Source organism: Pinus tabuliformis, chromosome 3_2 (genome assembly GCF_031772625.1).
Source record: "Pinus tabuliformis cultivar Carrire ecotype Pingquan chromosome 3_2, CPIR1, whole genome shotgun sequence".
Taxonomy (NCBI): Eukaryota; Viridiplantae; Streptophyta; class Pinopsida; order Pinales; family Pinaceae; genus Pinus; species Pinus tabuliformis.
In genome coordinates, this window is record NC_142302.1 from 902,579,030 (window position 1) to 902,651,118 (window position 72,089).

Sequence of the window (72,089 nt, forward strand, 5' to 3'; positions counted from 1 at the left end):
GAATCAATCATTGGATGGATAATATTCTCCCAATCTAATTAAGTAATGGCTAGAACGAAATTGGTGAGCTAATAGAATTGTCGTTAGGGAAAGGTATTGTAAGAATAAAGGACATATTTATATGGGACAAGTCTGGTGTTTGGAAAGGTTGGAACTACCCAGGCTTGTCAGTGCATCTTCGCAATCAGTGGGTCTCTTTGATCAACTCCCTAAAAGGCCTTGCTCCCACTAATTTCGGTTCTATGGACCTTCGAACATGGCAACCAAGTAAATCCCTTCTTTACTTTGTTAAGGAAGGATACAGGTTATTTTTGTGCAAGCTTAAGCATCCTCCCCCTATGAAAATTTGGCAAAAGATTTGGCACATGGATGCTCTCCCTAATGTTACACGTCATTTTGTCACATTAGGAAAATGACCACCAGTTTGGATTTTTTGTTATCCATCAAAGTGTTCCAAAGCATCCCCTTGGAAGGCTAGAACCTAAACAATCCCAAAGAGAATGAAATTTCTAGATTGTAAGGCCCAAAAACCTATTTTTGATTGTCTGTGCAGTTCCCTAGCTAGTTTTTGTGCATACGCAGACTTGACCATTAAATTCAATGCAAAAATGCGCTCTATATTACACTATGGACTGTGCACATGACTCAACGCAAGTAAAAAAAAAAAAGGTAAACTCTAGAAGCTTTGTTAGTCGAATCTTTCCCAACTAAAAGCTTTGAGTTGATGCTTACTCAATCCTGATCCCTCTCATCATGGATCTAATTCCCTCTCTTTGTGGATCCCCTATCCCACCATTTGAGGATTTCATCCCTTAGGAAGAGGATCTCAAACCTCCTCCTCTTGGCCTATAAATAAAACACAAGCCAGAGGGTTGGAGAGGACCACTGAAGGTAGGCTTATGTTGTTGAAATAGGGTTAGAAGGCTTGTCATCCAAGGAGAAGGTTGGAGATCATGGGAAGAGGCTTGTGACATCAAGGCAACCAAGTTGTAAGCTTGTTCTCCTTTGAATTCAATAAAAATAAATTGTTCTTTCCTAATCATGTCTATTCTGATATTATTTGTGAGATTCCTTGATCACTCACATGGTTTATAATTGGTTATTGATTCAACTTATGATGTATGTTGAGTTAAGAACTTCATTTACCTTTGATTGTATATGCTAGATGCTTTGATCTTTTTGTATGTTTCTGTCTATGCAGATCTCTTTTGGAGCATCATGGAGAAGTTGTGGAAAGCATTGGAAAGGCCTCTAAAGCATCAAGGAGAAGTTGGTTGTGGAAAGCACTGAAAGGACTTCAACAAGCACTTCATTAAATCGATAAGTGATTCTTTGCATATTACTTGTTTCAATCAGTCATAAGCTAAGGAAAGGTAGCAATTCTTTTCTTGTTTGTTACTAGGTTTTGTTTGAGATCTAGGGAGATCCATCTTGTTCGCAAGAAGGATTAGTCTGCCTAACAAATTGGCGACCATACTGGGGAATGTCTCGTTCTTCATCATCTCCTTGTTTTGAATTTTGAACCTTTTCTCATAGCCTTGTTTGAGTGTTTGAAAGATATCAAGAGTTTGGATTTTATGATTTGTTTGGTTTTATTTTTATTTTTCCTAAAAAAATTCCCGAAGTACGCAATTTATCTTTAGCCACATAGCATATATCTGCGCACTTAGCTTTTAGCAACAATGCGTATGTGCACTGGATCAAACTGTTCCCTGTGCACATACCTAAAAATTTTAAATTTTGAGTTCTCCCTTCACTAAGTCCAAGAAATTTTGTTTTTTAAGCTTGATTACACTTGTTTACACCTTTAGAGAGTCTCTGTCTATTTGAATGGGTGTTTTGAATTTTATTTTTGAGAAATTCTTAATTTGATTTCCTTTGGTCATTACTTACACTCAATTGGTTTTTTTAGTTACATTAGTGAAGGAAAATAGTTTTGTTGTTCTTTCACTAATTTAGAATCATCTTGTGTTTGTTTGAAGAATTCTCTTGCATAAATTACAATTACATAGTATTTTCATTTTCATAGCATGAACAGAAATTGTGCATAGATTACATTTGCATAGTTTTCAAGCAAATTATGCATAGATTACATTGCATGGTTTGGTACTTGGGGCTTTGAATTGCATTGGAAAATTAAAAGTGGTGCATTCTGGAGTTAATATTTCAAAGAAGAACATCTCTACTTATTTTAACTAGAATTCATCGAAATGAAAGATCACAATATCATGTTTGATTGCCTTAAGGTTTTGGGTCAGGTCATAACACCATCAGTTTCACATCCAATTACCCATTGAGTAAGTAATAGCTTTCAAAAATAATGCTAATAAAATCAATTTAAAATTTTTATTATTTTAGGGTTCTTTCCACCTACATTAGATTAGGTTGTAGGGCTTTGGAATAGAAAAGTGAGTTAACTTTCCAAAGTTGCAAACAAACACTAGAATCTTGTGATAAGGAGTAAATCCATTTATTTCAGTTTGGCTCTGGGAAGCTCCCCTTACAAAGGAGTTAAGCACAAGATCATATCGGACCCAATGGAGTGATCGACCCCACTTCATTGGTTACGGTAGAGTGATTTACACGTATTAAAAACGGTGTCGAAAGGTACTTGGGAGTCACTTAAAAATAAACCTCAGATTAACCATGTTGAGAAACTTTCAAGGGGATTGAGCTTTGTTATTTTTCCCGTACGTGTATGTTTGATCTGCGACTATACCCCCAGGTTAAATTGTCCTAAGTGGTAACCATAGAGACCATAATCTTAGGGCTATTACCCAAGGCGACAATGGAGGGGAAGTCTTTATTGTACCTAGAACATACGTTCATTGGACTCACTTAGACCTTTTTGGAGGGTATTCTTCACTCGAGATGGCATAAGTGAAGTTACTTGCACCAGATCGTGTTCATTAAGCAAGTTGTCGGCATAACTAGTTCCACCCGCTCTATCTTAATTTACTTTTTACATTGATCTCTACAACATTGGATTTCATCACCAACTAGTGATTTCGCTATGAAAAGTTTGTTTGCATGGTTTGACTCCTTAGATTTACTAGCGCATGTTATTTGCGTGTTTTTACTTTTTACAAACCTTAGGTGTGGATTGTGATTTTGAATTGTTAATAAATTCATCTAAGTTGAATCTAATGGCAACAATGTCGGAAGTTACCAATAAATAAACTCCCCTTTTGACGGGAATCCTAGTCCTTTTCCTAGCTTTGGAAATGTCGGTCTTCCTTATATGGCCACGTTGTCACTTCCTGGATTCACAATAATTTTACCATTGTGGTTGTTCTCAACTTTTTTAGTCCCAAATACTCAAATTGTACCACCTCAACCAAGTTCTTCACCTCAACAACACCAACTGATGGTTAACCCTTTACCTTCTTCATCTAGAATGTCTTCCCCCCTTTCTTCTTCTTTGCTTGGTAAAAGCTTTGATGTTAGTAACCAGGTGGCTAAGAAAAAGAAGAAAGGAAAGAAGAAGGAAAAGAAGCAAGGTAAAAAAGAAGTCAACCAACCATCTTTGAGTATCGAAAATGTTGAGGAACCGTCCAAAAGAAACCACAAACTCAAATTCCCTTGCAAACTTTGTAAGGGTGACCACCTTCTTATTGATTGGCTTGGTTTTCCAAAGGTGTTAGAAGTGTGGTCTAAAAATTCTTATCAACTACTATTAATCCATCGACAAGCGATTGTCAGGGTCCTCGGAAAAAGGGTAAAGTTAGATTTCCTTGTAGGTTATTCAAAGGGATTCATCATAGTCACCTTTGCCCTCATATGGATGAAGCCTCAAAATTGTTGGAAAAACTTATTGTTTCACAACAACAACTTCCAACTAGTTACCATAAACTTTCTCTCAACCTACCGTCAGCTAACGAAGTGATTGATCTAATTTCAAGTACAACCAATCTCACTCTTCCATTGGAGAGTGAAATGCATATCACTCGAGTTGATGAACCATTGGTTGATCAAGTGGTCGACTCGATTCCACATTCAGTCGGTCCCATTCTCCCTTTGGAGAGTGAAATTAATACCACTAGGGTTCTTGTTACCTCAAATTCTTCTACACATGGGGGCATTTCACCTATTTCCATTGAACCCCCTCCAAGTAATGAGGTTATTTCCTTTGATTGGAGTAGACTGACAGAGCCTCATCTTCCTTCTTCCACCCCTTTCCAAATCATTGTGAAAGCGTATGGTAAGAATGTGCGTCAAACGTCGACGAAGGTGCTTATGTTAGTATTTTATCCTCAACCGCTTGGCAAGCTTTGGGTTCCCCTCAGCTTGTGCTTGTTACACAGAATTTGTTAGCTTTTAACATAACCATTAGTGAACCTTTAGGGATCCTTCCTAAGTTACCTATTACTCTGGAAGGAAAAATTGTCTGTATTGATCTCAAGATAGTCTAAGGCCCCTTAGATTTCAATTTGCTCATTGGGCAAGACTATGTCTATGCCATGAAAGTTGTCGTATTGACACTCTTTCATGTGATGTCTTTCCCTCACAATGGAAACATTGTGACTATTGACCAACTTTCATTCGTTGGTCTTGATTCAACTACCAACCATCCAACATCCCTGAATGTTCCTTATATGGAAGTGGTATCTACCCCACCACAGGGTAACTGTGTCTCTTTAGCGTGCACCTCTTCGTGCTATTCTACACACAGAGACCTTTCCAACGACACAAGAAGCACGTCAATCGGAATTCATGTGCAAAAGTTATGTCACTTAAAAGTTGACCTTCTTGTTTTCATAGTTATAGTTCGGGAGGATGTCGCATTAGCCCCTATTATTCATGGAAAAGGGTCTAGCCATGTGTTTGTGATGTAAAAGACTCTAGAAGAGTCTATTTTGTAACTCTAGTTAAGAGTTGATGTAGTCAAACTTAACCACTAGTAGGTTATCTGGCTGCGTTATAACCGGGCCAATGGGAGGAAGAGGCATTCCATTCTTTCGAGAGTAGAGAGCAAAGCGACCTCACCTTTCAGCTGGATTTTTCTCAGAGAGCATATCTTATGTCTTGTGTGTGTGTGTTTATTTTGTCGCTCTCTACTTTTCTGCATAATTTTTATTTGCATGCATGCTCTAATTACAATTAAATCCACAGATCTTAAATTTCAATAAACTATAATAATGTATCATTTTCAAAGTTTCAATATAATATTATTAGATCTGTTGTAACGAACTAACCAGTGGAATATCCATGACAGTTTACGGATCATAAACATGAAAATATCGCTGAGTATTTGACTATTTGAACTCATAAAAGTAAATGAGCAGTTGTCTATTTAGTATAAGTTTACCCATTTTATGGATTGAATTAGACTATTTACGAAAAATGTATACGTTCACTAATCATGGTCAATAGAGTTATCTCCTGCATTAATTTACCATTTTCTGGGCTTGAGAGACTAAATCTACTAAAAAGATATTTCAGAGTTTACTTACGTTTTTCTTCAGACTCCCTCAATATGAAAAACATTGAGCTTCACTTTCTCTGGGCTCGTTAACATTTTATATTGAAAGAACTGTATGAGCTTCCTGTTTGTGTCTTTTCAAACTCTTTAAACATGAAAACGACATCGAGTTATCCCTTCACTAGACTCGTAAAAAATAAAAATTGTAAGACTCGTCAATCATGACAAGACCGAACTACTACTTCCTAGGGTTCGTTAAAAATACTCCAATAGACTCATCTGAAGGATGAACTTAAAGGACAAGCATATGTTATTATCCTCAAACTTGCACAAAAATAAAGTACTTGCTAGTAATGTTGCAGGGAAATTGAGAAAAATGTTTGTTTTTGTATTACAAAAAGCAGTTTGTTGCTCTTGAACATGACACTCCGTCACTTTTTTATCCGAGTTAGGAAATCCATTTCTCTCACACCTAACCATACCTCATTGAAAGGCTTCAGTTGGTTTTGGATTTTATTTTTGAGTCAAATGTTGCAAAGTCAAAATGTTGTGTCGCCGATATGTTCAAGAGAAGTCCAACCTCAGTGAAAATTACCTTGCAAATTGTAGCCTTCAATCACGTCAATCATCCTTGAGTCAGTGCCGGATTACTCCAAATTTGTTCTTCAAAACTTGACATGAGTCTCATGTCATAAGCCCTCCTGCGACGTGTCGCTTCCTATCGACTTCAACTCACTATCTATGAATTTGATGTATAAACCTTCTTCAGTGCCTTGGAGCCTGCATGCTTTAATGGCGGGTTTCTCGCCTTCGACGACAGGTTCTCATCATTGACCTTCGATCAAATGATTCTATGAGTTTATGAATTCAGGCTTCTGTGATCCATAATGAATTAAGAAAAGTCTTTCAGTAGAAATCACATAAGAGAATTTTTTGGCCGACGTGTTTCGAACCGCCAAATGTGGTTCATCGTCAGGACCAGATAAATAAAGAGCAATGTAGACACCATAATTTCAAGTAACGGTTATATTTGAACAATATATTTAAATTATGATATAAAATTATTAATATATTAAAAACAAATATTATTAAGTAACGGTTATATTAAGCAGCTAGTTTTTGAAAAATAATATTTAAATTATGATATTAAATTATTAAAAACAAAGATTAACAAGTAACAATTATATTAACGGCTAGTTTTTGAAAAATAATATTTAAATTAATTTATTAAAATAAAATATTATTAAAAAAATCAATTACTCGGAAATAATCGATTTAAAAAAAAAAAAAGAGTCAAACTCCAAACAAGAAGAGAAGTAAAAAATTATAAAAAGGATTCAAGAAGATCACTTAATAAATAAAAAAAATTAATGGAAATAAAATACACTGAAATAAAAATAATTAATAGAAAATAAATAAAATAAAACAAAAATATACACAAGTATATATATATATATATATATATATATATATATATATATTCAAAGAAAAGTAATCAATAAATAAAACAGGGTCAACAATAAAATATGTGTTTGAGGTCCATTAAAAAAATAACAAAAATACTAAAAGGAGTTAAGAACGAATAAGATGATAAAATACTTAAGAAAACACTAAGTATCAAGAATATAAACTCCAATGAAGAATAAACCAACAACAAATATTATAAAAAAGACACCAATACCTACATAGATAAATAAACAAACAAAATAAATCCCAAAAAGAAACCTAAAAAACTAGGAGGACACCACAGGGACCCAACTTCTACTAATAATCCAACCATCATCTCTATTCAAATTATTGGGTCGTTTTTCGATTTCTAGGGTTTCCCTCAATTTACGATGATGGAAATGACTAACCCTAACAACGACTCGGGTCTCCTCAATGCAGATGTGATGCTTAGATTTATCTGCATGCTCTGCCAACGCAGAGGAGCGGGTCCTGCAATGCTTGATCTCAGTGGCATGCTCACGAATCATTTGATTAATCGAGTGACTAGTCTCATCAATGTAAGGAGTCCCACAAGAGCATGGGATAACGTAAACACCCTTCATATTCTTGGGGTCCACTGAGTCTTTTACAAATCTATGGGAGCTCTGGATAGTATTTAAAGGCCTAAAAGTTGGAGTCATCTTATGCATCCTTAAGATCCTCGCAATCTTGTCAGTCGTCCCTTGAATAAAAGGAAAATGAACAGCAGAAAATCAAGTCTTGGTATCTTTCTTAACATTAGGACTTTTTACAACTCTAAGGAAAGCCTTAGTACAATGGTGTCCACTATACCCGTTATTAAAGAAAACACTTAGGAGATGTGTTTTCTCTTCATTGAGATGGTTGTCATCAGAAACTCTTAAATCTCTAGTTGTTAAGGTGTAGAGAACACCAAGCTTTCGAGCTGGGAAACGTTGAGAATTAACATGCAGATATTGTTCTGTATGAGTTTTCTTACGAAATACTTGATGAGAAAAAGAGTCATCATCATTCTTTAAGAGGAAGACATCAAGGAATGGCAAAGTACCATTACTTTCAAATTCCATAATGAACTTTATGGAATTAATTTAAATATTATTTTTCAAAAACTAGTCATTACTTAATAATATTTGTTTTCAATATATTAATAAATTAATATCATAAATTAAATATTATTGTTCAAATATAGTCGTTACTTGAAATTATGGTCTCTACATTGCTCTCCATTTAAGTCTTTGTCATGGTCTGCCTCTTCATCTGGTCCTGATGATGAACCATACTTGTTGGTTCGAAACACGTCGGCCAAAAAATTCTCTCATGTGATTTCTACCAAAAGACTTTGTTTAATTCATTATGGATCACAGAAGCTTTAATACAGAAATTACTACCCTATACGGAAGGGCCATTGCTATTAAAGTTCATCACTTTGAACGTCCTCAGTTATTGTCACTCGAACAGATGGATTGGTTCAAGGATTCATTTTAAATGGGAAATGATGTGCAACTTCATGTTGTTGATCCAACTGAAATTCTCCATTGCGTCAGTGTTAAATGCTATGCACTCTTCTCCTAGACTGAATGTTATTCATATGGCAGAATTCATTCCTATTGCAAGCTTCTAGATCCCAGAAGATTTAGAATTAATGCCTCCTCTTGGATTTCGTCTCGACTAGTACGTTGAAGAAATGTAATATATGCCAGGGCTCTTTGATAAATCCTCGTTTCTCCCTCTTGTTCCACTATTTGCTCAGTGCTCTCGAAGATTGAGTTTGGGAAATGTGAATATGGCCGCCACTGAGAGTCACAAGCCCTTGACAAGAAGTTGGATCGTTGAAAAAAGTTAGTTGAAAATTTGTTTGGAGTCTCAATGGGCATGGTCAAAATCTCAACTAAAACACTAGAGTTCGTGGAAAGTGAGAAGGAAACAAGGTTTAATCTGCTAGAGAAAAAATGTCAACGGTTGCAACTAAGAATAGACAAAAAGTTTGCAAGCCTAGAGTATGAATTGTTTAAGTTAAAATTGCACGTCAATGGAGACACAAACTCCAAGTGACCTTGGTCCCAAGCCAAGCAATTTGGACCTTGAAATTGAAGTTCAAGCAACAAAAGTTAGTTTCACTACATTTGGAGAAAGTTCGTCCTACGACAAAGATGAGAATCTAGAACATGTAGCAGATGCTCTTCGAGGTTATCTAAATAATATGTATTTTTTTTTATGTATTGTAAGCAAAGATGAAAATCTAGAACATGCCGCAAAAGTCAAGCCCTTCAAAGTTATCTAAATAATAAGTATTTGTTTATATAGTGTAAATATGTATTATTTGTTTATATAGTGTAAATATGTATTAGTCTAAAAAATTAATAAATAAATAAAAATTGTTATAGATTTACTAGAACATCGAAGTAAAAAAAATGACTGAAATAGGTAAATGGTTCGAGCGATACAACCAAATATTTTTCCCAATATTTAAAACATGCCCATGAAGATCTAAGTGCGTATTTGGAGGTAAAGAAAGGATGCACGTGCATATTTGGAGGTAAAGAAACGTGAAGTATATATATTTAACCGTGAATAGAAATTAATAAGTCTCAGAGGACATATGTTTGCCGTGTTCGAGTTGCAGTCCACCTAGCAACATTGAAACGCATTACGTGCACCTGCAATCCTTCATCGACGGGAGGTTTACATATACGTGGCTTTTCCTACTATGATTTCTCCCAGCAGATTGCAACTGTCATTTTGTCCAGGATTTTGAAGGATAGCTCTTAAAAGCTTTCGCTTCTTAACCGATGTGTCACAACTAGCATTTGCTGGCTATGAAGATAGGAAGCTAGTTTGCAAACCATGAAAACCCCAAGGTTCATGGAATGTTTAATGGCAGATTATTGTAGAAATCCTTACCCGCCGGGCGTGTTTCTCTGTTCCAGTTTCGCGGAATGAAATAATAATTCTGTGCCATAGGAACAATACCTTGGGACACTCCACAGTAGAAGGACCTTACTATTCAAGTATCCACAGAACCAGCCCATGACCTTTTCGCCTATGTGCTGAGGAATGAAAAAATAATTATCTAGCCCTTCCAGAAAGAATAGGGGCACTGTAACACTCACAGGAACACTACCTTAGGACATTCACAGAAACGTTAGGGTACTCACAGGAGAAAGACCTTACCATTCAAGTGTCCACAGAACCGGCCGTGACCTTTGGCCTATGCGCACATGCCAGCAGAGCAACTGAGCAACATTTCTTCTGTATACTTATACCGAAGACATCCACAAGGAGTTGAAAGTGAGGTTGGAAGGTAAGAATCAGCATTCTACGGGATGTTATAGTGGACATGGAGATGGGAAATCACAGGCTGAAGAGGTTAAACAGAGCAAGGAATGTTGCTTTTTCAGATTTGGATGCTGCTCTCCACACCTGGCTTGCACATGACAAGTTTATTTTCCATCATAGATTTTTGCATTTTAGTGTATAAGATGTAAGTCTTTCTTTGTTTTCACGATCTACAAACCTTTAGAAGGTGGTACTGGAGAATTAAATAAACTAGCATTTGCACCACATGTTGCAAAGAAAACGCCATAAGGCAATGATGAGAAACAATAGCATAGAAGAAAGAAGTCAAAAGTTTATGCAATTTTGTTTCTTTATTGATGTTTTTTTTATCATATGTTATGTTTCAGGGAGATTCCAACGGGGATATCTTCAAAGTGAAGGATTTATGAAATTTTTTGAAATTTTTTTGCCCGGATTCCGACCACTTTTGGCGGTCCAGGCAATTCCTCCGCCTCGATAAACGCCTCCGGAAATATCACGAGCGGCTCTGCTAGCTCGTGCTCATTCGGGAACAACCTTTGATTCTGGCAGTCACTTAAAGCGCCTTTTGACTATTTCACTTACTCTACAAATCTAGTCAACAGCTTTAAAACTTTTGACTATTTAATTGACTTTCGAAATTTAATCAACCCTGGCATGCTGGATCTACATAAACTCAAGGGTTTGAGGCAATTGGAGATCATTGAATGTCCTAGAGTAAGTTTGTTTCCAACAGAATTTGGTCACAAAGGAGCATTTCCTCTTCTGGAAACATTTTCTCTTGCTTGGCTACCTACATTAAAGGAGTTGCCTGTAATAGAGAAAGGTGCAATGGCTTCACTTAAAATATTTAATATAATGGCACGTACAACATTAAATATATTACCAGAGAGTTATATGGATCTGAAGACACTTCAGAAAGTAAGAATTTTTGGTTGTCCAATAAGAAATATAGGAACTAGAGAGAACACTAATGTAGAAGTGATGGCAATGTCTATGGTAGACATGGAAGAAATTACAAAGAGATATTCCCAATTGTGAGATAAAAGGGAAAGTTGGTTGTATGGTGAATTTTGGTGCAATGAGCTCTTCTTCTTCAAGTACTTCCCATGGCCCTGTTGTTCCAACAGGCTCTGCAAAGATGAAATTGATCGAAGAGCCCCTTATAGTGGGACGGGATAAAGCATTTTCGATTCTCGAAAAGCTGGTGTTGTTGGCAAGGGTGGATCTGGAAAAACTCTTCTTTTGAAGACGCTCTTCAATAGCCAAAAGGTACGCAGTAATTCTAAGGATGGTTTATTACTTTGGCTCACTGTTTCCCAAAGTCCCTCTTTTACAAGTCTTAGAAATGCACTCCGTACCCAAATAGCCACACAAAAAATGTAAATTTGGGCGAAAATATGAACGAAGAAGAGGTTAAGCGATGGTTGAATCAGACAGTGCACCAGAGCACCGGGTTTATTTTGTTATTAGATGATGTATGGGGATGCAATGCTGCAGAATTGTTAGAGGAATTAGGTGTACTGTGCCTTGTAAGGAACCACTCCACCTCCAAAGTCATTGTCAGTTCCAGGGTTCGCGCTGCACTCTTAAAAACAGGTGTCGCAGATAAATACACAATAACAATGGAGGACTTGTCGGAAGATGAGAGTTGGAAGTTGTTTGCTTGTCACACTTTTCCATATAATAATGGAAATCTGCCAGCAAACATAGAAGAGGGAAAAGCCAAGCTTGTGTGTAAAAGGTGCAGAGGGCTTCCCCTCGCTATCAAAGTGGTTGGCAGGGCAATGGCCAGGAGTACTCATCCACAACAGTGGGAATGGGCTGTCCAAAGGCTGCCAAACGTGGACAGTGTGTACAATTGTGTTAGGTTGAGTTATGATGCACTCGGCTATGAGGATGCTGACCTGCAATTGTGCTATTTATATGGAAATCTGCCAGCAAACATAAATACCATGGTTGAGAAAACTAAGGAAATTATTACACAAGATGCTTTAGCTCTTTTATTGATTTTAATTTTGGAGCATGTGAAGTACATCATTGTTACAAAGTGGAATGGCTTTTAACACTCCATTGCACACTTTCACACATCCTCTAAATCCAAAATTTTATGATAAAAAATTCATTGCTCAAAGCAATGGGAAGAGGAAGACCCAACATAAGAACGTGACCAATGGAGTGAAAAAATTCTTTCAAAGGTTGTACTTCTTTACAAATTGATGCAAAGGAAGAATTTGCTTGTTTCGTTGCTCGGTTAGAAGATTTTGTAGACATCAGTTTTGGATGAAAGGAGGACAATGAACTCATTTAAATGGAGGACTTGTCATGGGGCAAATGGTGTTTATTTGCAACGACTTGCCACTCGTATGCTATCACAAGTGGCAAGCTCTTTATCAATGGAACAGAATTGAGCTCCTATAGTTTCATTAATTCTATGAAGCACAACAAGTTGGGATTGTAGAAAATTGAGGATCCTGTATATGTGCATTCAAACTACACCTTGTGTCTCATAAAGGTAAAGAATGTACAAGTGGACGGCCAGCAAGTCCCCAATAATTTGAGTATATGTGCATTCAAACTACACCTTGTGTCTCATAAAGATAAAGAATGTACAAGTGGACGGCCAGCAAGTCCCCAATAATTTGAGGATATTTCTTAAGGATCCAAAAACCCAGGAACTCAGAGACACAAGTTACATCGGTGTTTCTACGGACAAATTCCTTACAACATAGAAAAAAAACAAACCCAAACATTTGAGAATTGATATTTATTACTTGTACGATAGTAAATGAAACATAAAGTGCTTTCTTTTGGTTCATGCCCATTCCAGAATACATAACTTCTAATCACATCAATACTTGCTTCCTTGGCCTTGGCAGTCAAATCTGGCCACATCTGTCATACCGTATAGCAAATCAGTGAGGCATATGTTGGACATTTAAAGTGAGGCCCAATGCAAACTTTCCACGCTTTTATTTAATGTTACATGCCAAATCTATGGAAAACAGTGAATCAATAACAACAACCCAAACCCAATATGAGTTTATCAGTGTGAGACTCAGGGGTACTTCCCACACACTGTTCTTTTATGTATGCTCTCTCAGCTGCATGCTATAGCACAGTGTACCCTTTGATCTATGGTACTATAAAACTTGAATGAGAAGGGCATGCCCTCTCTTCAGGGCATACAGAGGTGGGCTATGGAATTTTACTATTCAACCCTTCATAGAGTGACTTTGTTGGATCCTATGAGGATGATTTAGAGAGTATCCCGGGTCAACAGGATTACTCTGAGCAAAAACGTAACCAACTAGATAGTGATACTGTTAAGATGTTACCCAGATTAGGTACGAGGCCACAAGATAATTTAGACTCCATTACAGCCATGTTGGAACCATTGTTGGCTTTGTGTATGGCTGTTTTTAGTTATAGCCTATCAGGGTCTTCAATCTCGTATGCAAACTAAACTCATCCACCTCTAAGTACCACCTTGAATAGAGATACAAGACCCCCCAGACAGACTATGCACTCCCCTTTATCAAAGACTGCATACATATTTAATATAGTTTTCATGAAACCACTAGCACATCATTGCCATTATCATCAATTATCGTTCTGCAGTTTAATATATTCAGTGAGTCGTTAAAACTACAATTCCTTAAATATGTGATGCCATGTTGTACGGAAGCATATCAGTGAAATAATTTCACAATGGAGTCACCTCAGACTTGACAACTGCTGATTTTACATGACCAGTGTAACAACTGCCCTCCATAAATAACTTAATAAGTTAATGGAACAGTACTTCATATATACATTAAATTAGTTGACTATATAGTGTATACACCATGAATCTGAAACTTAACACAGCACACTACAGGACTGATTCCTATTCATTGTTTACTCATCAGTATCACAGTATTTCATGTTATTACCATCAGAAAAAACAGGTAAATATACAAACTACCACCTTGAATAGAGATACAAGACCGCCCAGACAGACTATGCACTCCCTTTATCAAAGACTATGCATACATATTTAATATAGTTTTCATGAAACCACTAGCACATTATTGCCATTATCATCAATTTTCGTTCTGCGGTTTAATATGTTCAGTGAGTCGTTAAAACTACAATTCCTTAAATATGTGATGCCATGTTGTACCGAAGCAAATCAGTGAAATAATTTCACAATGGAGTCACCTCAGACCTGACAACTGCTGATATTTACATGAACAGAATAACAACTGCCCTTCACAAATAACTTAATAAGTTAATGGAACAGTACTTCATATATACATTAAATTAGTTGACTATATAGTGTATACACAATGAATCTGAAACTTAACAAAGCACACTACAGGACTGATTCCCATTCATTGTTTACTCAACAGTATCACAGTATTTCATGTTTTCTCCGTAATTTATGTTATGACCATCAGAAAGAACAGGGAAATACACAAACTCACTACTGATACACTCCTAGATTGACAACAGTATTAGCAGAACAATAATCAACCAACATATACTGGACAAAACAAAAAAACCAGCAAAGGGAGTGTGGCAAGTACTCAATAAAAGGTGATACAATGATGAATCAGCAAGAGAGTTTACCTCAACTTTCTTAATCACTTGGTTGCAAATATTTAAGAAAAGCACACACTGTTGCTTCGTGTGATAACTACGCGCTTTCTAAATATTAACACCATATTTGTGGTTGCTTGATAACTTTTGCTTGGTGTCCTAATTTTCTCTACCAATAGACAAACACAAGCTTTCTAAATCTTAACACCTGACCAATCAGACCCCTAATAATAACCACCTTCATAGCCCAATAAAATTATCCCAGACAAAAGTAGAACTTTTCAGAAATGTAAGATGATTATGCAATACACAAAATGATGAGTAGGAACACTGCCAGATGGGTAACAGTTCAATGCCAATTCAATCAACCTTCATGCAACCAAGGAAAACCAACTCACCTTTGCAGTATTGAATGCCACATTCTTGCAATGGGATATATGCTGACAGACCATGCAGGCAAGTCAGATGTCAAATTATGAATGGTGGCAGTTATATCAGATCTAAACATCCGTGTTTGACAGACAAGCAACACATAGACCTAGTTTTCTTCTGTAAACATGTGCATGTAGCATCATCCAAGCAACGCTTTTCAATCATGCAAATTCAGACTCTTTGGTAGTGAGCAATGCCTCATCCCCATAAAATGAACTTCAAACAATATTCCAAGTTGAAAGAAATTTTCCTAATGTACACAATTTTTGTGTTATGCACCTCTCATAAGGCCAACTTACTAATACAAGCATGACAAATATTGAATATCTCTAGAGAAGGACCTAATGAGAAATCCTCAGGTTTTCCCGCAAGGCAGGGCATTGCTGCTAATCTCAATTGCCACAAGGATCTTCTTTCGAATGTTGTGGCTCTTCTTCCTCATCTCCATCCGTGGTTTCCTGTACAACAATTGTTAACCAAAATTTATAAGAAAAGGCCATACATATTAAAAATCTTATACATTCATTTAACCACCATCACATTTATAACAGAAAAAGATGAAAGTTTAAGGATAAGAATTACAGTTACTTACAGTTCCTCAGTTTTCTGAATAATTGTTCAAGGCGCAGTTTCATGTTATTCTCTTTGCAAAATATTGTTTCCTGTGACTCAAATTGGGTAGCTTCTCCAAGGCTGTTGGAAATCTTTTCGAAGGTCAATGATACATGTTCAAGACACGGACAGAGTTTGGGCAGTATCGTTCCACAGTCTATTGTTTGATACCCATGGTAACAATCCATAATGAAACTGGGTAGTTTCTTCATGTCCTCCATATACTGGGGAAGATCCTTCATTACCCCATATAAATTTTCCTTGGTTGATGTCCTCCATATTTGGTGGAAGATCTTTCATTACCCCATATAAATTTTACTTGTACTTCAACCATAGCTGCGTCATCTCCAGCCAATTCCCCACTATGCTTTCTTTAATTCCTGACTTTATCCTGGTTTAATATTTGACAAATAGATGTGACAGATTTCTGAAACCTTCAAACTCCAAACCCCATATAAATTTTCCTTTCAACCATAGGTGCGTCCTCTCCCGCCAATTCCCCATTATGCTTTCTTTAATTCCTGACTTTTCCCTGGTTTAATATTTGACAAACAGATGTAACAGGTTCGTGAGACCCTTCAAACTCCAAACATTTGCAGAAGCTTCAGTTTCTACACTTAATCCAGGAGTTGACTATTGAATATAGAGTGCTTAGTTTAGAGATTTCATGTGAAATCATCCATAAGTTCAAGCGTCCATTTAAATTAAGAAACTTGAGATTTTCAAGCTCTCCAATCTGAATGGGAATGATTCTAAATATGCAAACAATGAAAGCATTAAATAATTGAAATCTAGAAATATAGCAATCTCTAGAGGCAAACCCTTGAATCATTATGTGAAGAACTCAAATGTAAATTGCCATATCACGAAGAACATTATCATGAGTTCTTCGATGGCATGCCCTATTGACTTCCTAAGTCCCCTTATTTTTTAAATTCTGAAACAAACCACAAGCTCCCTGAAGATTTCCATAGTTGCACCCAATGGCCATGCCCATTAAATAGTTTCTCTTTTTTGCTCAAAGCAAGCCCTTGGGCAATCTATATTTGTACTAATTTGTCCACATCGAATCTGCGTCTCCCATAAGCATGGCAGAAGAGAAGAAGCAAATCTCGACGTTTGAAAGGGGCAAAGAACCATAACTCCATTTTAATCGCTGATACAGGTCTTGATCAACGGGAGCATGAGTGTGTGGAAAAGATGGATCTGAGGGTTTCATCAAAGGTAAAGAAATCTCCCATTCATCTACACATCTTTTGCCCTTCATGGCTGCGGATACTGCGTCTAATGCCAAAGGAAAACATTTATACTCGTCCGCAACGGAGTATTCCAACTCCATAGGAGCATGGTCCTCTTTGAAAGCTATTCTTGCAAACATCCACGCTTCTTATCCAGAGAGGGGCTGTATTTCAATGGACTTCTCAGTGTCAGATCCTTCCTCCGAGTAGGGAATGCGATCGTGATTTCACAACTCGGCCAATACCTCAAATAATTTCTTGTTTCCTGCAACAACAATCAAAGATTTTTAAAATCTTGAAAAACTGTGACCCAAATAGCATCATAGAGGACATTACTGCCCTTAAACTTGTTACAGACCATTTATAACAAAGATGCTATCACAATGCCAGCATGCCATTACACCATTTAAACGAACTCGGTCAACATCTGCAAGCCACGTCTTTCCCTAGGTTTGAGCATCTTTAATCACAGAACCTACGATCCCTAAGGTTGCACAGCACTCTAGTCCCCTCACCCTGCCTAAAACAAAATTACTAACACAGAGGATATGGACGGATCTGGCATCTTCTCAGTCTGAACCAACCCATCAACATCAGCTGGTGCCCATATTGCCAACCCAACCCGTGCTCATGATGCCCATGAAATGTGAAGGCAAAAATAACAAGCACAACAGCTGCCAAGCACCCCACCTAAAACAAATATGCTAAAAAAGAGAGATGGGATGGATGGATCTGGCCTATTCTCTACTGGAACCGACCCAGGATCGGGTGCCCTAATCATGCATTCTATACGCTGGACAGAGGATCGAAAAACTTGGTTTCCTCAAATGACCATCCACCGCCAAAACACAATCAAATATTCAGAGAAAAATAAAAGAAGGGAAAGACTTACACCTCACAGCACTGTGAAAAGCTTCGCTTATAGATCACGCTATAAACATTTTGTAACTGCTATAAATCGTTCCTTCCGTTTCAGAAAGGGCCATTGATCTGATCTGACAAACATGGGAATGGAAAGAAAGATCAGGTCTATAGGGTTTGTAAAATCTTACCTGAAATTCCGCACCTGGGAGTCCATCGAGAGGTCCATTTCGATTGATCTGTTTGCGCACTTGACAATCTCATCTGATACAAAACCTTATATTGCAAAAAGCAGAACGACGAATGGGATCTAAGTTGTTAATTTATTTAATTTTTATTTTGAAAAGAAGACTCTTCCCTTTGGGCGCGTACCTATTGGGAAACAGAATATCCACTGTTTAGAGGCATATGGCCTTCCCCACAACCACCGTGTTTCTTCCATCTCAAGGTTTGTAGCTTCCCAGGAACCCACCACCATAAGAGCCGAAAGAGAGAGTATTATCATGTTGTGAATTGCGGGAATAGGACCAAGGCGAATTGGGTATGTTTTTTTCTTCACTATGTGCCATAAAGTTGCAGTTAGGAGCAAATAACTTACCATTGCAGCGATCAAAAACTGCCAGGAGGCCCCCCAGGTGCTTGTGCTGCTCCATTGAAAGTGGGTGATTGTGAGATATTGTGCTGTCCAGTACCTGATATCCCGAGCCAGGTTTGAGAATGAAACCATTCCGAAATCAGGCGCTGAGTCTATCAATCCTAAACTTTTGGTGGATAGATCAGGAAAACCAGGCGCTATACCCAAGGAATGGTGGCCACGGGCTCTGCAGGATACAGAGCAGAAGGAGCGTCCATGTAACTGTATCGATCTTCGCCGGAGTTGTGACATTTATTTATCCCTCTCATCACTAAGATCAAGGGATACCAAGTCCAGTTACTGGTTACCCCAAAAATCTTCCTCGGTATTGAGGATGGGGTTTGAGACCTGCGTTTGGTTAATTTTCCACACTGCCATCAGACCACAAACTCATGTCAATGTTATAATCAAATTTAGACAACAAGTTCATGTCCTTGTCATGATCAAATTTTAAAATGGGGGGTTGAGAACGGGCCCTCTGCTACAAAACACCATCTGAATGTCACTCCACCTTCCTTGCTACGCCTACCCTCATTTTACCTTTCCTGTATTGCCGCTTATGGAAGTTGAAAAAGAGTACTAACAGAGATGCATTGAACAGAGCATTAAAAATCCAAGCTCCCATTCCAGCACACCCATCCCCAGTGAAATGTAGCCACAGAAACACAATGGAAACCAAGAAACTGAACAAGAACTGCACAATCTGGCAATTCGTGACAAGTTTCTTCCATGGAGGCTGGAACCCAATGCTACACAGAAGATAGTATGCATACATCAGAGTATGCACTGATGCATTCGTAATCAATGCAATCACCTGTAGGGACTGTGAATACTCCACAGAAAGCACATTACAACCACTACTGCGTGATGATAAACATGAAGAAAGGTCAAGGGCCTCTTTTTGAGAACAAGGATAATGGTGTCCATGAATTCATAAAATTTGCTTAGATAAAACACATACGACCAGAAGAAGACTCTTCCCTTTGGGCGCGTACCTATTGGGAAACAGAATATCCACTGTTTAGAGGCATATGGCCTTCCCCACAACCACCGTGTTTCTTCCATCTCAAGGCTTGTAGCTTCCCAGGAACCCACCACCATAAGAGCCGAAAGAGAGAGTATTATCATGTTGTGTGTTATCACTAAAAATGCCGTTGTCAAAATTTTTGGTCTAGCTTAAAGTCAGGGTGTTTTCGCAGCGCCAGAACTCTGTTTAGCAGTTTCGCAACGCTACCTGTTTGAGTGGTTTCGTAGCGTGCTACGAAACTGGGGATTTGTTCGAGTTTTCAGTGGAGGCCCGAATCATAGCATGCCTATTGTACACTGATTACAACTGCTGTAGATGAGGTTGATCTGCTTAAAAGGTTTGATGTCAGATTTTTCAGATGAGATTGAAAGATATCAAGGTTTACTAGGTTGTTCGTGTATTAGTTCTTCCGTGTGATTGTATCTGCCAGAGGCAAAGCAACGGTTACTTCTGGCAAGTTGAGGGTACATAACCATTGCCACACTAGCGGATATGAACTGGGGAATATAGGATGTTTGGTTTTTGTCCTTGCAGACATCAAAAGCTTGGTTGTCACGACATATTCCCATATTGTAGCAAGTTAAAGCATGAACAACAATGTATGTTCAGACCTTTCAGTTTCCCTTATGCAGATTCTGAGTGCTCAGTTGCTGGGGACGTTCCAGCGCTTGTGACTCATTTGAGAAATGATCACAAGGTAAACATGCACAATGGCTACACCTTCAATCATCAATATGTAAAACCTAATCCTTATAAGGTGGAAAAAAGCAACATGAATGCTGACGGTTTTCAGCTGTTTTGGTCAACAATTCTGTCTTTTCTTTGTAGCATTCCAGCTTAGAATAGCCCCTGTGTATATGGCCTTTTTGCGCTTTATGGGTAATGATAATGAAGGAAAATTTGGCGTGCGGGCAAATGGACAAAAGCTGTAGTCAGAGAAATGGATAAGATTGCTGGGATGCTTACACCAGAGCAGGACTAGTCAGTAAGGATCGCTGCTATGCAAAAAGTTGAAGGTCTTGTTTTTGGAGGTACTCCTGATTATGGATGCTTTCCAGCACTGTTGAAGCAGCTTGTGGGACCTTTGACTGTTCAGTTATCTGATCGTCGATCTAGTATGGTGAAACAGGCATGCCATTTATTGAGCTTGTTGTCGAAAGAGCTATTAGGCGATTTTGAGGCCTATGCTGAATTGTTTATACCAGTTCTCTTTAAACTTGTAGTCATAACAGTCCTTGTGATTGCTGGATTAGCAGATAATTGTATAAAGACGATGTTACGTAATTGTTAAGTTGCTCGCATTCTTCCTAGCATCGTGGATTGTGCCAAGAATGATCGTAATGCAGTTCTCTGTGCCAAGTGTTGTGATTATGCATTGCTCGTGCTAGAATATTGAGCTGATGCTCCTGAAATACAACGTTCAGCTGACCTTTATGAAGACTTTATAAAGTGTTGCGTGGCGCCGTGGAGATGCTATGAGTGAGGTTCTTTCTATGGCAAGAACATGTTATCGCATGTTTGTAAAAAACCTGGCCAGAGCGCTCGCAACGCATATTTTCAAGTTTTGATGCTGTGATACGGAGGCTTATAAATAAGGAGGAAGGAGATATTTATAAGAGATATGTTTCTCCATCAAATCGTGACAGAGGTACACAGCCCTTGAGGAATCCGGCATTGAGAAAGCCTTTTAGACAAGCTCCTGAAAGAAGCCATGAAAGTGTTCTTCAAGCCGGCAAACAGCAAGTTAGTGCCATTGAAAGTATGCTGAGAGGCTTAGACTCTTTGAAGAAAGGGAGTGTTCTACAGTTTCACGGCCTGTTAGCAGGAATCCGGGAAATGAAGTTGGAGGAAGTTGTCGAAGGACACAATCTTCTGTGTTTCTTGCCCGTGCCGGTGTTGATCCCCCATCTGCACATGATCCACCCTTTCCGGCATATGTTTCTGGAATAAGTCAGATTCCTGTGCGCCCTTCTCTCGATGCTAATGTATATAAAATTGGCATGCGCAGTGGTACTTTAAGTGCTGATCTTCCTGATGTGGCGTCTTTGGAGAACGCATGCCTACTGTTTGATAAAATGTAACGTCTATTCACGATTCTGTCATTACTAATAACAAGGGTAAGAGTGAAACTTCCACCGACACTAAAAAGGTTGAGGCGAGGTCCACCACGTGTTAATACTTAAGCAAGATCAAGATAAGATGTGGGAAAGCAAAAAGGGGCAGCGATCTGGAGGCGTATCTAATGCTGGACTTCTGTCATCGTTTTGTGAAGAACAGGAACGTTTGCAATATGATTTTGTATCCTAAAGTGGACATCCAGACCTGATCAAAAATCGCCCATCTACAACACAATTCAGAGGGGAATCACCATGGTTTTTAATGGCATTGCCATCTGCAGATTGCGCAGAAGGGGGTTATCGTGCTTACACCAAATAGTGTTGATTTTAAAAGGATATGAGAATGGAGTAATTCAAGCATCAGAATTCTGTACATATCATACACCTCTAAACAAACAGAGCGGTTTTGTAAATACAATGAAAGCTGTAAGAGAGTTCGTTTACAGAGTAATTGCAATGATTACTGGGGAGACCTCTATTGCTCTAGTAAAGCCATTGACGGATGCCCTCAAACCTGTGGGAAAAGACTGATGACAAACTCGCTGTTGGTGGACTGGGCTTTGCAGCTGTGATAGTGCTTTGGGCATCAACTGGATTTATCGCGGCAATTGACAAGTTTCCTCTTATTTCAAGTGCATTTGAATTCGTTGGAATTATGTTTTCTGGGTGATTCATATACCAAAATTTGCTTTTCAAACCGGATAGGGAATAGCTATGGACAAAAGTTCAAAATGCCATATCAGAAATTATAGGCCAGTGAGTCTGGTTTTTCACCCATGCATTAACAATAATGCTGAAGAATGTACAGATTTATAGAAGCTGGAGATTAAGTGTTTCTTGTATTGGAGTGAAATGGCAGTTATACCCAAAGTTCGACCTCTGTCTTGACACCACGCGTTGAATCACTATAACAATTGCAACTGCAACAGATACATATGTTGAAGAAATTATCTTGAGAGCAGCATCTAGTATATTAATGTATGTGTTCTAGATGTTTCAATTGGAGTTGCGCGTTCTCAATGATTAAATGTGTGCAATAGATTTTGAGGGAGATTTCTTCTTGAAGGTTACTGCAAGAATAAATCTTGGTTCCAGAAGTAAGGATCCCCAATGATACCAAGATCATCCTTTTGATCGTATTTAGAACCCAGATGCAATTGAGCCAAACTAAGCCAAAGGAATATGGTTAGAGTATTTTTGATTACATAGGATAAACAGAGGTTCTTTTGCTGTTTTGGATTCAATATGGTCTCGGGAAGAATGCAGAATTGCTGGTTGCTTTATGACAACAATTTTTCTCAGGGATCCTCCAAGATCTTTACACCATCCACAGGTTGCAAGTCTATTATGTATTTCAAAAAACACTTTAGACAAATACCTATGTTCTGTTTTGACATCTACAGCAGTTTCGTAGCGCGCTACGAAACTGCTGTAGAACGCTGTTTTGTGGAAAAACAATGAATTTTGATGATGAGGTCAGCTAATGGTAAAAGAAGGTCTCAAACACAGGAGGGAGATTATACATGGATTGCATAACAGCTTAAACAGTGACAGGTGTAGGTCTTGAAGGGAAAATAAAATATTTTATTTATTTTCATAAAGTTTTCTCAAAGGTACTTTATGACCGAGCTACTAGGGTATTGGTGGGGTTACCAGAATGTTCGATTGGTACACCTGTTTGGTCCATGAAGTGTCCAGATCATATAGCATATGGTGGTTATGCGTTGTTAATTGAAGGTTCAAAGAACTTGGAGTGTGGTTTTTAAATGATGAAGAGGAATGGAAGACAGGGGACCGTGAATATAGGGTGATTAATTTTATCAATTAATAAGCTGTCTTACAGCTAGCATCCGAGACCAGCTTGCTCGGTGAATGCTCCCTTAACATATCTTAGCCATAATGGAAATCATACAGCTGTCCAGCATCCAAGAAGAATCATATTACGAGGAGAAATGAATTAGTGTTTTAGTTTGATTAGGACTTTATGTAATCATAGCTCAGCACTTTTGTAATAAATGCATTAGTTGAATAGCATGTAGGAGTAGTTAATAGCCACCTTCGAGGCTCCCCTCATGCTGGAGGAGGAAGCTCGAGGTGGGGGAGTTTGCTTGCCTATATAGGGATCAGATTAGAATGTAAAAAGGGTTGGATACTTAATAGAAAAACAGTGTTGTTTTGGGCCATTGTAAGACCTTTTTTGACAGTAATAGTAAAACAGAGTTATTCTCTTCTCAAGATTCTCGAAGGATTGTCATGATCAAATGTAGTGATGATGTGTGGTACTTTATGTTATTTTATGGTTTTGTTGTATGCAATCACTCAGAATTCATAAATATATGCTCTGACTTCCTGTGTATACAGCAAGCTATGTTTTGGTGAAATATGTTTGACATGTAATGCTAAGAGCCTTGATTTCTATGAGGTCACTGTGTTTTCCTTGTTTACTTGATATTATAGACTCCATAGCCCAATGAGAGTTAGTTTGTTGTGTTTCCAACCAGTTATGTTTTCATAAGTGAATAAAGAGTTAGCCATCTAGTGTTTGAAGGATTTTATCAAGAATTGTGAGAGAGCCCTCTCTGATCAAAGAGGCTAATCTTTGGTCTAAAGATTGGTTGAAACAGTTACATGAGACTTGGCTTGGTTGCAGCCCCTAGTACTGGTTTTGTGATAACATTTTGGTGCGTCTGCCGGGAGCTTAAGATTGAATTTCTGAAGGTAGCAGGAGTTCAAATGATTTTCAACGCTGCAAAACTACCTTGGCGACTCCATTGTTGAAGAATTCAAAGTTATATATTCATGGTGATTCCACTGGAGTTATGAAAGACCCAGAAGCTGCCCTTCTTTGTTCAAGGTATGCATGCATTGATTTCTCAGGAAGTCATGGTTTTCCAAATCATTTTCCCAAGGATGCATACTTTCTAAGGAGTGGTCCAAAATTCAACGGTGAAGATTTGAGTTTAACCTTGGATCATATTTCAGATTTCTGTCATTTTGCTGAGCTTCTTAGAGTTAAACATGAGGATGTTTGCATAAGGTTATTTTATGATTCACTCCAAGGGAAATGCAAACAGTGGGTTGAATGCTTGCCTGCCAAGTCCATTAAGTCATTGCCAGACTTTTGGCTTTTGTTCTTGGAGGAATGGATAGATAGGCCAGAGGTGGAAGTAAAATCTCCTTCAGTTGAAGGTTTTAAACAGTGGAATGATGATCATAATAAAGAAGAAACAAATGAATCTTTTTCTTTGTCCCTGTCCTCATATCTGAAATCCTTTGACTGCAAGTCAGAGGATAAGATGAAATTTTTTGATGAATTTGCCAAAGATATTGAGAAAGAAATTGAAGGATTAGAAGGACAAATTCAGGCATATAATTTTCATGATCATGATCATTATTCCCAGAAATTTTTTATGACTGAACGCAAGGAGACTATGCTGGTTCCCCTCTCTTTTACGATTGAGGAACTGAACGCTGTGGTTGAAGATCAGTTTGCACAGCTGGAAAGTGTCGTGGAAGGACAAGCTGATCATGTGTTCTGGGATCCTGTAGCTGATTATATGGAAGAGTTTTACTCTCCAGTGTTTCAGTTTTCATATGAAGATCAGAGACTATTTCAGTGGCAGTGGTCTTTACACTATCACATAGGATCTGAAATCCGATACAGTCAGAGAAGTTTTCAGTGGCAGCGGTCATTACACTGTCATTTTGGTTCTGAACTCCGGGACAGGCAAAGAAATCAAATGTCAGATAAAGTAAATGATTGGCTGCATTGGAAGTTTCATATTGATTGAGCTGAAGAAGTTGAAATGGTTAGGGTAGGTAGGTAGGTAATTGCAAATAAGCTCAAGGTTAACTGAGCATTTCTTTTCAGTAGATGTAATTTTCTTTCTCCTGCAGTCATGCTTGTCAAGCAAATTTAGATAAGGCACTGGAGCTGCATGTTCTTAGCGCACCACAAGGGCACACTATCCCAAGTGGAGCCACTGTTATCACTAAAAATGTCGTTGTCAAAATTTTTGGTCTAGCTTAAAGTCAGGGTGTTTTCGCAGCGCCAGAACTCTGTTTAGCAGTTTCGCAGCGCTACCTGTTTGAGTGGTTTCGTAGCGTGCTACGAAACTGGGGATTTGTTCGAGTTTTCAGTGGAGGCCCGAATCATAGCATGCCTATTGTACACTGATTACAACTGCTGTAGATGAGGTTGATCTGCTTAAAAGGTTTGATGTCAGATTTTTCAGATGAGATTGAAAGATATCAAGGTTTACTAGGTTGTTCGTGTATTAGTTCTTCCGTGTGATTGTATCTGCCAGAGGCAAAGCAACGGTTACTTCTGGCAAGTTGAGGGTACATAACCATTGCCACACTAGCGGATATGAACTGGGGAATATAGGATGTTTGGTTTTTGTCCTTGCAGACATCAAAAGCTTGGTTGTCACGACATATTCCCATATTGTAGCAAGTTAAAGCATGAACAACAATGTATGTTCAGACCTTTCAGTTTCCCTTATGCAGATTCTGAGTGCTCAGTTGCTGGGGACGTTCCAGCGCTTGTGACTCATTTGAGAAATGATCACAAGGTAAACATGCACAATGGCTACACCTTCAATCATCAATATGTAAAACCTAATCCTTATAAGGTGGAAAAAAGCAACATGAATGCTGACGGTTTTCAGCTGTTTTGGTCAACAATTCTGTCTTTTCTTTGTAGCATTCCAGCTTAGAATAGCCCCTGTGTATATGGCCTTTTTGCGCTTTATGGGTAATGATAATGAAGGAAAATTTGGCGTGCGGGCAAATGGACAAAAGCTGTAGTCAGAGAAATGGATAAGATTGCTGGGATGCTTACACCAGAGCAGGACTAGTCAGTAAGGATCGCTGCTATGCAAAAAGTTGAAGGTCTTGTTTTTGGAGGTACTCCTGATTATGGATGCTTTCCAGCACTGTTGAAGCAGCTTGTGGGACCTTTGACTGTTCAGTTATCTGATCGTCGATCTAGTATGGTGAAACAGGCATGCCATTTATTGAGCTTGTTGTCGAAAGAGCTATTAGGCGATTTTGAGGCCTATGCTGAATTGTTTATACCAGTTCTCTTTAAACTTGTAGTCATAACAGTCCTTGTGATTGCTGGATTAGCAGATAATTGTATAAAGACGATGTTACGTAATTGTTAAGTTGCTCGCATTCTTCCTAGCATCGTGGATTGTGCCAAGAATGATCGTAATGCAGTTCTCTGTGCCAAGTGTTGTGATTATGCATTGCTCGTGCTAGAATATTGAGCTGATGCTCCTGAAATACAACGTTCAGCTGACCTTTATGAAGACTTTATAAAGTGTTGCGTGGCGCCGTGGAGATGCTATGAGTGAGGTTCTTTCTATGGCAAGAACATGTTATCGCATGTTTGTAAAAAACCTGGCCAGAGCGCTCGCAACGCATATTTTCAAGTTTTGATGCTGTGATACGGAGGCTTATAAATAAGGAGGAAGGAGATATTTATAAGAGATATGTTTCTCCATCAAATCGTGACAGAGGTACACAGCCCTTGAGGAATCCGGCATTGAGAAAGCCTTTTAGACAAGCTCCTGAAAGAAGCCATGAAAGTGTTCTTCAAGCCGGCAAACAGCAAGTTAGTGCCATTGAAAGTATGCTGAGAGGCTTAGACTCTTTGAAGAAAGGGAGTGTTCTACAGTTTCACGGCCTGTTAGCAGGAATCCGGGAAATGAAGTTGGAGGAAGTTGTCGAAGGACACAATCTTCTGTGTTTCTTGCCCGTGCCGGTGTTGATCCCCCATCTGCACATGATCCACCCTTTCCGGCATATGTTTCTGGAATAAGTCAGATTCCTGTGCGCCCTTCTCTCGATGCTAATGTATATAAAATTGGCATGCGCAGTGGTACTTTAAGTGCTGATCTTCCTGATGTGGCGTCTTTGGAGAACGCATGCCTACTGTTTGATAAAATGTAACGTCTATTCACGATTCTGTCATTACTAATAACAAGGGTAAGAGTGAAACTTCCACCGACACTAAAAAGGTTGAGGCGAGGTCCACCACGTGTTAATACTTAAGCAAGATCAAGATAAGATGTGGGAAAGCAAAAAGGGGCAGCGATCTGGAGGCGTATCTAATGCTGGACTTCTGTCATCGTTTTGTGAAGAACAGGAACGTTTGCAATATGATTTTGTATCCTAAAGTGGACATCCAGACCTGATCAAAAATCGCCCATCTACAACACAATTCAGAGGGGAATCACCATGGTTTTTAATGGCATTGCCATCTGCAGATTGCGCAGAAGGGGGTTATCGTGCTTACACCAAATAGTGTTGATTTTAAAAGGATATGAGAATGGAGTAATTCAAGCATCAGAATTCTGTACATATCATACACCTCTAAACAAACAGAGCGGTTTTGTAAATACAATGAAAGCTGTAAGAGAGTTCGTTTACAGAGTAATTGCAATGATTACTGGGGAGACCTCTATTGCTCTAGTAAAGCCATTGACGGATGCCCTCAAACCTGTGGGAAAAGACTGATGACAAACTCGCTGTTGGTGGACTGGGCTTTGCAGCTGTGATAGTGCTTTGGGCATCAACTGGATTTATCGCGGCAATTGACAAGTTTCCTCTTATTTCAAGTGCATTTGAATTCGTTGGAATTATGTTTTCTGGGTGATTCATATACCAAAATTTGCTTTTCAAACCGGATAGGGAATAGCTATGGACAAAAGTTCAAAATGCCATATCAGAAATTATAGGCCAGTGAGTCTGGTTTTTCACCCATGCATTAACAATAATGCTGAAGAATGTACAGATTTATAGAAGCTGGAGATTAAGTGTTTCTTGTATTGGAGTGAAATGGCAGTTATACCCAAAGTTCGACCTCTGTCTTGACACCACGCGTTGAATCACTATAACAATTGCAACTGCAACAGATACATATGTTGAAGAAATTATCTTGAGAGCAGCATCTAGTATATTAATGTATGTGTTCTAGATGTTTCAATTGGAGTTGCGCGTTCTCAATGATTAAATGTGTGCAATAGATTTTGAGGGAGATTTCTTCTTGAAGGTTACTGCAAGAATAAATCTTGGTTCCAGAAGTAAGGATCCCCAATGATACCAAGATCATCCTTTTGATCGTATTTAGAACCCAGATGCAATTGAGCCAAACTAAGCCAAAGGAATATGGTTAGAGTATTTTTGATTACATAGGATAAACAGAGGTTCTTTTGCTGTTTTGGATTCAATATGGTCTCGGGAAGAATGCAGAATTGCTGGTTGCTTTATGACAACAATTTTTCTCAGGGATCCTCCAAGATCTTTACACCATCCACAGGTTGCAAGTCTATTATGTATTTCAAAAAACACTTTAGACAAATACCTATGTTCTGTTTTGACATCTACAGCAGTTTCGTAGCGCGCTACGAAACTGCTGTAGAATGCTGTTTTGTGGAAAAACAATGAATTTTGATGATGAGGTCAGCTAATGGTAAAAGAAGGTCTCAAACACAGGAGGGAGATTATACATGGATTGCATAACAGCTTAAACAGTGACAGGTGTAGGTCTTGAAGGGAAAATAAAATATTTTATTTATTTTCATAAAGTTTTCTCAAAGGTACTTTATGACCGAGCTACTAGGGTATTGGTGGGGTTACCAGAATGTTCGATTGGTACACCTGTTTGGTCCATGAAGTGTCCAGATCATATAGCATATGGTGGTTATGCGTTGTTAATTGAAGGTTCAAAGAACTTGGAGTGTGGTTTTTAAATGATGAAGAGGAATGGAAGACAGGGGACCGTGAATATAGGGTGATTAATTTTATCAATTAATAAGCTGTCTTACAGCTAGCATCCGAGACCAGCTTGCTCGGTGAATGCTCCCTTAACATATCTTAGCCATAATGGAAATCATACAGCTGTCCAGCATCCAAGAAGAATCATATTACGAGGAGAAATGAATTAGTGTTTTAGTTTGATTAGGACTTTATGTAATCATAGCTCAGCACTTTTGTAATAAATGCATTAGTTGAATAGCATGTAGGAGTAGTTAATAGCCACCTTCGAGGCTCCCCTCATGCTGGAGGAGGAAGCTCGAGGTGGGGGAGTTTGCTTGCCTATATAGGGATCAGATTAGAATGTAAAAAGGGTTGGATACTTAATAGAAAAACAGTGTTGTTTTGGGCCATTGTAAGACCTTTTTTGACAGTAATAGTAAAACAGAGTTATTCTCTTCTCAAGATTCTCGAAGGATTGTCATGATCAAATGTAGTGATGATGTGTGGTACTTTATGTTATTTTATGGTTTTGTTGTATGCAATCACTCAGAATTCATAAATATATGCTCTGACTTCCTGTGTATACAGCAAGCTATGTTTTGGTGAAATATGTTTGACATGTAATGCTAAGAGCCTTGATTTCTATGAGGTCACTGTGTTTTCCTTGTTTACTTGATATTATAGACTCCATAGCCCAATGAGAGTTAGTTTGTTGTGTTTCCAACCAGTTATGTTTTCATAAGTGAATAAAGAGTTAGCCATCTAGTGTTTGAAGGATTTTATCAAGAATTGTGAGAGAGCCCTCTCTGATCAAAGAGGCTAATCTTTGGTCTAAAGATTGGTTGAAACAGTTACATGAGACTTGGCTTGGTTGCAGCCCCTAGTACTGGTTTTGTGATAACATTTTGTGAATTGCGGGAATAGGACCAAGGCGAATTGGGTATGTTTTTTTCTTCATTATGTGCCATAAAGTTGCAGTTAGGAGCAAATAACTTACCATTGCACAGAGCATTAAAAATCCAAGCTCCCATTCCAGCACACCCATCCCCAGTGAAATGTAGCCACAGAAACACAATGGAAACCAAGAAACTGAACAAGAACTACACAATCTGGCAATTCGTGACAAGTTTCTTCCATGGAGGCTGGAACCCAATGCTACACAGAAGATAGTATGCATACATCAGAGTATGCACTGATGCCAAGTTTCTTCCATGGAGGCTGGAACCCAATGCTACACAGAAGATAGTATGCATACATCAGAGTATGCACTGATGCATTCGTAATCAATGCAATCACCTGTAGGGACTGTGAATACTCCAACCACAGAAAGCACATTACAACCACTACTGCGTGATGATAAACATGAAGAAAGGTCAAGGGCCTCTTTTTGAGAACAAGGATAATGGTGTCCATGAATTCATAAAATTTGCTTAGATAAAACACATACGACCAGAAGAAGACTCTTCCCTTTGGGCGCGTACCTATTGGGAAACAGAATATCCACTGTTTAGAGGCATATGCCCTTCCCCACAACCACCGTGTTTCTTCCATCTCAAGGCTTGTAGCTTCCCAGGAACCCACCACCATAAGAGCCGAAAGAGAGAGTATTATCATGTTGTGAATTGCGGGAATAGGGCCAAGGCGAATTGGGTATGTTTTTTTCTTCATTATGTGCCATAAAGTTGCAGTTAGGAGCAAATAACTTACCATTGCAGCGATCAAAAACTGCCAGGAGGCCCCCCAGGTGCTTGTGCTGCTCCATTGAAAGTGGGTGATTGTGGGATATTGTGCTGTCCAGTACCTGATATCCCGAGCCAGGTTTGAGAATGAAACCATTCCGAAATCAGGCGCTGAGTCTATCAATCCTAAACTTTTGGTGGATAGATCAGGAAAACCAGGCGCTATACCCAAGGAATGGTGGCCACGGGCTCTGCAGGATACAGAGCAGAAGGAGCGTCCATGTAACTGTATCGATCTTCGCCGGAGTTAGTAACCACGTGGAGGTATGTATAGTTGCTGGTTAATCTGACGGTAGAAGATGCTTCTATCGTCTAACATAGATAATCGATGGTCCATAATCGTCCACAGTAGCAGCTGGGGGTGTTGATTCCAGAGGGAACGCCTTACGGCGTAATTAAAGATATCGTACAAGAGGAAACAGGAAGACTCGGCAAAAGCGAAGAACCACGCAGAGATGTAATGGCACTTCAGCTAGAGTGTCTAAGGAAATCGTCAATTCCTGTAGAATAATCACGGAGTAATGCCGCTTCTCTGCCTCCTCCTAATCAATCTGATGGATTGGATGCGCCTGTAACTGTCAAAGCTTTGGTTAAAATCAATGCCACTGGTGCCGATTTTACCCCCAAAATGGCAAATTATGGGGACTTGGATGGTGGTGATCTGAAGCATTCAAGGGATGACAATTTTTATTCGGTGACTTCAAGCATTCAAGGGATGACAGTTTTATTCGCAAAAGGCCCAAGCCCGAGATAGCAGGCGGTGTGGTCGGGATTTCACAGGCACCGCGCACAAATCGATTGGTGAATTCAAGATTATCTACTTTAGAAGAGGAATCTTTGCGAAAAAGTTTCCGCAATTGCAATCCCTACAGGTGAGCTGTGCTACCCACTTCACTTCAATTTCCTCTTTTCTTCTAAAAGGATTTCTATATTACCAGGGTTCCCATATTTACAAAACTAGAAACCTGGAAGTTCAAAACTAGTACGAAAATGAAATTACCCAGAAAATGATTGACGAATTTAGATTGGTTTTTCTGGAAGAGCGTCATTCCTTAAGAAAACTTTCTGCAACTGCAATCACCACAGGTGCGCCGTCTTACCCGCTTGCCTGAATTTTTATTCTGTTACACAGATTTATTTTATTAGGGTTCCCATATTTATAAAGCTGGGAACCTATAAGCTCAAAACTAATACTAAAATGAACTATTCCATAAACTAATATTAAAGTGAACCATTACCTAGAAATCGATTGGTGAAATCAAATTGATTACTCCGGAAGAACATCCCTCTTCTTCCATAAAACCTCTTTACAGCAACCACCACATATCGGCTGTTTTACTCATTTGCATGATTTTTATTTTTCTTTTTTCTGCTAAAAAGGTTTTTAATTATCAATGTTACAAAACTGGGAGCCTGGAAGTTCAAATCTAGAGTTTTTTCTTAGGCTCTGCTACAAACAAAATATTACAAGCGTAACAGTCCTTTGTATCGTTTGTGTCCTCTTTTCAAAGAGCAATCATGATTTGGTGGAGTGTCCAAATGAGGCAATTGCTTGAAGAAGTCTTCCCACTTCTTCGTTTGCAGTCATCAAGATCTGCTTTCTCAAAGGCGGCCTTTAACTAGTCCAAACATAGTTGCACCTGGACTTGTGCTCTCTGGCCTGTCTTATCTCAACGCAGATGGTTTTGGCTCAACAGGGAGGAGTAGCAGTAACACTAGTAGGATTTTATGTATTTGCTAGGCAAGGCTCAAAGAACAGTTCTTATGTGTTCCTTACATGAAAAATCATGTTGACTCTGAGGGAACACCATATCTCATTGTTGTTACCATTTCAATTGCCCCCACTAAGATTTGATATACTATTGCATCTACTAGCTATAAAATATTTGGCTTAGAAAAACAGAGTATTTAGCAGAGTATACTGAAGCCTTGCCAATTGAAATGGCAGACATCCTGTAACCAACCCACGTAAAACTGCTCGACAAACCACAGTAAATTGGTTCACAGGCGCATTTAATGTTTGCGAAATCTTGCCGAATCGAGGCATCATTCACCGGACAAGACCCTGTACAACCCTCCTAGCCAACTCCACAAACTCCAGTGACGAAGACATCGTAAATTGATTCAGGGGCGCTTCGAATGTTTGCGAAATCTTATTATTCTCTGAGTGAAGAGTCGTGCTAAGCAAACGGAAAAGTTCCTTGAATATAATAGGGCTAGGCCAAGGCCACCTACTATATGAAGGCGCTGACTCCTGTTGGTGAAGCTAAGTGCCATCAGCCTCTTCTACTGATTTTGAAAGCTAATAAAAGCTAATAAGATACTCCGGACACAAAATTGCATTTGACACCATTTTTGGATGGTGAATGGTAGTCTCGCACAACAGCCATGCTAATATTCCTGATTTCACAGTCGCACAATAGCAAAGCCAGATGGGACCAACTGGAGACATGGAAGATCTAGGGTTGAGCTATTTCTCTTATTTCTAGGGAAGATCTATGAAAGGTAACCTTGTCTGCCTTTATTTTCCATCATGGCTTTACTAATGAACCCTCCCAGCCAAAAAGTGTGCTGAAGGTTTCTTCAAAGGGAGCCCATAGAACATCGATTTTCTGGGCACCGAAAGAAAATTACAAGGGAGGGTTTGCTAGAACAATGAAATCCCACATAGATCACTAGGCACAAAACGGCCACAATGATTCTGAGGGAAACAAAAAGAAAACCCCAAACCCTGTTCCCAACCACAGATGAAGATGGTGATTCCAAGTATAATGCTAGAACATTTTGGTCAATGGACATGGTTAGGAAAAGAATCCGTCAGGCTCGCAAACATCTTCACCCACAATGCCAGAATATGCTGCCCACTGGCATAATGTATGAGATATTTGATGATGCCAAACCTTCCCGTGATGATAACCCAAGGTTTTCTATTTGATATTGGTAGGACTTGCTGGGAGGATTTAAGGCATTCATGGGTGATGGGAGGAACCGAGAGCTTCTTGGGAAGGTCTTTTAAGTGGGAAATTGTTGGCTTAGCCGATTGTTGGGCATGTAGAATCTGCCATTGGATCTTCGAAAAATCAATTTTTAGCAGAGCCCTTTAAGCTTCACGGTGACGCGGATACCAACCAGCTAGGTGGATCATTGGAAGACTTTGGTATTACTACTCGGACTCTTCTGTCTCGTAGGCGAAGGAAGAAAATAGTGGAAAAGCCAAAAGCCAAAGCCAGGAATGAATGAGATCAAGTTTGTGTCTATAGAGAGAACAGGAATGATACCAAAGTTTCCCCTGCCACATTAGACGATGAGAATAATAAGCCTGCGTCTGCAGATACCGAGATGGTAGACACCCACAGGGAAAAGTGTTAAGTAAACTGCAAGAACCCCTTTGATGAAGTGGGTTATCAGAAACAGGTCTCGAAATCTCATAGATGGAGCATGGACAGGACCATCACGACCCTAATGTGGGGATTTATTCACAAGTGTGGTAATAAAAAAGAAGGGGGTAAAGGAATGTTATGAGGGAGGTAATATTGAGGGTTCTCTCTTACTCGTGGAGAGAATTACAGTGGGACAAGGACGGAGGAATAAGTTTGAGTAAATGTGATTTCTTCAGCAATAGCAGCAATGGTTATTGGAGTTTGTATTTGCGTAATAGGCATGGAGTAGCAAACAATAGTAGCCTCATCCACAGGAGTAACAGCAAATATCAATGCACGGAGGAACGGTAGTTGGCAAAGGAATAGTAAAAGATGAAATTTTGCTGGATCGAAGCTGAAGTTTCATTATTCTCCTACCAATCTCGAGAATGAGCTTCTCAGATTCCATCTCGCGCTTTTGAGAAGCAGTCGCAGAAGCAGCACAGGGGGGACACCAGAATAAGACCCGCACAGTCTTCCTCGGTAAGTGCATTGAAGAGGATATGTTTATTGGCATTGGTTAGCAGAGACGTGGATGGTTTCATACTTAACTTTTTTAGATTTATTACGAAAACCGTGACAGCGAGCGCTATCCATCCGGCACTCTTTCAGTCCGATGATGCTCCCCCATCCGATGATGCTCCCATCGGATGATGTTCCCAGGGCATATATCAACACAGCATCAACACATGCGCTATCCATCCGTCCATCCGGCAGACTCTTTCATCATCGGATGGATGATGCTCCTATGGCATACATCAACACAGCATTAACACATCCATAGCATATGTATCTTACATCAAGCATGGGAGTAGTCAAGTGCAATGTTTTGGAGTTTCCGGCAGATTTCTGGCCAGAATTCAACGAAAAAATTGTCACTAAATCTTGATAAATCTGCTGGAATACAGCAAAAGAAATTGTGGCCAATTTGTCACTAAATCTTGATAAATCCACTGAAACACAGCAAAAGAAATTGTGGCCAAAAATTTGTCACTAAATCTTGATAAATCCGCTGAAATACAGCAAAAGAAATTATGGCCAAATTTTGATTTGTGTTGTTAAAACCGTTTTTTTTACTACGGTATATATGGATTCAGCACCCTCAAAAACCCATGGACATGAATCCACCAGCAAAAACCCTGCCATGAATCCACCCTCAACACATCCATATGGATATGTATCCTACATCTTGCCTTCACAGGGTTATGGCGGCATGGTATTATGTTATGGATGTGTTGACCCGATGTTATGGACATGTTATGGATGAGTTGACCCGATGTTATGGACAGTGCCATTGTTTATACGTTATAGATGTAATGTTTATATGTTATAGATGTATTGACCCCACCGCCCTACATCTAGCTTGCGGGGCAACACATCCATATGGATATGTATCCTACATCTTGCCTGCGGGGCAACACATCCATAGCATATACATTCGCAGGGTCATGGAGGCATCGTATATGTTATGGATGTGTTGATCCGATTATCGGAGAATGCCCAATGTTTCTATGTTATAGATGTATTGACCCCACCGCCGCAGTCACATACTGGATGTATGATGCATAAGCTATAAATGTGTTCATGCTGTGTTGACCTATTTCCAGTGAGCATTATCCTGTAGATGGTCCTACAGGGATACGAAATGTAGTCTAAATGAATCTGGTGATATGATTTGCAGTGAAAACTTGAAAAATTTGTAAACATGCAAATTTAATAGACTTGTCACTTAACAATTTAAAATTACAATTTCCCCGATTTCTAACTTAATCAATTTTGTCTAACCAAATCTGAAAATGAGGAACAACAAACAAACATCGTAACACTATTGCCCTCCATAATACCCGTTACAACGAGGATGGAACATATAGATTGTGTGGATATTACCCATTACAAAACGAAACGAGCGAAAAATTAATGGCTCGTGTGCATTGTTAATATATGTTCTGTCGAGAAACCTTGATCATTGAAACATGAACAGACGCGGATAGATACAATGTATGTTAGAGCCGCAAGCGTTACGTATCAGGAGGGGGTCTACCTCTGTTAAATCTGGCAGGCTGGGAAGGCTGGAACGCATAAGATCAATTTGAATGAACTATTAATGCAAAGTCACACAGCATGTTTTTTTAATTGTGTTTTTATAATAATCACCTCTAAACAACATACTATTTCCCATCACTCTGCTCAGCTAATTAAAAATTAATCAAAATTCATTTTAATAATTAAAAATTCTAAAACTTGGAACCAACCCTAATGTGCAGTAATATTGTGCAATTACTATATTCCCTGCCAATAAAGTGCATTATCACGAGGGCATAACAAATAATGTTGTTACAAGCAATGTGAAGTTCATTCTAAATGATATTATTATTAAGTTGTCATTTTGAAAACATGAAGGGTTTATCCATGCACTAGTTCACAATTCCAATAAATAACCAATCAGAGATGCATTTATCAACCAAAGCCAGTCACTCATGAACGCACTTATTCTTGAAGCAAATTCAACCTCATCTATTTGAACTGTATTTCCTCAATGCTCTACAATTTATTTGGATTCATATACACTTAAGATTGTTAAATCACTATTAAAAAAATTTGAGTCAAAATAATAAAAAATCTATACAATCCCATACATTTAATGAATCAGTACATTAAAAATGAAATTATTCACTCAGTGGAAAAGAAATATGACTACAATTTTGCATCACGTCAACATAGCATCGTTTCCAATTAATGATACTAGTTTATAGATTGTGTTTTAATTTGAAGAATATTGTCCAGAATCATATCCAGAGTCAAACATGGTAGTTTGTTATCGAACAATGTTTACCACGAAAAAAATAACAATCACTCAGTCTCAGAGAATCATGAACTCTTAGACTCAGTGAAGTACTTGTTTATGGAAGGCATGATCTCAGGGGATTTATTGCGAACAAATTTCCTGAGTTTATGCTCAGCATAATTCTCTCCTTCCTCAAAGTTGTCAAGTATTCCTGCTGCTCGGTTCTCTTTGAGTACTCTATATATAAATAAAACAAAACAAACTTAGATGCAAATGAATATACATGAAAGAAAGAAAAAAACATAAAATCCAAAATTCCAGAAAAACACGTAAAATCCAAAATCCGGAAGCCTAGATACCTCACTTCTGGATTCGTGAACAAATTTCGAGTCAGCTGGAAGCAACACATGGAAACAGCTATACCAGTGGCAGCAAATATGGGATAGGCCTGGAATCGCAAATATCCATCAAATCATAAATTAATTCATTTCAAAAATGATAGCCTAACACTAAGTATAAACATTTACAACATAAAAAGAACGCTGCATGCCACACCAATCTGCAGCATACAGCTTCAAGATCTCAGTAACAAATAAGTTACATCGGAACATCATAACAGGTAAACATATTCTGAAGGGGCAGCATTGCACAGCTGCATATAGATTGCACAGCTGCATATAGACTTTAAATAACTAAAGACGTTTGTATATGAAAGCAATTAAAGATCTTGGCCCTAGTACAAATGCTAAATAAGAACACCATTGCAATCCAAACGATGCTCCCCGTCCTGGAAACTGGGTCCAACATAGCTTCTAAACTATACACTATAAAACTATGTTGCATGAGTTTCCACGTCCAACACGAGTTTCTTGAACATGGGAAGAAAAACACGAGTTTCTCGAACATGGGAAGAAAAACTATGTTGCATGAGTTTTTGGAACCCCAACACGAGTTTCTGGAACATGGGAAAAACTATGTTACATGAGTTTCTGGAACATGGGAACATTGTGAACTTGGGTATGGGAATTTTATATATTAAAAATATATATATATAAAAATAAAAAATATTTTTTAAATTATATAATTTATATAATAATCAAAATTAATATTCAATCAAAATATTCCAATATTAAAATTAATTTAAATATATAATCTCTCATTCTCTTTGAGTCTCTCTTTTATATATATAAAATGTCAAGTTTATTATCATTTCTCTTAAAGGAAAAAACAACTCTATGTTTAAGCATTGACTGCCACATACAATATGCACGCAAAATCTTCTGTGATATATATACATAAATATTAAACAGCAAAAGGAATACTCATCAGCATGACATTCCAGATATCGCCCTTACATCAAGGTACCACACGCTGCCTTAACCCATCAAGAGATTGCTCCAGTTTCTCAATTAAGGACATTGGCGTCAAGAATGACTTTGGGCTTTCTTCCTGCTAATGTTTCAACATAGGCTAATGTTTTGGAGCAGTTCAGCATATTTCTCTACAGGCTTGGTACTCCCCAACCCCAAGGAATGCCGGAACTCCAAAAAAATCAGTCTTCAAAGCTCCCGGAACTTTCCCCAGGCAGCCCCCCCTGAAAAGGTAATGTTCCCGTACAGTTCCAAAGCTCCCGGGAGCCCGGGAACCATTGGAACAAGTTTCCCACCTGTTGGTAGCCATTCCGGTGTAAAAGAGCTATAAAACTAATATCCCACAAAAATACATTCCAATTCCCTGGTCATCTTGTTACATTTTTTCCAATAAAATGCATATTTCAAGAAATCTGTCTGGGCACTTTCTCTCATCGGTACTTGGAAATCTGTTAGGCATTTCACTTGGAATATAAATTGGCTGACTGTAGTTTTGGCAATTTAGCAGAAACAGAGCAAGTTGTATAATATTCAGTCTTCAAAGCTCCCAGAACTTTCTCTAGGCAACTCCCGCTGAAAAGGTAATGTTCCCGTACAGTTTCAAAGTTCCCAGGAGCACGGGAACCATTGGAACAGGTTTCCCACCTGTTGGTAGTCATTCCGGTGTAACCGAGCTATAAAACTAATATCTCACAAAAATACATTCCAATTCCCTGGTCATCTCGTCACATTTTTTTCAATAAAATGCATATTTCAAGAAATCTGTCCAGGCACTTTCCTTCCTTGGTAATTGGAAATTGGAAATCGATTAGGCACTTCACTTGGAATAAATTGGCCAATTGCAGTTTTGGCAATCTAGCAGAAACAGAGCAAGTTGTATAATATTCACAGAGGCAGCCAGCTCAGGGACTTGACCCATTACCTACTTGAAATTCACAACATCCCACTACTTCTCTATAGATTTGCATGTCAAAAAAATAGATTTCAACGTAAAACTCACAGGATACACACATCTTAGAAGAATTCTAAAACAGCACATTAGTTTTTCGCTTGCAAAATCCATTTCAACTCCCTTCATTACCTTGTTATATATGGTTGAACCAGTCCTGCCTGGTAGTTGAAATTGGATTATGCCTGATAGTTAAAATTGCATTTAATTGTAGGTGAAACAGGCAGTTACAAGGTTACCATTTTAAGGTAAATGAAATGGCATTTAGCATTAGCACTTCGCTTAAGATAGTATAGGCTATACCGAGCCCCGTAGAAACTACATTAATAATAAGCTCAGAGAGAGAGACAAAAACATCGACCATAAAAAGCAATCTACGACAAGCTACATAATTAAAAGTTTGGCCTGTCTGCATGCCATGTAGGATGTTAAACGAGCGTCATTCACGTAGGAGTCATGGATAAAGATCAAGAATGATATCCCTAATAGCCAGACAATTCAGTCCGGGATAATACCCCGAAGGGCCAGTCAAAATTCGACTTACCTTATAAGTCCACACTACATCCACCAAAAAGTAGTTATATACTTCAACAAGCCCACAAAAGCACTGTGCTTTCATTTACAGTTTCACAACCATGAATGAAATAAGCTACATAATTAAAAGTTTAGCCCGTCTGCATGCCAGGTTGGATGTTAAACAAGGGTCATCCACCAAGGAGTCATAGATAAAGATAAGGATGATATCCCTAATAGCCAGACAAAGCTTAGTTGTAGTTAATACTCCGAAGAGCCGGTCAAAGTTCAAGTTACAAGTCCACCCGACAAGGCTACATCCACCAACAAGTAGTTATACTTCAAACAAGCCTACAAGAGCACTTATGCAATTTTAGGTTTATTAACAGTATGCTTTCACTTACAGTTGCAAAACACTAAATGAACCAATGATGCGTAACTACTGTGAATTTTCCTATATTATAGGTATGATATGAACTAATAAAACAAAGCATGTACTAACTAATATGCACTGGAGAGAGTTTTGCTTTCATGAAGTTATTTTAGATTTAAGACTTTTGCGATCTATAATGTAGATATATATTTTCGGATTAATCTTAATAATGTGATTGATCCGAAAGACATATATATAATCTCTTAAAAATTTAATAAAACCAAACATACACCAAATATTTTGTTTAGAGAGAGTTTTTACTCTCATAAACAATCTCTTGAAGGCATCCCGAAAAATGGATATATATGCAGGTGGAGAGTTACATTGCTGGTTATTTTAGTGTTTTATTTTCTTGTGCCAATATATTTCCCCAACTGTTTCTCTTTTAACTGAAACCCAAAAGACATGGATAACACAAAATGCAACTATTCCAATTCACCAGTCAGCTCGACCGCCAAAAACCCACCAAGATGATAGAGCTTAAATTTATAGCTCTCAGAACCAGTAAACGTCCGCTTCTTATGGTCATTCCAATCACCTTTTAACCATCCATCAAAAAGCAGATATTCCAGCATTTTGCCAAAATGTCTACTTAATAGCTAAGTTTGTACCTAATCAATAACTAGCTCGTGTCCAATGTTACCTTCCAGTCCCACCAAGCTGTCATTGAAGCCACTGCTAAGAAAAAACTGGAAAGATTATAAATTTCAGTCTCTTTAAATTCCCAAATGCTTAAAACTTAGTCGCCTCTTATTGGTCATTAATGCCGCTTATGAGTCACGCTTAGTGGAGTTATAGCCCCCATTTGTAATAATGTGAATTATCATAATTCATATGATGTACGGATTTATTTTCGATATTGATAACACGTGCTATATCTTTTTGTTCATGGGTTGTTCAAGTGATCATTGTGTGGAATCCTAATCGCCACAGCATTCTAAACTTTATCAAAGCTGTGGCATTGAGTCTCCGCAGCATTAACCATTAGCGCTAAAACTCGTTGCAGAGATCAATTTATTTTCACCCATTAAAGGAGCGAAGAATTGTTGATTCCTAAGTCTGTTCGAGAAAAAAGGAGGATCTCAATCTGAGTTTTGACTAAAGCATGTTTCAGGTCAGGAATTTTGCACATCGAAGGTTGCGCATACTTGTGTTTGTTGTCTCTAGTTTGTTTGAGTTAGTGCTTCTGTCTTGGAGCTGCTACAGAAATTTTTTGCCCCAGATTTTCTGAAGATCTGTTTTAACCTAAAAAAGAAATTCAGTGGGCGTTTTTCGTTGTTTATTGAGCTTCAACAGGGATAAAAAAGTTAAGGTTGTTTCTCCGCAGTGCGCACCCTCTTCAGAATAACATATCCCATATTGATGGTTAGCAAGTGGGGTTCTGTTCCTACGATTATGGCTTTGGTGTGGGGAAAGTTAATCTAAAACACATTCCTATATATTCTTGGCATGTAAGCCACTGATTTATTTTGGTATATTGAGGATACCCACTGTATCGTGGTGTTCTTTAGTTATTCATGTGATCAACTGAGGGGAAATAGAGCAATTGATTGCAGTGTAATCCCCTTTATATTCACTTCTACTTGTAAAGTAAAGGATATTAAATAGAAAGCAACCCAAATACATGACACTTCTCTGCAACCAGTGCCTTTGAAGAGAAAAGAAAAAATAGAAAGAATGAACAGAACCATGGCAAAACTCACTGGTGATTATTACATGGGGCTCCTCCTATCTTGGCAGTCTTCCATTAGAATACAGGCGTATTATAAGGGGGCAGGCTTATTAACTGAGGATTGATTGCCTAACCATTTTTCAAGAAATGCTTAAGACAAGTAATAATCCCACTTCTTCCTAGGAAGAAGGATATCAAGACAAAGTTATCGATGCTTCCAACAACTAATCAAGAAAGTAATAATCCCACTTCTTCATACGAAGCAATGATATGTAATAATCCCACTTCTTCATAGGAAGCAATGATATAAGACAAAGTCATCGATAAGCAGCTCATGCCACGGTCTCCATTAGAGATCTTTGGTTGACCTAATTGGGAAAAAATCATATAAAGAAGAAGTCATCAGGTTTTACTCTAATAGGGTTTCAAATTTGTTTTCAAATTTGTTTAGAAAATCATAGAAATTTAGGTAAGCTTTTGATAAAATCTGGTATAATTCTTTGTAAATTCATCAAGATTTTTTTTTTACTGTCGATGTCATAATAAAAATATATAAACTAAGTATTGGTCAACAACCATGCGGGTAAGAACTAACTTGACTTCAGTGCACACAAAGACGGATTAATGAGCTTGTAATGTTCACTCCTCTTCAAGAAGAGTGATTAATAGAGTGCACAGGCTCATTGGGGTCATTAAAAACGTTAAAAGTGGTTTCATGATTAGAAACTTTTAAAGGTGGATATATAATCAAAAATGGTATCTAAAAATTATTTTTTTAAAGGATAAATGATCTTTTGATGCCGTTATTTTATTGTTACTCTGTTCTTCCAGATTTGAATATATAACCAAAATCGACCAATCAAATCATGTTACTCTATTTTACTGAATAAGATTACTCTACAATCTAGATCCGGGTCACCCATATTCCTAAAATCCCCACATCGTCGAGCCTAATATTCTATAAAGAAACCCAGAATCAGATCCTCGCAGAATCCTTCCCTAAAACGTTAGAAGATGGCTTAAGCTGAATCACTCTCAGAAAATAAACCAAAAAATAACACCACTCACATCTAAAACCTCACGAATACCATGCATAACCCAATCATATATGCCATCTCAGATACACCAATCGGCGAAGAAAAAAAACTGAAACAGAAAACAGAAAACACCAAAGGAGGATTTATTAAACAAGACAAACCTCGGGCCTGAGCCATCGTTTGAACGCGGACGCGGAAGCCATGGGCGATCTGCAGCAGGGAAATGACAGATCCGCAGCGGACAACCCTTGAGCTTGTAGAAAACCAGACACCCACAATCCAAGCGCTGCGATATAGAGATATTAATTTTCGGCCCTCTCCTTTGACTTTTATAGGCGTTTGGGGATTAGTAACTCAATGCGCGTTCCCCGAAACGCCAGCTATACACGGTTGCTTTCCCCATTGAAATGGTCTGTATTTTGTTTTAAATATGGTTATTTGTGGAGGACGGTTGCATGAATGGAATCTTCCGAGGTATCGGTATATTCCCATGGGGCCAGGGCGAGAACTGTTACAGCCCTTGTGCCTTTTTTGTTGCTACTGTTAAGAGGGTGTGGTTGTTGGCTGAAGTTCTCTTAGTCTTCAAGTAGGATTCAAATTCAATGTGGTGTGGCTTTTTTGTTGCTACTGTTAAGAGGGTGTAATTGTTGGCTGAAGTTCTCTTGGTCTTCAAGTAGGATTCAAATTCAATGTGGAGTTGGTAATCATGTCACCTTGAAAAGTAGGTGTAACAGTCCACAAAGAAAACGTTGTATGAGATCTGTGTGTTTTCATGTGTCTTTAATTTTTAGAAAAACGTTGTAGGAAATCCGTGTAATGTGTAATATTTAGTAAAAGAAATTTATTCAAATTTCTATCTAAGTAAATTTCAAATATTATATTTAAAGGAGAGGAGACTTTATAATCCTAAAAAGTTATTTCTAGGCATTATATGATAGAGATATATTATTGGTGTTTCATGATATATGCAACTGTGATTTATGGTGTGGATGGATGAGGTGATTTACTATTATTATTTTATATTTTTTTATTTTTTTTTTTATATAAATTATGTGTAAGTGTAGTAATGGTATATTGAATTTAGATAATATATTGGATTTGTACAATTTAAATGATGTATATATTAATTTTTAATTTATTTAACATGTCAATAGGTTAGATGTAAAAATTCTTTGTAGATTTAAATTACTAATTTTAATTATTAAATTAATAGAGTTAAATCTACTCTACTCATCATTGGAAACAATCAAATGATCGTGAAATCATTAAGCATACAAGAAAAAGAATTCAATCAACACATTACACAATGATTTCTTGTGGGAAACAATTAAATGATCGCGAAATCATGAAGCATACAAGAGAAAGAATTCAATCAACACATTACACAATGATTTCTTGGGAAAAGCCACAATTAAAAACCCCTGGTATTTGTATATTGTATTAGTCAAAAAATATGAGACGATTACAATGCTTTGCTCAAACTCGAGCAACCTCTACACTATATCTATCTGGCTCACTACTTCCTAGACAAGCCCAAGTCAATACTTAACCAAATTTTGGCTTACCCAAGTCCCTATTTTCGTGTGTTGTTTCCTTGGGAATAACCGTTATTAATTAGGGAAATTCCTCAATTGGAATTGTGCAATCTTCATAGACCTTCCTCTGATTGCATGCACCACCTGTACACTTCGAATGATTATACAACGGATAGTACATTGTCCCTGAACTCTAATCTCAACTGGGTAACTCTCAAATCTGACATGCATGAGTTATTTATGAGTGAATCATCAGTTAACTGGTTGAACACATGAAGCATCACCCCATTGTCTGACCTCCTACTATTTCATCCATCAGTTGGAACTAGTTTAACTGGCTTTAACTAAGTTAAACTAAAATAATTAATTACAACTCAAAATAAACTCAACCAGGGCTCCTATAATGTATGAGACACTCTACATGACTCAAGTTAGACCCTCAACTCGAATTAAGTGAACCAACTAAGTCAATTTAACTTAGTTAACTCGTACAAGTTGTCTTGTGATGAGAATTACAATATTATTGCTAATTTAATTCAAGGACAAAATTAAATTAGGATTTTCTTGTTGCATTTTCAACACATTCTTTCAACAAGAAAGGGAATATCTTCTACCCCGATCCTGCCTCTATGAAACTCAAATTTGCCTCTTGACATTGCCTTAGTCAAGATGTTTACATCATGTTCCTCTGTAGGAATGTACTCCACCAACATGATTCTCCTCTGCACACAATCTCGTAGATGGTGATACTCGATGTCGATATGCTTTGACCAATCATGAAAAACTGGATTCTCGGAGAGTTTGATACAACTCTGATTGTACCAAATAACCCAACAAGGATCTTCCTCATCTAGGTAGCCTCACAAGCTACTTGACTAACAGCCATGTACTCTGCTTCAGTCGAACTGGGTGCAATTGATCTTTTCTTCCTGTTGTACCAAGAAACTGTTGCTAACCCAATCCTGAAGATTCCCCTTGATGTGCTCTTCCTGTCAGATGGACTCCCTACCCAATCTGCATTTGTGAAGCTTTGAAGCTTCACTCCTTTTTTCCATCTATACCAAAGACAAAATTGAGTGGTGCCTCTAAGGTATCTCAACACATGTTTAGTTGCCTTCCAATTAATTTTGGTTGGGTTAACTATTGCTTGACAAAGTTGGTTAACTACAAAACATATGGTTGGTTGTGTTTTCACCAAGTACATAAGTGAACCCACAAGTTGCCTATAAATAAGCCTCCACTACTTCATGGAAGTAGCATCTTCCTTCCTCCAATTTCCTGCTAGAGGAGTCTCCATGGGTTTGCTACTCTCCATGTGGAACTTCTTTAGTATCTCGTTGGCATACTTGCCCTGGGAGACAAATGGTTCTTCATCTCCTTGCCATACTTCCGTACCAAGGAAATAATGCATGAGCCCCAAGTCCTTCATCTCGAATTATCTTGTAATATCCTCTTTGCAATATTTGACCATCTTCTCATCACCTGTTAGAATTAAATCATAAACATATCATACTATTATCAACAATTTACCTTCAACCACAATATGGTAAAGGTTTGCATCTGCTTCACTTTTGGTGAAGCCCAACTTAGTGAAATAGTTGTCCATCCTCGTGTACTAAGCACGAGGTGCTTGTTTCAATCCATACAACGCTCGCTTGAATCTGCACACATGTGACTCTCTATTGAAGGTCTCAAATCCTTCTGGCTGCTCATTGTACTTCCGGCTACTCAATGTACACCTCTTCTTCAATCACTTCATTGAGGAAGGTTGTCTTCACATCCATCTGATGTATCTTCCATCCCATCTGTGTTGAAAGTGTTAGAATAGATATGATTGAAGAGTGCCTTGTGATCTAGGAGGTTCCTAAAAGGCAAAATTTTGAAAGTCCTTGAAATTCAGTGAAACCTATCTTAAATCGAAGAGTTCGTCATTCTGAATCCAATGGCATGAACAACACCTCAAACAGACACCGTATGAAGTTATGGCCCGCTGAATTTTTTCAAAAACAGCTAAAATTTTTGCAGGTAGGACCCACAGTGCCACTTGGCATGTTGACGTCAGCAGTACAGATGTTGACGTCATATGTTTGGTTGCTAATGTCAGCAGGGTGATGTGGTCGTCCGGTTAAGGGACATCCAATCACAGGGAAACACGTGTCAACTGATGTCAGCAACCCAATCAACTGCCCATTTAGTCGTACGGGCCAATCAGCAAGCGCCACATGGCAGCCCAGTCAGCACGTTGGATTTTCGCTGAGGCGACGACAAATTGGACCGGTCTGGCGACCGACGGAGGCGAATTTGTCACCTACTTAAATTGCCTAATATCCCCTAAAAAAACTGGCGGGAAATGATGGTCGTTGTAATATAATAATATTATTTTAAAATTATCGGAGGGGCGGTCAACCCCGCCGACCGACCGACCTTATCACACACACACACACACATATATTGAACGGGTTGGCGATGGGAATCGTACCCACCCGGCGGGTCCACCGGTCGGTTCACTAGCACTAGTAACGAAATCAACACAAACCAATGCCAAACGACAAAGGTCGTTCAACGGAAAAATTGCAACGACATTGTATTATATATATAAAACAAACAAGGTCGGTCCGGACCCCAAAATTGGGCCTTCCACCATTAGACCACAAGTGGTCGACAAAACCGATGGCCATAATTTTGTATATAAACTCATATATGTCGTCAAGGGGGAGAAGGAGGGAGCACAACAAGAGTGAGACACAGTTGGAACCCTACCATCGTCGGAACTGTGCGCCCTTGGGCACAGATTTTGAGATCTGTATGGAGGAAATATTCTAGGGAATATTTAGATTCCTTAGAGCCTCATAATACACCAGAGCATAAATAGGTCGAGTTTATACTCATTTTACTCGATTTTCCACAAGGAACGCAGTGGTGTAGTCAGTTTCATCATTTGGGCAACCAAACTCCAATCAAGCCTGAGAGGGAATCTTTGAGATCCCTAGGGGCCAAATTTTGACCGAACTAGAACAGGGTCGACTTCATAGACATTTGACATGATTTCTCATAACCAATTCAATTGTGCTGCCCATTTTTGCAACAGAGCTTTGCATTTTCAGGCCATCTCCAGAAGTGGAGGTATAAGGTGTCATTTTGTAATTACTTGTAATTTGATTTCGTTGTCAATTAATGAAATAGGCCTCCCCACATTGAGCAGGGTCCGGGGACATAGCCGACATTGGGTGAACTCCATTATCAAGTTGTTTTTGTGCCTTTGATCTCATGGTTGCTTTTGAATTCTGCTTCTTTAATGTGTTTATGTTACTTGGTTACATGATCTTGTAAATGCAATTCGGTATGCATCCTTAAAGTAAAAGATCTTGATTACCTTGCTATTGGAGAAAAGATTTCCTCGTAATCAATTCCCTCCACGTGAGAGAACCCTCTGGCCACAAATTTGGCATTGTGTTTCTCCACACTCCCATCTGTTACTTGCTTTACCTTGTAAATTCATCTGGAACTCACCACTGACTTGTCTGTTGGCCTTAGGACCACTTCCCAAATATTGCTTATGATAATGGAGTCATGCTTTTCTACTATGGCATCAACCCATACTGGTTGTTACACTGCTTGAGGATGGCTCAATCTTTACACTCTCGCTCATTAGAGCCATGTAGCCAGTGTACTAATCTGGTGACCTCCTCTGCTTGCGCTATGATATGGGTGCTCCCACATTCTCTCTAGCATCATGCATCAATCTGCCAGCCTCTCTGGTGCACTTCCTTCCATCTTTGGAAGTCTCTGCATGAGTGGTTACTTCCACTCTCTACTCCTTTGCATGTGGTTGCTCCACATCATCCTGAGGTTCTTCCTTTGGAGCTAAAAGCTCCTCATCTCCATGCAACTGAAGCTCCCTCTCAAGGGAACATCTCATGGCCTTCTCTTCATCGAACTTCACATCTCTACAAACCATTGTCATCCTGTGAGATGGTAGGTACACCCGATAGTTGTGAGGTGTATTAGTGTACCCCACAAATATGCCCAACTCAACTGTTGGTTCTAGATTTTTCCTTGCATCCTTGGTAACATGACAGTAAATTGATGAACCAAAGATCCTAAAGTGTGCCACATCTGGTTTCTTACCTGAAAAAGATTCTTTTGGTGTACTCATCCCAAGAATCCAATGAGGACTTTTGTTCTACACATATACAATTGTGTTGCATGCTTCAACCCACAAGTGCAATGGTAGGCCCTGATCATGTAACATTGCCCGTGCAGCTCCCACAATAATTTTGTTCTTCCTTTCAGCCACCCCATTCTGTTGTGGGTTATGGGGTGCTATTAATTCTCGTCGAATGCCTTTTGATGCACATAAGTTCTTGAATTCATTCGACACATATTCTCCACCATTATCGCTCCTGAGAGCCTTCACTTTCCTGCCAGTGTCTTTCTCAAAAAGTGCTTTAAATTCACAAAATTTAGAGAACATCTAATCTTTCTTCTGCATGAAGAAAATCCAACACTTACGTGAGAAATCATCTACAAATATTACATAAAAGATGTGCTTGGCCATGGAGGTTGTCGAGAACGGTCCACACACATCTAAGTGAACTCTTTCAAGGATCGCTTGTGCTCGATTGTCCTTATCATGAAAGGTGGCTTTGGTGTACTTCCCTAATGTACACCCTTTGCATGTATCTCTCTGCTCTAGTGCACCCTTGGGAAGTCTTGTAGAAATTTGTTGCATGATATTCAAAGCTCTGTGGTGCAAGTGGCCCAATATTCTATGCCACAATTCACCGATGTCTCGGCTCTGCACCTTCTCTGATTTTGTGCTCAAAGTAGCACAATCTTCTACATCCAATTTGTAGAGGTTCTTCACTCGAACCCTGATCCACTTCACTTGTCCTGAGGCTATGTGACGAAGGAAAGTCTTTCCTTTGTTAAATATCACATCATAGCCACAGTCCTCCAACATAGAAATTGAAACCAAAATATTCTTCATCCCCGGAATATACATGACATCTTTTAATGTGAGAGGAGAACTAGACTCCCTTTAAAAAGTAACAGTACCGATGTCAGTCACGCTATACCTTCAACCATATACCATTTTGATGTGCATCTGGAGGTCCTTCTCCTCCAAGTCACTGAAGAATTCTTTGTTGTCAGTCATATGGAATGAGGCTCCACTATCTAGATACCACACACTACCCATCACCGATGTCACCATGCAAGCAATGAGGGTGAAATCCAACTCAAATTGTGAAGCAAGAGCTTCACCTACCGCTCCTCCTAAGGGCTTCTTATCGACCTTCTTGTGCGGACACTTCGTGGCATAGTGTCTCAGCTCATAATAGTGAAAAATTTAATCTTAGACAATTCTTTTTTCTTGTCACCGTGATTAGAATCTGATTTGGAATGGGATGACTTCCCTTTCTTTGCCTTTCCAGCTAAGGCACAATTCTCCTCATCATCATGCTTGTATGAGGATCCATCTCTGGTGTTCCGTTGAATCTCTTCTTACACCAAGTCGGACCACAAACACTCCCATTTTGGTAGCTTCTCCCTCCCATTTACCGAATCATGGTAGCTGTGCCAACTCTTGGGAAGGCCTAAAAGTGCTAGGTTGACCAAATCACCTTCAACAACTGTAACACCAACACTTCCAAGCTCATCCTGACATTAGGTGAACTTGGTCAAGTAATTTGGTATTGTGTCACCCTTCTCCATCTTGATTTTCCTAAGCTTGTCCTTCAGTGCCAGCTTCCTGTGGTCACTATTGTTCTGAAATAGGTTTGTCAAGGCCTTCCACATTGCATATGGAGTCTCCTTCCTGTGGAGGTTCGAGACAATATGATCTCGAACTCCTTCTAGTATGATCATTCTCATATTTGTAACACATTTCCTCCAATATGCTAGATCTTGAGCATGAGTTGCTAGAGGCTTAGGAATATCTTTGTTTATGAATTCCTTCAGCCCGTTGTCTTCCAAAACTGCCTCCATCCTATCCTTCAAAGCAATATAGCTCAAACTACCCTCTAGGGCATATTCGAGTCTCAATCCTTAGAACGACATCCTGCTAACTCTGAAGAATGACACTGCAAATTCGATTTCACCTACAAAAGACAAACTTGTATTCTCCTCTTTTAGAGTGATTCTTGCACTGATACCATGTAGAAATTCCTTGTAGATTCAAACTGCTAATTGTAATTTACTATAACAATAGACTTGAATCTATTCTACTCATAAGTGGAAACAATTAAACGATCGCGAAATCATGAAGCATACAAGAGAAAGAATTCAATCAACACATTACACAATGATTTCCTAAGAAAAGTCATAGCTAAAAACCCCTGCTATCTGTATATTGCATTAGTCAGAAAATATGAGAAGGACAATGCTTTGCTCAAGCCTGAGAAACCTTTGCACTATCTCTATCTATCTCACTACTTCCTAGACAAGACTAGGCCAATACTTAACCAAATTTTGGGTTGCCAAAGCCCCTATTTCCTTGCATTGTTTCCATGGGAATTAACCCATATTAATTAGGGAAATTCCTCAATTGGAATTGTGCAATCATCATCGGCCTTCCTCTGACTCCATGCACCACCTGTACAATTCAGATGATTATACAACTAATAGTACATTGTTCCTGAACTCCAATCTTAATTGGGTAAGTCTCAGATCTGACATGCATGAGTTATTTATGAGTGAATCATCAATTAACTAGTTGAACACATGAAACAACACCCCATTGTCTGACCTCCTACTAGTTCCTCCATCAGTTGGAACTAGTTTAAGTGACTTTAACTCAGTTAAACTAAATTAATTAATTACAACTCAAAATAGACTCAACCAGGGCTTTTATAATGTAGGAGACACTCTACATGACTCAAGTTAGACCCTCAAATCGAATTAACTGAGCCAACTAATTCAATTTAACTTAGTTAACTCGTACAAGTTGTCTTGTGATGTGGAATTACAATTTTATTCCTAATTTAATTCAAGGACAAAATTAAATTAGGATTTTCTTATTGCATTTTCAACACTAGAAATGGGAAGTTTCAAAAGTCTGGCATGTATTATGTCTTGATTAGATAGGTTTGTGCCAATTTTTTTTTCATCGAAGACATCTGATAAAATTGGAACAATATAGAGAAGATTACCATGGGCACTGCATAAGGATGACATGCACAAATCGAGGAATTCATTTTTTCGACGATAAATCATTGTGCCCTTCCATAAAAGAATTATTTGGGTGTTTGTGGAAATGGATAATAAGTTAGGGTTGTCAACTAAACTTAGAATCCACCATGGTGACATTTTTTTTGTCAGCGCCTAGACTATTGGAAGGTCCCTTTAGATGCCCTCAATGTCACCTGCCCAACCTTAAGGAGAACTGTGAAGAGGCTTTTGTATCTGGATCAACAAAACCCTCCCAACTAAATAAAGGCTAAATATATCTTTATCATAAACATGGAACCCTGTCTTATTTCACAATGGCGAATGATACTAGAGAAAATCATCAGACTCTCCCGGGTCAAGCCCCATCCTCTTCGTTTTCCATAACTTGTGGAATCTCTATTTTGGAGAAAGGTGATTCAGCAGATTCATCTTTCTGGAATGAGGTTACGAGGTTGGTTTCCTCAATAGAAAGGGCTCGCTCTTCTCTTATACCCCCTTTGATATAGAATGGCACTGAAGGATCAGGAGGGCTTTCTGCCTCACTTTGTAATGGGGTCAAGTTTCAGAGAGAGGATTTTGGTTTTCAGTCTTCAAAGGTAGCACACAACATTCCTAGGATCATTTCATCCTTAGGAAATGTCAACCCTCCACTTAATGTTATTTCTGATAAGTACATACAACCCCTCATTGCGAAAGAATCTTTATTACTGCAGAATGTAGGTTTATATTCCACTGAATATGGGCAAAATAATGAGCCAAGCTCTGTGACATCTATGCCTAATGATGCATACCATACACATTTTCCTTCTCTCAATAACCCCCACTGCCCTCCCCCAAACCCCACCTTCCTCCTCCTCTTGCATCAATCCAACATTAATGGAGGGGGGTTATCTCAAATCTCCTTTTTTCCTAAGTTCTATTTGCAACCGCCTTGCTCCGTCGGCCACTTCAACTCTTTGTTCGATGAGTGATCGACCAGTTCTTAAGGATTCAGCTGGCCTTTCTACATGTTTTTTTCCTCCCTCAGTCTTCCCCTCTTATCGGGACTCCCTTCTCATTTCTCCCATTCCCGCCTTCCCATCCTCACAAGAATCTGAGACCCAAAAATTAACCCACCCTCATCATTCTATAGTGTCACCACCTACAAGAAAAAATCCAACAAAAAATCGTTGGCCAAAGAGGGGGTTGGTCTAGGAGATTTATACTAGGAAACCTCATCCCCATCATTTTCTTGGGCCCTTAGAGCAGAGATGCCCTCCTCAAAGGGTTTCACATGATTCTAATGTCTCTAAACATCGGGGGATTAAGAGGACCCCCAAAACATCGAGCCCTTCACTATCTGATTACCTGCCACCGTCCATCCATTATTTGTCTTCAAGAAACTATGGTCTCTATGGAAAAGGCCAGGGATATTTTGCACAAATCTTTCCCAGAGTGGCTTCGTTGTACTACGGACGCCTCTAGCCGCTCAGGGGGCCTAGCTATTATATGAAATCCTATGGAAGCGGACCTCAGACCCTATCGTTCTAGTGTTGGGATTATTATGGAAGGTCATCTTAGGGGTTTGGACCAACCTATCATCCTTGTCAATTGTTATGCCCCCTACAATAATAAAGAATCTTTTTGGGTGCAGTTCTTCTAGAGTGGCCTTCTTTTTCACCGCTCTCTCCTCTTAATGGGTGATCTCAATTTCACTACCTTTGTTTGTGAAGTTTGGGGCGACAATGCTCGAACTGATTCTTTTGCCCCGATCATATCTCACATCATTCAAGACTCCAAACTTATTGATGTTTTCCCCGTTCCCATGGATGCCACTTGGAATAATGGAAGAACTGGTGTCCATGGCATAGTTAAGATTCTTGATCACTTCTTGATTGCAAAGAACTTGGCAGTTTCTATTCATAAATATAGGTTCTGGGTGGTTTCTAATTCCATTTCTGACCATTCTCCTATCTTTCTTCAACTCAACTTCCATCATGTCCACTCAAGGATCCCTATTAAATTTAATCGTCATTGGTTAAAGGAGGACTCATTTATGTCATGGTCCACTCTTTCTAGCATAGTATATCGAAATATGGATCGATGTTTGCTATGGAATCATGGATGCACAAGATGTACATCCTCAAACATAGAGTCAAAATGTGGGCAACAAACCATGTGTTAGAGAAAAGATGAGAATTGGCGAACATTAAGAGGGTCATTAGATATGCAAATGACATGTTTCTTCATACAAGCTTCTCAGAATCCTCTAAACAACAACTTGTTGCCCTGTCTGAAAGAAAGGCCCAAATTCTAAGAGTTGGTGAAGTTTGATGGAGACTTAAAAGCAGGGCCCTTTAGATCAAATAAGGGGATGACAATGCTAAGTTTTTCCATAATTTTGCAAATCACCAAAGAATTAAGAACTCAATATGGGAAATGCAAGATAGCTTAGGTACCTCTTACTACTCTCAGAATCAGGTGAAGGTTGTGGCTATGGGCCACTTTTACAACCTATTCAAGGACCCAACTAACTCAAATTTGCAGGATCAACTTAAGGTCATTCAACACTTTCCCCAATTTTTTTCAGATGATGATGTTGAGCAACTTTGATGTCCAGTCTCAATGGATGAACTCAAATATGTTCTCACGTCCTTTGCAAAGGATAAAAGTCTAGGTCTAGATGGTTGGACAATGGAACTTTTCCTTGCTTTCTTTGACCTTATGGGGGTGATATTCTACGTGTTGTTGAAGAATCCAGAGCTAGGAGGATGGTTTTTGGGGCTATTAATGCCACTTTCATTGCCCTTATTCCCAAATGCTCCAATCCAACCACCTATCAGGATTTTCGTCCCATATCCTTATGCAACATGATCTACAAAATTATTTTTAGGGTCATCTCCAATATGCTCAAGCAAAAGCTTGCGAACCTGCTTTCCCATGAGCAATTTGGTTTTATTCCCAACGAGTTGATCCATGATGCCAATGGTGTTGCTCAATAAGTTGTTCATTCAATTTAGTCAACAAAGCTAAATACGATGGCTCTCAAATTGGACTTAGTCAAATCTTATGACCGTGTCAATTATAACTTCCTCGAACTGTTGCTATCAAAAATTTAACTGAATGCTTTGATGATTACTAGATTATGGGATGTGTATCTTCTACAAATTTTGCAGTTCTTATCAACAAATATCCTATTGGATTCTTCCCTAGTTCCAGGGGTCTAAGGCAAGGATGCTCATTATCCCCTTTGTTATTCCTTCTTATTGTTGAAAGTCTCAACTTGAGGATCAACCATGTAAAGAGAGATGGAAATATCAGAGGGGTTAAGATAACAAAGTCTTTCATTGTATCCCATGTCCTCTTTGTTGATGATGTTCTCATTTTTTGGGAACGCTTGGTCATTGAATGGGAAGCTTACTCACATATTTTCCAATCTTTCTTCTCTGCTACAAGCATGGAAATCAACACAAAAAAAGTCTTCATTTTATCAATACAACACTTGACAATAGGTCATCTTAGATGTGGTAATTTTTCTCCCATTTAAGGTGGGATACCTAGAAGATGGATTCACTTATTTGGGCTATCCACTAAAGCCATATTGTTATTGAGCCCATGATTGACTTTGGCTTGTTAAACATGTTGAAAAAATAATCAGTCTTTGGTGCTACCACTAGCTATCTCTCAGTGGCAGGATGGTTCTCTTGAAACCTGTTCTTGAGGGCATGCCTATTTACTGGTTAACCCTTTTTAAAATTCCCAAATCCATTATTAACAAAATCAAGCAGGCTAGCTTCAGATTTCTTCAGACGAGAAATAAATCAAAGGATGACATTCATTTGGAAAAATGGGAGTTATTGTCCAATCCAAAACATCTTGGAGGTTGGGGCTGAAAGTATCTAGAGGCATACTTCTGACTCTGGCCTTTGGAGAAGATTAATATGTGCCAAACATCTACAAAACAGACCCCTTAAGGAGTGGCTCCAACCATGTTTTACTTACAAATCTCGTTCAGGGGCCTCCTCATGGAAAGGGCTACAAATGGATCTTTCATGGCTAACTGAAGGATTAATATGGAATGTTGGCAATGGTGAGAATATTATTCTTGGAAAAAGCTTATTCTTAGGAGGTCCTCTATGCCATTTATTCTCCTTGGATATCATAACCGCTCTTCACTCCAAAGGTATTTTCAACCTTGATTAGGCTTTGAGGGGCAGGTTTGAAGATATGTTGTAAGGAAACAAGAAATCAACTGTTGATTTAGACCTATAAGGCTCCCTAGCCTTGGAGTGGAATGCCTTCATCAAGGTCCTCATTTCCAATGGAATATTTTTATTTGATGTTGATGACTCCATCATGTGGTGTGGGAAAAGATCTTCAGGGCATCCTACAACAAAATTGACATATGATTTCATCTTCAGCGGGACCACCCTTTCCCACTCAAATTAGTGTACCAATAAACTTTGTCACTGGTCAATTTCCCTAAAGCTCAAGTGTTTTAGTTTGGCTTCTATTGGATAACAAAGTTCTCACCTAGGACAATCTATTACACAAAGGTTTCTGTGGGCCTAACATATGTTGCCTCTGTTCAAAAGGGTATGAGATTGTTAATCGTATTTTTTTCTAGTGCTCTTTCTCCTGGCTATTATGGTCTGGGGTGCTATCCTTTTTCCATTTGTTGGAGCCCAATCTCTTTTCTTCCTTCTCTAAAAGGCTTCATTGGTGGGATGAAATGATGCGTCCCTTTAAATCCATGCCTATCTTTGTAGCTTGGGGAATATGTAAGGTCAGAAACAAGTTCATTTTCAAAAACTGCCCTATCTCTTCCTCCTACATTTTGCCTAAAATTGTTTGTTTTTTCAGGGACTATTGGAGGTCTCCTTCCTCCTACATTATACCCTTTTGTTTCCCCTCCCTCTCCAACAATACATATCTCAGATTCTTTGATGGAGTTGGCCAAAACTCTTAGTGTGGAGTTGGGGTGCTTATTCATATCATTGGGTCCTCCTCCTTGAATATTTGGGCCAACTTTAGGACTGACTCCAATAAAATTTGAAAATGTGTTGTCTGGGCCCTTCTATTCTTTGACTCTTTCCTCCATATTTTCTCCTTGCAGGTCATTAGATATTCAAAGTGTGTCATTGATTGGATCTCTGTCAAATCACACTTATAGGTTATGTGTTTAGGTCACTATATGGAAAGGATTTCGGTTTTAAAGGCTAAATTCCTTGTCCTCAATTTCCAGCACATTAATAGGACATGGAACCAAAAAGCGAACCTGCTCTCGAAAATGGCCCTGGGGGGCGAAGAAGGCTTCATATTTTTTGAAGAGATCAGGAATTCTCATATTATAAACATTGTACACCTCTCTATTGACATGGCTTCATCACAACTTCTTTCAGTAGACCTCCCCCGGCCTACTCAAAGGACATATACAAATTTGTCATCGTATTTTGACTTTGCAGTGGCTTTCTAGTGGTCTCATGATTCACATCTAGTCATTGCAGTTGGCATTTGGATCGTTGTAGACAACTATATGTTTCCTATAGGTTTTCAGCTATAAACACTTTGGTTTTCCATTCGTGTCCATCATATGTTGCAGCCAGCTAATTTCCTGTAGACTTAGGCTGCAAAAATTATAATTTTGTATGTACCCATCAACTTTCTGTTGCATCCTTCTTGGATCGTATGACTCCAGAGTTAAAATATTTCACTGTAGTGATCGTCTGTATGAATCCAAATGTCTATGTTGTCCACCATGTGTTGTGGATCCTTCAAGACTGTAAGTATATGCAATTTTGGTATATAAAATATATTTTCGCTGTTTTATATTAATAGAAAATTTGGTTATTTCCTTTCTGGAAACAAAAAAGCTTTGTGCCAATAACTTTACATTTATTCACTTTGAATGTGTATTAGGACTTTATGAAGTATCAACATGCCAAAACTATGTTGTGACTTATTTCCTCTAGCACTTATCTCCTTTAACCAACAAGTTCCTATTAATAGAAAAAAGTTTACATATGATCAAGCATATTGTCAAACATTGATTTCATCCATGAGCCTCATTATCCAAATTCCAACTAGCATAATCCACTTCAGTTTGTTGTCACATGTATTATCTCTATATGAGCATCAATATCTATACTAATAGTCAGTGTGTATACATACCTATAGTTGTAGATAAAAAAATTGCCCCACTGCATGCACTATTTTGTAAAGTACCACACTATATCACCAAAGTCCAAAATATTATCAATCAAATACAATAAGCATGACAAAAATGTTAACAAAAGTTACTTCAAATCCCTTTTGACATTGCCTTATATATTTGAATAATCTCAGAATCCCGCATCCTGTCTTTGGAAAAAGTAGTGTAAAATATACTCCCTAGAAGTTGGTGTAGACCTTTTTTGGATAGCTCATCAGCAATTGTGTTTTGCTCTCGATATAGGTGGGAGAAAGTCAAATCTAGGAATTCTTCTTGAATCTTTTTTATTTGCTGCAACTAGTTTATAAACTTGTTGTGTCCAATAGTTGATCGACCATGAACCCAATCTATAGCCACCTTTGAATCTTTGAATACTGCCAATTTGTCGATGGAGAGCCATTTTGCATAGAATATAAACCCCATAGAGTAATGACCTCCGCGCGAATGTTTGTACCCTGTCCACAATTCCACATAAAATAATAATAATGGTCAAGATTGATAGCCATATATACCTTGCATCCATAGTTCCCATTCTTGGCCACTCCATTAAAAAAAAAACATGAAATTTGTCTCATATGTTAATGAGATCTATGTGTCTCTCATGCTTCCAATTAGCCATTGAGCCATATTCGCAAAAGAATGCAACAATTGAATAACAACACTGCTTGGTATCCAAACTAGATCCCTAAAAAATACAAGCATTCTGTTTGCAGCAGTGATAGAAACAAAGTTTCAAGATGCCTTGAACTTGAGAATATCTAGTACGCCCAACCATATGGAAATTGCAAGTGGACATTGTAATAAGAGATGTACCACATCTTCACCTGTTGAAGCACACATGACACAGCTCCCAGGCCCACAGAAACCATGTGTACATAAATTTTTCCAGGTCAGAATCTTATTTCGTGACACCTTCTTATGTGACTCATGCCTATCCCTTATCACACCAAATCATTTGTTTGCATTTTGCACTAAACATTGAGTGAGTCCATATTCCAATGCTAGTGCTAAATATGTATGTGCCACCCTGACAAAATCATAAAAATGTATATTATCATTATGTTACAATTTAAATGAACACTGTGAAAACAAATTTTGGAGATCAAAATTTGATTAAGAAATTTGGGATTCAATTAGTGACCAAGTTTGACCAAGTCAATGCATGTAAGTCACATAAAAATGAGATAATGACTTCTTGCTTATATTATGACAATGCTAAGTTAAAATGACATTTATGTCATACTATTCCATCACAAAGCTATGCAATGGGGCATTCATGTGAACTAAGTCACTTTGTCAAACCATTATTTGCATATTGAAGAATAACATGTTCAAATTCACCCATATTAAGATTTTTTTGTTTTTGTTTTGTTTGTTTGTTTGTTTGTTTTGGTAAATTGATTTGTATTACTTCAAAATATCCAATTGCACCAGTCTTTCTATTACTAATAAGCACAATACGCAATAATACATTCAATACCTCCCTAGTCTTACTACGTAGCCCATACATTACTTGTATTTTGGATGGTGAACCCAGGAATGATTATGGATCCATCCAAGAATCATTTTTTCCTTTTTACTTGCGGAAATCTATCCATCCTAAGGAATTGTTAGGAGTAAATGCAAATGGTACAACAATAGTGTTTTCCTGAGTCAACTCCAATGCTAGGGGGTTTGTATTTGTAGTTTCTTCCTTCTCGCTATCTGAGCAATCTGATTCATGGAACCTTCTGCGTCTGCTTATTGACAAAGTTGAACACATAGTTGTGTCTCATGTGGCTTCATTCAAGGGGTGGACCCCAACATCCACAGGATGTGATGGCACTGCATGTGGGTGAGCTAAATTTAAAGGACTCGATTTAGCTATAGAGGTTTTCCAGTGTTGATATTTATTTGGTTGGTGTGTTGCAAATTCCTTAGATTCCATGGAAACTTTTGGGTATTTCCATCCTCAGGGTTTATTCTTGGTAGCCAAAGGGGGAGAACACCATTGAGAAAAAGGGAATGCATTTTGAAGATGACCTAGAAGTTTGTTGAAAATTGGCAACAAGAAATTGCTAAAAATAGAAGTGCTAAAAATAACAGTTTGGGCATCAATGCTGGATTGGGAAACAGGGAATGAAAAATGGAAGTGCTAAAAATAGAAGTTCTATTTTTATGGGTGTAGTGTGGATTCCTATTTTAGTGAGTCCCTGGACTAGAAATAGGAAGTAAAATTCGAATTTGGTCTTAGCAGTTTGAATATTAATTAATTAATTTAGGTTGAGTTAATTAGTTAAGGAAAATCAAACTTGAAGTCTTTGTGAGAACATGCAATAATTTCTCCACTAATTGGGGAATGTGTCATTGATTTGCTCCACTGATTGAGGAATTAAGGATGAGTTCTATATTGAGAGGATTAGTTGACTTAGTTTAACTTAGTCAAGTCCAGTTAGATTAATTTAACAGTTTGTTAAATTAATGAGATTTAGTTTGTTGATGCTTTCATGCATGTGACAACTGGTATTTTCAGATAACTGAGTATTCACTCATGGATAACTGATGCATGGTAGTTCAGACAGAGACCCAATTGAGATCAGATGAGGGACGGTGTACTGTCAGTTTCTAGGATATTCCTAGTGAATACTTCTTGCACGAGGAAGGAATATTATTCCTTCTAGTACTGCGTAGTTGGACCTAAGGTGACAACAGGTATGATTTGGGCCAATTCACACATGTTATGTAATTGGACCCCAATCAAAACTACGCAAGGAAATAGGGGCTTGGAGGACTTGTGGAGCCTATATATATAGACCTAGATAGTCCATGAGCTACATCATCAGAGTACAGAGAGAGCATGATAGCTTTTGAGCTGATTCTTTTTGTATGTTGTTGAGGATTTCCACTTGATTGATAATACAGAGATGGGGTTTTAGGCTGGTGCTTTTCCCAAATAAATTCTTCTGTGTTATGTGTGATTGATTCCTTCTTATCAATTATATGTGTTCATGCTTGATGTTGCTCATGTTCAATTAAGCTTCCGCTAAGTTTATGGTAGATGTAGATCTAGTATTATGCCTTAGTACATTGCATATATCAGTTGGATCTGCAGGTGAAATTTCTAGATGATATCAGCGAGCTAGCTGATTTGTAGAGAAAATTATACTTGGTATCAAAGCACAGGTGATCAAGGAAGAACAATATACAAGAAGGAATTCGAAGTTTATTATTCGGGATATAGATCTCAAGTTCTTATCACATCTATTTCACCAATGGCGTTCTATGTTTTGAGGCTTGAGTATGCCCTTGATGGTAGCTCAAACTATATAGCTTGGAAGGATCGCATGGAGGCAGTATTGGAAGATAACGGCCTTAAGGACTTCATTGATCAAGAAGTCCCTAAGCCTACTGATGCTACTAAACTGGCGGAATGGAAGAAGTGTATGGCTAGAGCTAGGAGAATTCTCTTGGAGGTAATGCGAGATCACATTGTCTCGAGCCTCCATGGGAAGGAGACACTGTTTGCAATGTGGAAAACATTGAAATATTTATATCATAATAACAGTGATCAGAGGAAGCTGGCACTGAAGACAAACTTCGAAAGATCAAGTGTGAAAAGGATGAGACGATCTCTATGTATTTGACCAAGCTCATCACATGTAGGGATGAGCTTGCAAGTGTAGGGGTCGTGATAGCTGATGATGATATGGTGAGTCTAGCACTCCTTGGCCTTCCTAAGAGCTGGCATAGCTACCAAGACTCAGTTAATGGAAGGGAGAAAGTGCCAGATTGGGAACGACTATGGTCGTATTTGATGCAGGAGGAGATCAGACAGAGCACCAGAGGCGGTTCTTCATCCATGGAGGATGAGGAGAACTGTGCCTTAGTGAGTAAGGTAAAGAAGGGGAAGGAGAAAGTTTCTCTTTCTGAATCCAGTTCTTCCAATGGTGGGAAGAAGTTTGAAAAATTGAAAGTGCGATGCTTTCGTTGTCATGAGGTGGGCCATTATGCTGCAAATTGTCCACAGAGGAAATCTAAGAAGGGATCCGGGGAAGGATCTGAAGGTGAGGCACTTGCTTCATAGTTTGAGTTGGATTTCACACTCTTCGCATGCATGGTTTCATCCATGGTGGGAAGTGGTTGGTTTCTTGACAGTGGAGCTTCTTTCCACATGACCGGTGACAAGAGTTTGTTCAGTACTTTGGAGGAGAAAGATCTCCAGATACTCATAGCGATGGGTAATGATGAGAAGTATAGTGTCTCAGGTGTAGGCACAGTTATTTTTCAGAGGGAGCATGGAGCTCACCTTACCTTGACCAATGTCAAGTATGTACCAGGACTGAAGAGAAACTTGGTGTCGATCGCGATGCTGGAAGACAAAGGCTATGGTGTAGTCTTCAGTAAGGGAAAGGTTTTCCTTAGACGCATCATCACTAGACAGGTGAAGCAGATTGGTTCACGGGTCAAGAACCTGTATGCCCTTGAGGTTCAAGATGCATGCAAAGCCTTGAGAAGCAAGGAAACTAATGGAGACTTGGTGGTTGAGAGGGAGGGTATATTACCTCTCAACATGCAGCGCGATAAGAAGTCTCAGACGATTGTGGAGGAGCCACGATTGGTGCAGCAGCTTCAGGAGGTTGTGGAGCAGTCACAACAGGAGAAGCTGAGAGGAGATCGAGTAGAGACATCTACTCATGCAGAGACCTCCAGTAGGGGGAAACTTCGAGCCAGGTGGGTAGAGGGATCACATGCAGCAATACCTCCAGGTAGGAGGTGGGGCGATATAGAGTGGTCGTCCCAAGGAGGAGGGGCAAGATCCTTGAGGTACCCAACCTCTTGGATGAGACCTTGCTACGGGAGCCTCGATGTGGAGTAGCAGGAATTGACTGATTGGGTAGAGACAAATGCGGATGGAGAGGCAAAGAGAGCTACAATGCAGGGAATCCCAGGACAGCGCAGAGCATGCAAGCTGCAGCAATGTGAGAGGCACAAGTGTGTTGCACAGTGCAGGGTGCAACGGTGCGAGATGCATGGAGATGTTGTTGTAGCGCAGAGGTCAGAGAGGGAGCACTTGTCAGAACAGGTAGAGCTTCAACATCAGAGTATGTTTCTAGCCCAACAGAGAGGCCAGTTGGGAGTTTTTTTTGTTCTGAGAGTTGCTTGAGCAACCACACTTGGTAGATGTGTTGCATGCAGAACATTCCAGAGGTACAGGATCAGGTTTGAGAGGAAGCCTTTCTTGTTGAGAGGGAGTGTTGAAAATTGGCAACAAGAGATTGCTAAAAATAGAAGTGCTAAAAATAGCACTGCTAAAAATAGCAGTTTAGGCATCAGTGCTGGATTAGGCAACAAGTAATGAAAAATGGAAGTGCTAAAAATAGAAGTTCTATTTTTAGCAGTGCAGTGTGGATTCCTATTTTAGTTAGTCCCTGGACTAGAAATAGGAAGTAAAATTCAAATTTGGTCTTACCAGTAGTTTGAATATTAATTAATTAATTTAGGTTGAGTTAATTAGTTAAGGAAAATCAAACTTGAAGTCTTTGTGAGAACATGCAATAATTTCTCCACTAATTGGGTAATGTGTCCTTGATTTGCTCCAGTGATTGAGGAATTAAGGATGAGTTCTATATTGAGAGGATCAATTGACTTATTTTAACTTAGTCAAGTCCAGTTAGATTAATTTAACAGTTTGTTAAATTAATGAGATTCAATTTGTTGATGCTTGCATGCATGTGACAACTGGTATTTTTAGATAATTGAGTATTCACTCATGGATAACTGATGCATGGTAGTTCAGACAGAGACCTAGTTGAGATCAGATGAGGGACAACGTACTATCAGTTGCTAGGATATTCCTAGTGAATATTCCTTGCATGAGGAAGGAATATTATTCCTTCTAGTACTGCGTAGTTGGACCTGAGGTGACAGCAAGTATGATTTGGGCCAATTCACACATGTTATGTAATTGGACCCCAATCAAAACTGCGCAAGGAAATAGGGGCTTGGAGGACTTGTGGAGCCTATATATACATGCCTAGATAGTCCATGAGTTACATCATCAGAGTACAGAGAGAGCAGGATAGCTTTTGAGCTGATTCTTTTTGTATGTTGTTGAGGATTTCCACTTGATTGATAATACAGAGATGGGGTTTTAGGATGGTGCTTTTTCCGGATAAATTCTTCTGTGTTTTGTATGATTGATTCCTTCTTATCAGTTATATGTGTTCATGCTTGATGTTGCTCATGTTCAATTAAGCTTTTGCTAAGTTTATGGTAGATGTAGATCTAGTATTATGCTTTCTACATTGCATATATCAGTTGGATCTGCAGGTGAAATTTCTACATGATATTAGTGAGCTAGCTTATTTGTAGAGACAATTCTACATGGTATCAGAGCACAAGTGATCAAGGAAAAACAGTATACAAGAAGGAATTCGAAGTTTATTATTCAAGATATAGATCTCAAGTTCTTATCACATCTATTTCACCAATGGCGTTCTATGGTTTGAGGCTTGAGTATGCCCTTGATGGTAGCTCAAACTATATAGCTTGGAAGGATCGCATGGAGGCAGTATTGGAAGATAACGACCTTAAGGACTTCATTAATCAAGAAGTCCCTAAGCCTACTGATGCTACTAAACTGGCGGAATGGAAGAAGTGTATGGCTAGAGCTAGGAGAATTCTCTTGGAGGGAGTGCGAGATCACATTGTCTCGAGCCTCCATGGGAAGGAGACACTGTTTGCAATGTGGAAAACATTGAAATATTTATACCATAATAACAGTGATCAGAGGAAGTTGGCACTGAAGGACAAACTTCAAAATATCAAGTGTGAAAAGGATGAGACGATCTCTATGTATCTGATCAAGCTCATCACATGCAGGGATGAGCTTGCAAGTGTAGGGGTCGTGACAGCTGATGATGATATGGTGAGTCTAGCACTCCTTGGCCTTCCTAAGAGTTGGCATAGCTACCGGGACTCGGTTAATGGAAGGGAGAAACTGTCAGATTGGGAACAACTATGGTTGGGTTTGATGTAGGAGGAGATCAAACGGAGCACCAGAGACGGTTCTTCATCCATGGAGGATGAGGAGAACCGTGCCTTAGCGAGTAAGGCAAAGAAGGGGAAGGAGAAGGTTTCTCTTTCTGAATCCAGTTCTTCCAATGGTGGGAAGAAGGTTGACAAATTGAAAATGCGATGCTTTCGTTGTCATGAGGTGGGCCATTATGCTGCAAATTGTCCACAGAGGAAATCCAAGAAGGGATCCGGGGAAGGATCTGAAGGTGAGGCACTTGCTTCACAGTTTGAGTTGGATTTCACACTCTTCGCATGCATGGTTTCATCCATGGTGGGAAGTGGTTGGTTTCTTGACAGTGGAGCTTCTTTCCACATGACCGACGACAAGATTTTGTTCAGTACTTTGGAGGAGAAAGATCTCCAGATACTCATAGCGATGGGTAATGATGAGAAGTATAGTGTCTTAGGTGTAGGCACAATTATTTTTCAGAGGGAGCATGGAGCTCGCCTTACCTTGACCAATGTCAAGTATGTACTAGGAATGAAGAGAAACTTGGTGTCGATCGCGATGCTGGAAGACAGAGGCTATGATGTAGTCTTCAGTAAGGGAAAGTTTTTCCTTAGACACATCATCACTAGACAGGTGAAGCAGATTGATTCACGAGTCAAGAACATGTATGCTCTTGAGGTTCAATATGCATGCAAAGCCTTGAGCAGCAACACAACTGATGGAGACTTGGTGGTTGAGAGGGAGGGTATATTACCTCTCAACATGCAACACCAGAAGAAGTCTCAGACGATTGTGGAGGAGCCATGATTGGTGCAGCAACTTCAGGAGGTTGTGGAGCAGCCACAACAGGAGAAGCTGAGTGGAGATTGAGTAGAGACATCTACTCATGTAGAGACCTCCAGTAGGGGGAAACTTCAAGCCAGGTGGGCAGAGGGATCACATGCAGCCATACCTCCAGGTAGGAGGTGGAGCGATATAGAGTGATCGTCCCAAGGAAGAGGGGCAGGATCCTTGAGGTACCTAACCTCTTGGATGAGACCTTGCTACGGGAGCCCCGATGTGGAGTAGCAGGAACTGACTGATTGGGTAGAGACAGATGCGGATGGAGCGACAGAGAGAGCTACAGTGCAGGGAATCCTAGGACAGCACAGAGCATGCAGACTGTAGTAATGCGAGAGGCACAAGTGTGTTGCACAGTGTAGGGTAGCACAGAGAAGGGTGCAACGATGCGAGATGCATGGGGATGTTGCAGTAAAGCAAAGGTCAAGAGGGAGCACTTGTCAGTAGCAGGTAGAGCTTCAGCATTAGAGTATGTTTCTAGCCCAATAGAGAGGTCAGTTGGGAGTTTTTTTTGTTCCAAGAGTTGCTGGAGCAACCACACTTGGTAGATGTGTTGCATGCAGAACATTCTAGAGGTACAGGATCAGGTTCGAGAGGAAGCCTTTCTTGTTGAGAGGGAGTGTTGAAAATTGGCAACAAGAAATTGCTAAAAATAGAAGTGCTAAAAATAATAGTTTGGGCATCAGTGCTGGATTGGGCAACAGGTAATGAAAAATGGAAGTGCTAAAAATAGAAGTTCTATTTTTAGAAGTGCAGTGTGGATTCCTATTTTAGTCAGTCCCTCGACTAGAAATAGGAAGTAAAATTCAAATTTGGTCTTAGAAGTAGTTTGAATATTAAATAATTAATTCAGGTTGAGTTAATTAGTTAAGGAAAATCAAACTTGAAGTCTTTATGAGAACATGCAATAATTTCTCCACTGATTGGGGAATGTGTCCTTGATTTGCTCCACTGATTGAGGAATTAAGGATGAGTTCTATATTGAGAGGATCAGTTGACTTAGTTTAACTTAGTCAAGTCCAGTTAGATTAATTTAACAATTTGTTAAATTAATGAGATTCAGTTTGTTGATGCTTGCATGCATGTGACAACTAGTATTTTTAGATAACTGAGTATTCACTCATGGATAACTGATGCATGGCAGTTCAGACAGAGACCCAGTTGAGATCAGATGAGGGACAGTGTACTATCAGTTTCTAGGATATTTCTAGTGAATATTCCTTGCATGAGGAAGGAATATTATTCCTTCTAGTAATGCGTAGTTGGACCTGAGGTGACAACAAGTATGATTTGGGCCAATTCACACATGTTATGTAATTGGACCCCAATAAAAAATGGTAAGGAAATAGGGGCTTGGAGGACTTGTGGAGCCTATATATACAGGCCTAGATAGTCCATGAGCTACATCATCAGAGTACAGAGAGAGCAGGATAGCTTTTGAGCTGATTCTTTTTGTATGTTGTTGAGGATTTCCACTTGATTGATAATACAAAGATGGGGTTTTAGGCTGGTGCTTTTCCCGGATAAATTCTTCTGTGTTATGTGTGATTGATTCCTTCTTATCAGTTATATGTGTTCATGCTTGATGTTGCTCATGTTCAATTAAGCTTCTGCTAAGTTTATGGTAGATGTAGATCTAGTATTATGCTTTAGTACATTGCATATATCAGTTGGATTTGTAGGTGAAATTTCTACATGATATCAGTGAGCTAGCTGATTTGTAGAGAAAATTCTACAAAGTTGACAAATTCTGCAACATAAAGTTGTACTTTCATAAGCCAATGGTTTCATATAAGTTAGGCCTTTCTAGTGAAAAAGGATTTTATCCAGCAACACACTAGAGAGATTTATTTCTACACATGCTGGAAAATGTAACAATACCCTTCTCCAAGCTATCTTTATCTACCTATATTAAGATTTTTTTTTTTTTTTTTTTTTTGTAAAAGAAATGGGTAGAAATTTTTATAAACGAATTTGGAAACAGGCGAGGTCCCTTACAACCGAGATAAGCTTTATCTCAAAGTTTTGAAGATATATATTCAGAGAGACCCTATCGCTACCATTTTTATTTCTATATACTTCCCTTACATCATTTAGACTATATATTTTCCATAAATACCACAAAGCTTTAATATCCGACAAAACATGTAAATTGAAATGACAGACTACCCGCGACTTCTAGGTTTGGTTTCCCCTTGAGCCACTTCAAAAGGTTGGCCTAGTTCCACATTCCTCACAACATGAGGCTCCAGTGCTCGATTCATTGCTCCTGCGCCTTCCTCCGCCATTGGAGATGGTGCATCACACAACCCAAAGACCTCTTTCAACACCCCAACGATGGCCATTTCAAATTTCACTTTAATATTATCCACTTTGTATTTCAGGTTGATCATTCCAATGTTCAGGTGTTCCATAAATTTCTGCATGAGCTCCATATCTTTCCCTAATCCAGACAGGTGGGACAACATAACCGCCATTTGATCCTGGATCTTCTTAACTATTTTCTTGCTTGAATTATGAATTATCTCGGCCATATTCCCACTGTTCCTGAGCTCCTCTGCTCCATTACCACTTCCATTGTTGCTAGCTGAAGCCATCTTTCTCACAATCCTTCCCTCCACGAGGATGATTCTATGCTTGAGTTGCATCACCCAGCTCCTATAAATAACGACATGATCCTTTTCGAATGTGACTCCCTTCTTATCAAAATTGATTGTCTTCCTTGTCTGCAACTCAGCCAAGACACCATTTGCCATCCTTATCACTGCTAAATTTCCTTCGAAAAGATACGCGATGGTACTGACAATGTTTTCACTTGATTTCCCATTTAAAAACCAACATGAGTGTATCCACTTATCTTGCAATATGGTTTCCATTCTCCACCGCGCCCATCTGTTCTTAAGTTCCCAGCTACCATCGACGACTCCCGAGGAGCTCCTGCTCATCCCCAAGGTATTATCATATTTAATAATTTGTTGGTCCTTGTTTATTCCAACTCTCCACCTGTAATCCATTAAGGATTTGTTTAATTCATCCATTAAGGTACGTGACATGTGATGGTGGTTTGATCAATATTTAATGCTCCTTGTTCTAATACCACACCCATGTTGGCTTGAAGGTCTACCTTATGGCTGTTTTCCCTTTTAACATTAAAAAATTTACATTCCTCTAATTTACTGAGTATATTCACTATCCTTATAACCAAAGGAAAGGGATTAGAGTCTATAAGATGCTCGTTCCTGGAGAGCCTTATGCATTTTTAAAATCAATTTCCTAATGCCTTTGGAGATACTAATCTTCAAGCCTTGCTAAAGAGAGTGTGCTTCAACTTGATTATTCAAGGATTTCCCCAGTCCCCAGACATACTTTATTTTAGTTTTTTCTTTGAGGTTATAAAGCACCCCTCCCGCTCCTGCCTCCATGTATATTAAGAAATATTAATATTAACATTTTAAAATATTTTCCAAATTACTTACTCCAAAAGACGTTTATCAAAATTGCTCAAAATGGATCATGTGTGAACATTGTAACCCGTCAATGTATAGTGTGCATTATGAATGATTCCAAACAATTACATTTGGCCCAAAAAAAAAAGAGGGATGGCTTATGAGATATTAATTATGTCAAAAGCTTTATAACTTAGAAATAAATTTTAATTTACAAATAAATGATGTTTTTTAGTTAGCATTCTTTCTTTTTTCAACATAATGTTGCTAATTATTTTGGTATTATACTTAATGAACCCTTTCTAATTTGTGATGGGTATCTATATAGTATTTATAAACTCCTAGTTTTATGTGATATTTATGTATGAAGAATTGCAAGGATGTACTCTGCTGGAATGGTAATTTATGTAATGGCAATTTGGTGGTATCATAAGTATACTCGTACATTTCTCATGAACTACACCCCCAACATGGAAAAATCTTGGTTCAAGTCTATATGGCGATGGAACATCCCAACAAAGATTATTCTTTTTGGTTGGTTGATGTGGAAGAACTGAATATTGACTTGGGACAATATACGCAAGCACAAAATTAGTGGCCTAAATTGTTGTATGTTATGTAGGGAGACATATGAAAGTGTACTTCACCTTTTTTGCAGTGTCCTTTTGCTATTGCAATTTGGTACAGGGTCTTGTAGGGTTTCAAGTTACAATCTGGATGGCGTGTCTCTTCCATAATGTCTTGCTTCAAATGGTGGATGCATAGTCGCAAGGTTTACAAATCCCTTCCCTAGTTTATTTTATGGGGAATATGGCAAAAGCGGAACGATGTGATATTTTATGACTACCCTTTGGATATTGGCATGGCAGGAAATAAGATAAGTGCACATTACAATGAATATGCCCAGAAGATAAGGAATTATAAATCTAGTAGGAATCTTGATAGCAAACAGAATCCGGTTTATCCAACAAGATTCTTCAATGGGGTAGCACAATTGGGGAAGTGTGGATTCAGAGAGGTCTTACATTTGAGCCCTGATCACTATGTCCAATTGTTCTGTTTTGGAGGAGAAGGGCCCAATAATCAAGCAAAGATAATAGCTTTATGGGGTCTTACGTTTTTTGCAAAAAGTTTGAATCTGGAGCAGATAAACATTCTTGGAGATGTAAAGGTAATCATTGATTGGTCATTTGGTAAAGCAAAGATTAACGCTCCCAATTTTTCAAATTGGATGTTCTACATAGAAATTCTGAAGAAATACTTCACAACCATTTCCTTCAAACATATTTCTATGGAGCTAAATGGGGTTGCATAATAATATATTGTTGTTATTAAATTTATTTTTAGATATATAATATAAATATATATTATTCATATTTTTTTTTTATATATATATATATATATATATATATATTCAATTTTAAGGTCATAGCCAAACCACACCAATTTGGTGTATGAGACCCTTTTGTGTGTGAGACAAGGGACCCACCTCCACCCCTCTGGTTTTGAACCTGTAACCTCATAGGAGGAAACACATACTCTTAACCATTAGGCCCACTCAAGCTGGATGGGCTTCCAAACATAAAAAATAAAAACTAAATTTAATATACAAAAATTTCAAAAAATAAGAACATTACTTTCAAACAAAATTTAGGTCAAAATTTAACATTAAACTTTTTATTCTCAAGCAATTAAATTATATTTTTTTTTTAATATTTTTTTAACCCATTAACATTGGTACAATTATGGTTTTTTATTAATTTAGATATTTTCTTAAATACAATACAATGGGATCATTTTTAAGAAAGAGAGTGAGATGGAAGGGGATTATAGTGTGGGAGGAGACAGGGAGAGATGAATATGGAATGAGGAGAGAGGAGACACGGGGAAGAGAGAGAAAAGGAGAGGATAAAGATAGGGAAAGAAGGGGAAGGGAGAGACAAGGAGACATAGATATGGAGGGGGGAGAGAGGAGAGAGCGAGAAGAAGAGAGGGAGGGAGATAGTGACAGAGTTGGAGGGTGGAGAGAAGTGTGTGTATGATGGGGGGGGAGAGAAAGGGAGGTGGGAGAGAAGGGGAGAGAGAGGACTTGAGAGAGAGGTGGAGAGGAAGTGACAAGGGAGATATGGAGAGTCAGTGAGGGGGAGAGAGAGAGAGAGAGAGAATGCGAAGAGAGAGGGGAGAGGAAGAAGGATGGAGAGAGAGATAGATAGATATGAAGAGAGAGTGTGTATGTTTTGGGGTGAGAAGGAGAGACAAGGGGAGATATAGATATAGATGGGGTGGGGGAGAGGGTAAAAGAGAGATGCTAAGAAAGGGAGGGAGGAAGAGGGATAGATGATATATCTATATATATATATATATATATATATAGAGAGAGAGAGAGAGAGAGAGAGAGAGAGAGAGAGAGAGCATAACATATGTTTAGGGGGTTGAGATAGAGAGACAAATAAGGAGAGATGGAGGGAGGTATAAATATACATAGCAAGGGGAGAGAGGAAAGAAGAGA

General features: G+C 38.8%; 2 protein-coding genes, 1 non-coding gene and 2 pseudogenes across 4 annotated transcripts; 2 read left to right on the forward strand and 3 right to left on the reverse strand.

Moving 5' to 3' along the window:
• The first annotated feature begins 11,604 nt into the window (after positions 1-11,604).
• On the forward strand, positions 11,605-12,270 carry LOC149183537 (putative disease resistance protein At5g43730). Its single transcript, XM_089414977.1, has one exon. It carries the CDS (start codon positions 11,605-11,607, stop codon positions 12,268-12,270), a length of 666 nt encoding a protein of 221 aa, XP_089271103.1.
• A 2,836-nt stretch (positions 12,271-15,106) lies between these two features.
• On the reverse strand, positions 15,107-43,789 carry LOC149183538 (uncharacterized). 2 transcript variants are annotated; one of them, XM_089417178.1, is made up of 3 exons: positions 43,555-43,789; positions 37,779-37,867; positions 15,107-15,678 (listed from the first exon to the last, which is right to left on the reverse strand). In XM_089417178.1, exons 1-3 carry the CDS (start codon positions 43,594-43,596, stop codon positions 15,576-15,578), a joined length of 234 nt encoding a protein of 77 aa, XP_089273304.1. In that variant the 5' UTR covers positions 43,597-43,789; the 3' UTR covers positions 15,107-15,575. The 2 variants fall into 2 exon arrangements, with proteins under 2 accessions (XP_089273304.1, XP_089273303.1); XM_089417177.1 differs by lacking the exon at positions 15,107-15,678 and adding an exon at positions 37,289-37,656 and having other exon boundaries at positions 43,555-43,781.
• LOC149183539 (fatty acid elongase 3-like pseudogene) lies at positions 18,945-22,763 on the reverse strand (annotated as a pseudogene).
• LOC149183540 (fatty acid elongase 3-like pseudogene) lies at positions 25,095-31,708 on the reverse strand (annotated as a pseudogene).
• Positions 43,790-52,028: 8,239 nt separating the features above from the next.
• LOC149183541 (U6 spliceosomal RNA) lies at positions 52,029-52,129 on the forward strand. Its single transcript, XR_016257887.1, has one exon. It is a non-coding gene; the product is annotated as a U6 spliceosomal RNA (small nuclear RNA).
• Positions 52,130-72,089: the final 19,960 nt, after the last annotated feature.

What these genes read in the sequence shown, in the direction of transcription:
- LOC149183537 (XM_089414977.1), top strand. Translation starts at nt 11,605, where the DNA reads ATGAACGAAGAAGAGGTTAAGCGATGGTTGAATCAGACAGTGCACCAG.
- LOC149183538 (XM_089417177.1), bottom strand. Translation starts at nt 43,596, where the DNA reads ATGGCTTCCGCGTCCGCGTTCAAACGATGGCTCAGGCCCGAG. An exon ending in AACGATGGCTCAGGCCCGAG is followed by an intron (nt 37,868 to 43,554) that starts GTTTGTCTTGTT and finishes TTGCGATTCCAG; the next exon opens with GCCTATCCCATATTTGCTGC. An exon ending in TTCACGAATCCAGAAGTGAG is followed by an intron (nt 37,657 to 37,778) that starts GTATCTAGGCTT and finishes ATTTATATATAG; the next exon opens with AGTACTCAAAGAGAACCGAG.